This window comes from Gracilinanus agilis, chromosome 2 (assembly GCF_016433145.1).
Source record: "Gracilinanus agilis isolate LMUSP501 chromosome 2, AgileGrace, whole genome shotgun sequence".
NCBI classification, from domain to species: domain Eukaryota; kingdom Metazoa; phylum Chordata; class Mammalia; order Didelphimorphia; family Didelphidae; genus Gracilinanus; species Gracilinanus agilis.
In genome coordinates this window covers 645,963,584-646,035,672 of record NC_058131.1, presented here as the reverse complement: position 1 = coordinate 646,035,672, position 72,089 = coordinate 645,963,584, and the positions used below count along the sequence as shown (strand labels likewise).

General features: G+C 38.3%; 1 protein-coding gene across 3 annotated transcripts; it reads left to right on the top strand.

The window, feature by feature from the left end:
- The first annotated feature begins 16,303 nt into the window (after positions 1 to 16,303).
- On the top strand, positions 16,304 to 52,334 carry ALDH18A1 (aldehyde dehydrogenase 18 family member A1). Of its 3 annotated transcripts, none has more exons than XM_044665728.1 (16): positions 16,304 to 16,380; positions 21,496 to 21,645; positions 21,727 to 21,831; positions 24,948 to 25,100; positions 25,568 to 25,658; positions 32,766 to 32,890; positions 34,630 to 34,774; positions 35,401 to 35,474; positions 37,235 to 37,334; positions 42,499 to 42,719; positions 46,888 to 47,025; positions 49,002 to 49,197; positions 49,291 to 49,412; positions 50,577 to 50,763; positions 51,283 to 51,378; positions 51,629 to 52,334. In XM_044665728.1, the coding sequence occupies exons 2-16, from the start codon at positions 21,526 to 21,528 to the stop codon at positions 51,808 to 51,810; spliced, it is 2,055 nt and encodes a 684-aa protein (XP_044521663.1). In that variant the 5' UTR covers positions 16,304 to 16,380; positions 21,496 to 21,525; the 3' UTR covers positions 51,811 to 52,334. The 3 variants fall into 3 exon arrangements, with proteins under 3 accessions (XP_044521663.1, XP_044521661.1, XP_044521664.1); XM_044665726.1 differs by having other exon boundaries at positions 24,948 to 25,106; XM_044665729.1 differs by lacking the exon at positions 21,727 to 21,831 and having other exon boundaries at positions 16,305 to 16,380; positions 24,948 to 25,106.
- The last annotated feature ends 19,755 nt before the right edge of the window (positions 52,335 to 72,089 follow it).

The following is a 72,089-nucleotide window of genomic DNA, read 5'->3' as shown; positions in this document are numbered from 1 at the left end:
AATCCTGGATTGTATAAAAAACCTCTGGAAGTACAGAGTAGAGACTAGGAGGACTGTGGTGCCTTGGACAGTAGTCATAAAGGTGGTTGGAAGAGGGAAGGATTTGGGGAGAAAAAACTGAGATGAACATGCAGTCAAACTAGTTTTTAGCTGTAAACTTAAAGCTTTGTCACTCTTCCAGACTGATGATTTTCCACTAAATTTTGACAGCCTTCATTATTTCATTTAATGTACGTTTGTTGAGCACCCATTATGTATGAGATATTGTGTTAGGTGTCAATGAAGTGTAAAAAATCCCTGATAAAACACTTGAGAACCACCTTCCTTGGCTTACAAATTAGTCAGGAGGAGCTATCCAATTGCTACAAATGACTGGCAGTGAGTATTCTTGAAAGATCTTGTTTGCCACATAAGCAAAGTCTGAGTCAAAGAAGTAAGAAATGACATGGGGGAAAATACTGAGATAGAGGGTTGTCACCTCCATGACAGAGCCCTTATTTGGTAAATTTTTAACTATTTTCAGAGTACCTCACACTTTATGAATTTGTTCCTATAGCGGATCCGTGCCCTTTGGGAGGAACATGGCAAAAGGGAAAAGAAATAACTCGACCCGATGTGATAGGATTAGAATCATCGAGAAATACAGCATGTTGATCCGAAAATAGTGCCACTGTCTATTATCTTTTCTAAGCCGTATAGTAGAAATAGGGAAATAGTGTTTCCCTAGGAACTTGTTTGTAGAGATGTTGCCACCCAGGGGGAAAGTAATTTTCTCTGTTCCAGAATTTTCTCACCTGTGAACTGAAAGTAATATTAAGTGTCTAATACAGATTCATGTCCTGTTTGCCTCCGGAAGTCCATAGAATCTTTGTAGTCCGAAAGTTTTTTATACACATGCCCAGAATTGTTGATGAAAAAAGAATGAAGAAGTCCATTTACTCCAGGAGACGGGGGACCTGGCTATCCCTCCCTAGACGCGCTTAAGCAGAGGAGCCCACAGACTTTTTATTGGCTTGTCTGGACCCAGAAAAAGAAAGTGCCTTTAGTCCAGGCGGGACTCTCGGGCTCTGCCCTGGTTAATTTCAGTCAGAGAAAAGGCGGGGGCGGGAAGGGGAGGAGAGAAGGGGCGGAGCCCGCCACGTGGAGGGCCGGGGATTCTCGGAAGCCGCTTACGCTGGAATCGCGGCCACTTACGCTACGTCCCCAGTTCATCTGCGCCGCTGGCGTAAACTTCCCCACCGGCGAAACGTCTGTGGCCGGGGGAGGGGCAGGCCGGCGCGAGCTAAGAATCGCTCTTCTACGTGGCCTCGGGCAGACATCGCGGGCCCCTGGAGGGAACCTCCAACCCTCCCAGGGGAGACGGCTTCCGAGCGGAGGAGGCTGGTGAGGAGGCCACGGAGGGGTACGAGGAACCAGGCATGGGAGGGGGTCCGAGCGGTGGGTTGACTGGGAGGGCGCTTCCCGTGAAGCTTGGAGTGGCATCTGGCTTGGGGCGCACGACTTGGGGGTGGGAGTGAGAAAGGTTTGAAGGGATCCTGGGGCAAGGGTGGGGGGCACCGACGGGTCCAGCCCGGGATTGGGATGGGCATATGCCCGCGCTGGGATCCGGGTGCCCACGTATGCCGCCGGAGCAGGAGGATGGGGATGGGGTCGTGGTACCCAAGAAGCGCTGGCTCTGCAGCCTCTGCCTCGTCCATCCCTCTGCGGCGCTCCAGATGCCCCTTGCCTCGACCGACTGGTGGAGAGGCCCGGCAAAGTTCGAGGAGTCGGCTCCTCTCTGAGGGACCTCTGGCCCATCCCCATCGTCGCCCTGCGGGCCGACTAGGGCACCTGTTTATTTACCTTCGTTCAGGTGTCTACTCACCTGGGACACCCCCTCCCCCCATTCCCATCTTCGGAGCACAGATGTGTGCCAAAGCGCTGGGTATACCAAGAGAAGTTAGAAACAGCCCCTGACCTCGGGGAAGGAGCCCACTTCTGATGGGTTAGGCAACATGGAAATAGCTAGGGAGGAGGAAGATGTACAGAGTAGTAGAGCAGTGGATGCCTTTTGGGTGTTCTGGACCCAATGTATATAGGTGTACATTTCTATACCATATATACATATGCACATACACATATACACATACACACCTACACCCACATAAAGAGCACAGATGTCAGGAAAAATGGAAGGGATTCTGGAAAAGGAAGGCAGTAAGGGGAATGGAAGGGAAGCAGGGAATGGCCTCCTGGAGTTGGTTGGGTTTAAATTGGGTCTTGGAGGAAGTCAGGGAAACTAAGGTGGAGGTGAGGGGACCAAGTATTTTTCCAGGCATAGAGCAAGTACAGAGCCTGGAAATGGGAGTTGGTATATTCCAGAAATTGCAAGTAGGACATGGAAAATAATTTGTGGCAGGTAGGAATAGACAGGCTCTTGACTAAGTTCTATTGTTGATTTAAAAAAAAAAATCTCTTCTAGTGGTTACATTTATCATCAGAGGTCTTTTTATAATGTGTAGCCTATAGTGAGTATTTTTATGAAAAGGTTGGAAGTGAAGTTCAGTGTTCTATTTAAATTTAGATAGGAACTTTCTGTTTTGAACTCCTAAAAAGCAGAATTGAGAAATTAGTTAACTTGGTCAAAAAATAAAAAACTATTTGATAGAAGTAAACTGAGTGCAAATACCTTTTGTTCCAAGTACCTGGTCATCTCCTTTAAATAGACTTGAGACTTTGTCTTCCTTTATAGATCTAGAACCAAAAGGTCATCTTGAACAATGCCCTTATTTTACTCTTGAGGGAACTGAGGCCCCCAAATGGAATGAGATGCTCAGATTCCAGACAGGATAATATCCATGCCTTATGCTGGATTAATTTAAGAATTTCAGTATGTCTGAGCAAAGGTATTGGAAAGAACACTGGCTGGCAAACCAATGGCTTCTGATTGAACCTTCATTTCTTTCTAGTTTTGTAGCTTTGGGTAGTGAACCCCGCCTAGGCTCATATTTTTTTTTTTTCTTACAGCCCTTACTTTCTGTCTTAAGAACAACTTTAAAATAGGACAAGGACTAGGCAAATGGGGTTAAATGACTTACCCAGCCAGAGTCACAAAGCTAGGAAGTGTCTGGGGTCAAATTTGAACCTACATCCTCCTAACTCTTGACCTCATGTTCTATCTATCCACTGACCTACCTATCTGCCCCTCCAAGGCTCATTTTTTAATGTAATTTTTTTCCTCAAATAATGAAAATATACATTTTCCCTTTCAATTTCTCCTTCAAAACCTTTGTAACATCTATAATCACATAAAACAAAATTTGGCTTTGGCTAAGACTAATTTTCTTTACCTGAAAAATAGGAATGAGAAACATTGTTGTCCAAGGAAGGTGGGTTGAGGGGTCAGTCTTGGAGCCAGGGTGATCTGGGTGACTGGCTTCTGATAAATCTGGGCAAGTCCACAGATCACCAGGATGGCAAATTCCAGAACTGTTGCAACTCTGAATTGGTAGAGGTTACCAGGAGCTCCCTGCCCTGAAGAAATCACAAATCTTCACACACACACACACACACACACACACACGCACGCACGCACACACACACACACACACACACACACAGCCATTGGAGTGCCTGTCTTGCCTATCAGGGTTATTTCTCTGTCTGACATGTACAGTGCACTGAGTAATTTGTGGGGGGATACAGCTACAAAGTGTTTTTCCTGCTCTCAGTGAGACTTATGCTTAGGATAGATTTGGGAGAATCAGATGTATTCTCAGAAGATACTTTCAGTTGCGATAGTGAAGGATAAAAGGTGGTCTGAAGATCTTGCACCTAGCACAGTACTTTTTTTTTTTTAAATCACAGAATCTTTGTGTTGGAAAGGACTTTTCAGGACATAGACCAACCATACCTGAACAAGGAACTCCACTATGTTTCCAACAAATGGTCCCTCAGCCTTTTCTTGGTTACTCCAAGCCTGGAGAAATTCGGTGCCATTCCATTTCTAGAGCAAAGAAAGAATTTCTATTTTTAGGGTAGGACATCAGGGATCATTTTGTGGAGAATCGATATTAGAGCTGGAACTTGAAAAGTGGTTAGGATTCCAAGAGAAAGAATCTGGGGGAAAGGACAGTTTAGGCCTAAGGAGTGGTGGAGGAGAAGTATACAGGGTATGGGTAGAACTGTTTGGCCAGAGCATAGTACTTGTAAAGGGGATCAATCTGAGATTAGTAAAGAAAGATAAAGTGGTGTCAGCCTTGAATGGATTTGAGCTGGGCCTTGGAGGAAGAGAATTTAAAGAGGAAGAGAGGATGTTTTAGTAGAGAATATGCCAAGGACAGTAAAGGAATTGAGTTGATGGGTGTCTTTCTGTTGAGAAGTAAATTGGGTATTTACAGTGAGGCTAGATTATAGATTATAGCTTTGAAAGTTAGTCTCAGAGTTTACACTTGATTCAGTATGTAGCAATTTTAAGTTCTTGAGTAAGTGAATGACATGAAGAAAATACTGATTTAGAAAAATTAGTCTGGCAGTATATGGAAGTGAATGACCCTTATACTATTGTGGTTATCTGGTAATAAATTATAGTTATCTGATGTGAGGTAATAAGGACTTAAATTAGTTAAGGATAAGTCCCAACTAAAATCCCATCTTTTATGGAAAGCCTTTCCCAACTCTTCTTTATTCTAATGTCTTCCCTCTTAGTTATTTCTTATTTTATCTTGTAAATAGTTTCCTTTGTATATATTTGTTTATGTGCTATCTCCTTCATTGAATTGTAAGCTTCTTGAGTACAGGAATTGTCCTTTGCCCTTTTTTGTATTCTAGCACTTAGTACAGTACCTGGCATTGTGTTTAATGTTTTATTGATTGATTTAGAATGAGGAGTTGTAGAGATAACTCAGGCCTGGGGAGGCTAAATGTTTTGCCAAATGTGAAAATAGTAATAAAGTAGCAGAGAATTTTGCTACTATATAAAGAATAATTAATATGAAAATTCAGAGAAATATGAGATTTGTTTGAGGATGAAGAGCAAAGAAAAAAGAAACAAAATAAATAATACAAAGTTGGTATGGAAAAACAACAAAATTCAAGTTGAATAGTCATCAGTGGTCATACCACACCGTCAAAGTATACCTTCCTTTTTAGTCTGTAAAATAACTCTTCGAGGGCTGGGGAAAAGAGTATGAATACAATATGATTCCCTACCCTCATATCTGATAACCTAGTGGAGAAAATAAGATGTAAACAAATATATTGCAGAGTAGAATATTGGTATCATAAAAAGTTCAGAGGATGTGCCTAGAAGGAGAAATGGGAGATGGGAAGGTATTGTGGAAATGGGCCAGGTGACTCTGGGAAGGCTTTTTTAAAAATTTGTTTTTATTTTACTGATTAATTATGAAATTTTTTCCATGGATACATGATTCATATTCTTTCCCTCCCCTCCTCCCACTACCTCCCATAGCCAACACATAATTCCACTGGGTTTTACATGTGTCATTGATCAAGACCTATTTCCATATTATTGATATTTGCACTACGGTGATCATTTAGAGTCTACATCCCCAATCATATCCCATCTACCCATGTGGGCAAGCAGTTGTTTTTCTTTTGTGTTTCTGCTCCCACAGTTCTTTCTCTGGATGTGGATAGTGTTCTTTCTCATAAGTCCTTCAGGATTGTCCTGGATCATTGCATTGCTGCTAGAGGAGAAGTCCATTACAATCAATTGTGCCACAGGGTATCAGTCTCTGTATATTAGGTTCTTCTAGTTCTGCTCCTTTCATTCTGCATCAATTCCTGGAGGTCATTCCAGTTCACATGGAATTTGTCCAGTTCATTATTCCTTTTAGCACAATAGTATTTCATCACCAGCAGATACCACAATTTGTTTAACCATTCCTCAATTGAAGGGCATCCCTTTGTTTTCCATTTTTGCCACCACAAAGAGTGAGGCTACAAATGTTTTTGTACAGATCTTTTTCCTTGTTATCTCTTTGGGGTACAAACCCAGCAGTGATATGGTTGGATCAAAGGGTAGGCAGTCTTTTAAAGCCCTTTGGGCATAGTTCCAAATTGCCCTCCGGAATGGTTGGATCAATTCACAACTCCACCAACAATGTATTAATGTCCTTATTTTGCCACATCCTCTCCAACATTCATTAGTTTCCATTGCTGTCAAGGTAGCCAATCTGCTAGGTGTGAGTTGGTATCTCAGAGTTGTTTTGATTTGCATTTCTCTAATTGTAAGAGATTTAAAACACTTTTTCATGTGCTTATTAATAGTTTTTATTTCTTATCTGAGAATTGCCTTCATGTCCCTTGCCAATTTATCAATTGGGGAATGGTTTGATTTTTTTTGTACAATTGATTTAGCTCCTTATATATTTGAGTAATTAGACCTTTGTCAGAGGTTTTTGTTATAAAGATTTTTTCCCAATTTGTTGCTTCCCTTTTAATTTTCATTGCATTGGTTTTGTTTGTACAAAACTTTTTAATTTAACATAATCAAAATTATTTATTTTACATTTTGTACTTTTTTCTAACTCTTGTTTGGTCTTGAAATCTTTCATTTTAGAAGGCTTCTTAAAGGAAGGTGGTATTTGATCTGGTAGGGTTTCAGTTGGTAGAACAGTGGGGGCATGTTCCAGATTGGGGAACCAACATGAGTCAAAAACAGAGCCAAGAAAGGGTAAATTGACTTAGAAATTAAATTTTCTTTCTTGTGGAAAGTTATCTGTATTCACACCAGGTAGATTTGGAGCTAGCAAAACCAGTTAGAAGTTGGAAAAAGCTCCAGAGTTTCATGGTTAGAGGTGCCAAATAAACTTGTTTTCCATTCAACTGGAGATTTGAATTGTCTTTGTTCATCTCTTTCTTGTCAGCCTTGAAACATCATTCCGCCCTCTTGTCCCTGCCCTGAGAGTATTGTTTGGGAAGTAATAAAGCCACCAAATCATGTAGTCTAGAGAGAAGATGATTAAAGTGCTTAGGCAGTAGTTTGTCTAGTTATGATTGTGTAAAGCACTTTGATCTGGGGGAAAAAGGACTTACTTAGAGAATTTTTTCAGTACACTAATCTGAGCTTTTACTTGTCCATTATATTCTTTTCTCCTGTGCTTAGGTCATTTAGCTCAATTGTTAGTGTGATATTAATTGGAGAATCTTACATTTTGGAGCTAAAAACAGTTTGCAATCATCTGGTCCAAGGCTTGACAATATGCTTGTTTTACTTTCAATAACTAACTCCCTCCCCCCAAACAATAACAACAATAAAAACTCTTTACAGCTGGACATATTTTGACTTTTGAGGAAAGACAAACAAAAGAAAGAAAAAAGATTATTTTTTAATAGGGTGTTTCTATCTAATCTCGTATTGAAATCCCAGTCATCAAAGGTCTGTACAAGAATCCAAAAGGTACTTGGGAAAAGTGAAAATGAGGGAGTTGAATACATCTTGCCAGGGTAATGGGGTTCCTATGTGGGGAAAATAGAAGTTTCAAAAGAGACTTGGTGAGAATCTAAGCCCCTTAGTTCCAGTGAAATATCTTATAACATAAGCCATTGGTTCCCAAAAGAACAAGGTGGAAAATTATTCAGAGAAATATCAGAAAAATATAAAAAGAACAGAAAAATTATCAGTGAAAACCTTCTCCCATGGAAAAAACTCCCAAATTCATATACTACCAACAAGAAGAGAGTATTTTATATACAGTGAAATAGAGATTCAAAATTTCTGGACATTTTAAAGCCATGGAAAAGTATTTTTAAAAACATCTATACTTATGACAAATTTTGGATAAAAATAAATCTAAGCTAAAAATCCTTTTAAAGATACATTTTTGCTTCTAAAATTATTTTCTGAATTATATTGTTAAGATCCTCACTTGAATGTACAGTATTTATTGTGAACTTTATAGAAAATAAAAACAAATATATAAAACTTAGTTTTCATCACTAATAATTCTTTAACTATTAATATATGTAAATAAGTTTACATAGTTGTTCCAAGCATGTACATACTTTTTTGGGCGTGCTACTTGTTTGTGATTTCATGTATGGGCAGTCACATACTTAATAGCTGTATAGTATTCTTTGCTGTCAGTACACTCTAGTTTGCTTAGGATTCATCTATTAGGCATTTATGTTATTTTCAGAGTATAGTTTATTTGGAAAAGAATAATGCACTTATTAATTGTATCTACTAAAAATGTTTGACTAATGACGTTACAAAGAATCAAATTTAAAGGAATAATAACACCTTTTGGTGTTACTTTGTCTATCCTAAGTGGCTGTTCCATCTCCATGGGGAGCTATGAAGTAATCCCTTCCTTTCTCAAGATCTTAGCACATTTTTGCTAGCCCTTATCTCTTCATACTTATTAAGACGTGTAAGAACAGAGCAGAGGACAGCTAACTTCTTTCCTTAGGAGTTATAACCCATGTTGGTATCAGCATGTACGTGTTCCTTATATAGAAGAACCTTATGTACTGTAGGAATACTCTTCCTCTTCTGAACATTTGACTTCTCGTTGCTTCTCTGGCCTTTAGTTTCTGTTTGTTTCTCTACTCTTCCTTCCTTTCCTTGCAGTTCTCCCCCAATATTTTCTCTCTCTCTCTCTCTCTCTCTCTCTCTCTCTCTCTCTCTCTCTCTCTCTCTCTCTCTCTCTCTCTCTCTCTCTCTCTCTCTCTCTACTTCCCATCCCCAGGCTTCTGAGCCTCACCTGGCCCTCTGTACTTAGACTTGACTTCTTCATTGGCCTTCTGCTCCAGACTCAGAGCATCCATACCTGTGGCTCTAGGCTTACACACTTAATGGATTTGAACTCATACTTACTAGGAATATTCTACCTGATGCCTAGTTTTTATGTCTTTACAAGAAGCAGGAACAATTTGTCAGAGGAAGAAACCCTCAACATTATGGCAAAAATATGGAAAATAGTGTACTTTTTGGACTCAGTGCCTTAGTAACAGGAAGCTACAGAAAGTAATAACCATTTTGGGGGCAGCTGATGGCTCAATGGAGAGCCAGGCCTAGAGACAGGAAGTCCTGAATTCAAATTTAGCCCCAGATATTTCTTAGCTATATGACTCTGGAAAAATCACTTATCGGCACCCCCTCTCCCCCCCTGCCTATTCCTTACCTCTCTTTGGTTATAGAACCAATATACAGTGTTGATTCTAAGATCGAAGGTAAGGGTTTAAAAAGAAAGTAATCACTTTCAGAAAAGGAGCTGAAGTTTTAAAAATAAGAATAAAATATACAAGACTCACAGTCTCTAATATGTCACATGGAAAGGTCTCAGACTTATTTTTTTTTTCAGACTTATTTTCTAAGTTTTAACTATTAGTTTCTGCTACTTTTGATGTTTGATGTTTTAGTTTTTTCTATCTTAACTTTTTGAAAACTGAAGTTTTACTCTGTTTGAGACAAACTTCTCTTTTATATTATTATTATATTATTTCTTCCTAGGAACATTTTTCCTGTTAGGCTCTTCTGACTAATTGGACCCTAGATCCTGGGCACTTTTTTGGCTGCCTTACTCAGTAGTCACCTAACCCCACTGATGGCTGGTTTTTGTCTCGTTAGCACTTTAATGTTCACATAAAGTTTCATAAATATATCATTAAATTCCCATAGCGACTCTAAAGAGGTAAGTGCAATTATTACTCCTATTTTATAGTTAAGGAAATTGAGGAAAAGAGAAGTTAAGTAACTTGCCAGACAGGAAGTGTCTGAGGCTGAATTTGAACCTTGGTCTTTCTGCTTTCAGGTCTAGCACTCTATCTACTGCACTCCCTCAGAAGATTGAAGATTTGATAAAGTTGAGAGGAAGAAAGGAGCTACAGGTGATCTGCAAATGCTACCATAGTGTAGACCATATATATCTAGCCAAATTCTAGAGAGCAGTCCTTGGTGAAATCTGAAAATGTTCCGCATTTGCAGTATATGAAAGTAGCTCTCCAATATAGAGTCCTAAACTGTTGCTGCTTTTGCAGTTTGCTACATGAAAACATCATTGTTAGTGTGTTTGTTTACAGTCAAAATTCTTTGTATTTTAGTCTTTACCTTTTCCTATAAATGTGAAGAATATACATGTGGAAAGCATAGGTACCCCTGTATTCTCAAAAACAATAGAAGTCACCTGTGCTGTTTGGCACCGACTAGAACATATTATCTAAATTAACAATCATTGAAGAAATTGCTTTTAGAGTCTTCATGGAGCTCAATAAACAATTTCCAGAAGATTTTGTTGTCTAGTATCCTGTTTCTTCTACATAATTTTTTTTTAAAAACCCTTACCTTCCGTCTTAGAATCAATACTAGGAATTGTTTCCAAAGCAGAAGAGTAGTAAGGGCTAGCCAGTGGGGGTTAAGTGACTTGCCCAGGGTCACCCAGCTAGGAAGTGTCTGAGGTGAGATTTGATCCTAAGACCTTCCATCTCTAGGCCTGGCTCTCAATCCACTGAGCCACCCAGCTGCTCCCCTACATATAGATTTTTAAAAGATATTTGTGTGTGTGTGTGTGTTTAAGTACTTATGTAGCTAGGCACTATGCAGGGCTGAGAAGACAAAAATGAACATAACTTGTTTTCAAAGAACTTAGAGTATTCTATGACATCACTGTTTCATACATACAGAAATATAAATGGGAGTAGAAGGGAACCAATAAAGTGACCTGCGAAAGTTTGGGGGATTGGGAGGTGTCATTTAGTGGAACCAGAACCAGAATCAGTGGGGAGAGGAGGGTAGGGAGGTACAATGCATAGGTGGAAATCTAGCCCTATCCAGAACACCTGAGTGATAGCCCGGCCTCTTGACTTTGTGGTCCTAGGCAAGCCACTTAACCCTTTCAGTGATTCAGGCAACTTCCTTCAGATTGGCTCTTGCAGACCAGGTATCTGCATTGGAGGAAGGAATTTATTCATTTAGAGTACCCTACTTCAAAGTGAAGTCACAGATCTGATTCCCCAAAACCCTAACAAAAGGAGCAGCTTGGTGGCTGAGTGGATAAAGAGTCAGGCCTGGAGAGAGGAGGGTCTGGGTCCAAATCTGGCCTCAGACATGTCTTAGCTGTGTGACCCTGGGCAAGTCACTTAATCCCCATTGCCTAGCCCTTACCACTCTTCTGCCTTAGAACCCGATACTTAGAATTGATTCCAAGACAGAAGGTAAGGGTTTAAAAAAAAAAAAAAAAAGTCCTGTTTTCTGAGGACCAACTTAAGTTGACTGCTTAAGTACTGATTGTTTTGACCGCAGAGCACATGGCTCTCAGTCTTGCCTGTCCCCTTTTTATTTATGCAGTAAGAGGAGTGGAGTGTTAGATAAGAAGGGCAGAGCATGCCAAAAATCAGTTTGTAGTATACTACGAGAGTTTTATCTAGTGAATGACTGCTCTTGGAGAAACTCAACCCTATGGATATTGACACTCTCTTTATTTAAAAAACCCAGATAACCAAGAAGTTGCAGAAGACAACTTAAATAAGGACAGTTCACAGTCTTTGACAGGTAAATGGAGGAACGGGTTTTGTCATCTTTCCAAAGCCAGTAAGAAATAGATTTTCAGTATACTTGCTCTTCTTATTTTGCCTGGTTTATAGTCACAAAAAAATAGATTTTTTTAAAAGGGCTTTTGGAGTACATGCCCGAGGATCTGTGGCAGTGCATGAATTAGTAGAGAAGGAGTCCTTAGACCCAGTCAACAATGTGCCTTCCTGTGCTTGGAGACTTCAACACAAAGGTGGGCAAAATGTCAAAAAGCGAAGTTCAGGATCAAGACATGAAAGGCTACTCAAAAGCCTAGAACTTAGATATTACAGATATATTCTTGACAGTTGGAAAGCTTTATCATGGCAAGAACAAGCATCCCCAAAAGTGAAATTGTGTCTTCCTATATATAAGGTGTTAATATTGCAGTGCACCATCTCTGTCAGTCCAAAGAAGGCACAACCAATACTAGATTAGAAATAAGACTAAAAGTGAGAAGAGACTAATTATGGCACCTCCACCTCAATCTGTTTCATGAACTGGTGGCTCAAAAACAAAAATACTGTCTAAGGAAGTTTAACAGATAAAAGAACAGTCATCATAATAAAGAGATTGATAGAGCCAAAGAACTACTTGAACTATTCCAAGAGGAACAACTTGACATCCAAGGGCAACATAGATCTAGAGTACAAGGTCATTTGTAAGACTTTGTGGAACAGCAAGAGCTTAGAAAATTAGAATGCTATTATGCTCTTAAAGGGCAAAGAAAATAGAAAGTTTGGTGTGAGATTTAATCAAATTAGGACAACCACAAAGCATCTAAAAGTACAAATAGACAACAGTCATGTGAAAGAGTAGGGATCTTTGAGTATTTAATGATTATCTATATTCCTTTCATTGACAATAGTGGAATCATTGCAAATGTCATCTCAGTATCCAGTATTCTATGTAAGGAAGTGACAGTGACAATGAGGCTCCTTCCTGTCTCTTTCTTCTTTCCCGTCTGTCCACCTTTCATGCTGTTGCCATGCCTTTCTTGAGTATCAACTAATGGTTGTTACTCCTCTAATAGAAAATCTTCAGTGATTCCCTATCACCAACAGTAAAATTAAAATTCCATTGTTTAGAATTTAGAAAGCCCATTTCAATTTGGTGCCATTAAAAGTCCTCCTCATCTTTTCTCCTTTCTTTCCTTGGAATACTTTATGCTCTAGCCACACTGACTGCTTGCAATCTTTCCCCTTTCCTGGCCATTACCATAGTGTTCCTTTCTTCCTGTGTATTGAATTACTGCCCAGCCTTGATTTCTTTTTTTAATAATTGCTTACAGTTTCTTTTTGATCTTATTTTTATTGGTACATTTTATCATGATATAACCTTCATTCCTCAGATTTGGGCTGACCTGGATAATGTCTCAGGTCGGCTTTAACTCTTGATTTGATCATTCATTAACCTGAATTAGCCTGTGGGGGAATGCATCCAGAAGTAGGGTAAAGGGGTATGAATTATCTCATTCATTCTTGTTCATCTCTAAGACCTTGAGGGCCAGTTTCTGATATGGCAGGGAGTCTAGCAGCAGTATCAGATGCTCTTATTTCATGAAGATGCATAGGAGGAGACAACAACCTATATAACAAACTTCTGATTTTTGTTTTTCTTTGTCTTCAAAGAAAATAGAACCTGCAGTTTGATCAGTCCAAGCCCTTCAGAATGTTGAGTAACGTTGTTAACAACTCTGGCTTTCGGCCCTTCAGCCATTGCCTTCTCTCCTGGATTCGAACCACAGCTGCCTCCAGAGCGCGTATGTATCTTAAACTCAGAGTCAATGAGGGTTTCAGGGAAGGAGGGAGAAAAAAATGGGGCTAGAAAGGGAATGAAAAGCAAAGGAGAATTTCCATCACCTTTGGATATGATGTCTAAGGGCCTTCTCCCTTCTTTTCTTCTGTTCCTTCATTTCTGATGAACTTCTTGTCAGATTGCCCATAACAGCTGCTCCAAACTCCTTCTTCTAAATGCATCTCCCATCCCAAGGCTCTGTTTTGGGTCCTCTCTACTAGTAAATGACCTTGCCTTCTACTTCACTGAGAAGATTGAAGACACCCACAGAACCATAGAATTTTATCAGAATTAGATGGGACTCCATCAATCATTTGGTTCAGACTTTATCTCCAAAAAGATCTGTCACTACAAACCTTATAAGTCATCTAGTAGTCTTTGCACAAATACTTTACACTGGCTCCTGAGTCATCCTATTCTATCTTTGGACAGTGCTAATTGTTAGGAAATTTTCCTTTATGTAAACCATAAATTTGTCTCTTTCTGACTTTCAATAATTGCTCCTGGTTCTTCCCTCTGTGGCCAAACAGAGCAAGATCACTTCTTTTCCACATGACAGCCTCTAAACGTTTGATCACAGGTGTGATGTCCCTTCTAAATAGCTGTAATTTCTAATCCTTATATAGTGTAGATTTAAAGCTCTTTACTCTCCTCATTACTCTTCTTCTGAAATGCTTAGCTTATCAATGGCCTTCCTAAACTCTATATATTCTAGCTCTTCTCTAGAATTTCCATGGCAATTGCAGTGGAACTGGAAGACCTTTTTCCCTGGAAACCATCCCTGTCTTCCTGAGGCTCAGAATTTCATTCATTTCTTAGCTATCATATCTCACTTTTGATTCATTTATCACTGAACTTGAGAGTTGGAAGGCACCTCAGTGGCCATCTAGGCCAACCTATATACTAAAGGATTCCTCATAACATACTCAATAAATGGACATCTATCCAGTCTTGAAGACCTCAGAGAAGGACACCCCCTACCTTTTTTGTGAGTGATGGTAGTTTGGAATGCATGACTTATTCAGTAGTTCTTTTTGTCTGGAAGTTTTTCCCAATGTCTAACTTGAATTTGCCTCTGCAGTTCCCACTGATTGTTCTGACTTCTGTACTTTGGAATAAAGTAAAACAAGACTAATCCTTCTTCCACAGGACAGTCCTTAAATTTCTTGTACTAAGCTATCATTTTCCCCCTGAGTCTTCTCTTCAGGCTAAATATGCCTAAATCCTTCAACTAATTTTGATATGATACAGTCTCATGTTATAGAGGAAAGAACCAGGAGCAATAAGCAATATGAAGCAGTCCTTTTACTCAACATAGTATCTACTTCCTCTTTGTGTTATGTTAACTTCCCCTTATATCTGGAATGTACTACCTCCTCATATCTGTCAAAATCCTCTCCTTCATGTCTCAATTCAGGTAGCATTTCTTTTTGTGAAGAAAGCATTCCCTGATGTACCCTTCTACCCCTAGTTGACCTAGTTGAAAGAGTTCTTTTCTTTGAACGTTAGGTCTGGATCTCTCCTTTGCTCTATTATATCTGTCATATTATACTTGCCCATCTCTATGTCATTTCTTCTCTAGTAGAAGGAAACATGCTTCTTGACCATGTAATTTTTATGTACCTTGCATCGAACCGTGTCTTGTACTTAAACTTTCATAAGTATTTGTTGAGTTCAAATTTTTTTTTTGGCTAGAAAAGAATCTATGTAAGAAGATATAATTATAATCTATTAGTTTATAAAATGTTTTGAAAAGGATTTGGCTTTTGGTTAATTTTTGCTTTCTGTTTTTCATTATTTTTTGTTTAATAAATTATAAATGATCATTTTTAAAGCATCCATCTGACTTTAAATGAATGCCTCTCTAAGGTTTTATAAGCTTATTCATTGGCTTGCTGGTCAAGAGTCAAGAAAGACTTTTTAAAAAAACAGAGGCAAGTAGAAGAGATGGTGATTTCTCTAGCATTCCTTGTACCTAACAAAACTTTCGGATGTTTCAAAAAAGTGGGCAACATCTCACCCACCGTTCTTAATATTAATAGCAATGTAGATAGTCATGAAGTAATAGTAATATGATGTTTTAGATCACAATGTCCAACCTTTAGCTTTTATTATCTCTATAACATTCATCTTCCACCCAAAGACCTCACTGTCAAGAAACACATGACTCTTTGTGAAGGCCTGTTCTTTTTTTGAGTGGTTTTGATGCTTAGGAATGTTATCTTCCCAGTGATTTCTATTCCAGATCATTGGATGAAAATGTTTCTGAGGGTTAAGAATACTTCACTTTAACAATTAGGTTATACAGCAGTGTTTGATAATCAGTTGAAAAGTGAAGAAAAAGATTGGAGTCCAACAAGACCACTTTTTCTTTCAGAAGAACCCCTTATTTTCCCTGGTTTTAGCTCTGAGTTTAGTGTCCATGGGTCATTGTGACAGGGAGAAAAGTTTCAGATGGACTGACCAAGATTTTCTTAATTCAGCAAATATTTATTTGATACATATCGTGCATAAGGTGTTGTGACACGTGATGAATAAGACAAAGACCCTTTCTATGCTGTCTCTATGTAATTGTGTGATCCTTTTATGTTCTGTGTGCTGTATATTTTTATAATGTCTTGAATTTATGCTCCCATAAGCCTGAACTCATGTCCATTAATAATACGAAAAACATATTGTGGCAGTTCAGTAATGTCAACAACTATGATAACAAAGTTGTTTAAATAGTGATACTGGATTGGTGTAAGCCACCATTTTTAACAGCAAGGAGTAGTTGCTTATGGGGGACTTGTATTTTGTTGAGGGGCTCTTTGTTTGTTAAGGATATTATTTTCCCCTGATCTCCAGATTGTCTCATCCAGCAACCAGCCTTCAGATTTAAATTTTCTCGTTCTTGGAGCAACATTCCTTTCATCACAGTGCCCCTCAGTCGTACACGTGGCAAGCCCTTTGCCCACCGAAGTGAGCTAAAGCATGCCAAGAGGATTGCAGTGAAACTTGGAAGTGCTGTGGTGACACGAGGGGATGAATGTGGTCTGGCACTGGGGCGACTGGCATCTATTGTTGAGCAGGTGATTACCAACACCTCCCCACACAAAAACTTGGAAATTTTGTGTCCTCATTGACTTAAAATATTGTCCTGTAATTATAACTGTTAAGATGAAAAAGACCAACTTAACAAAAACACTTCCTAATTCACATTTGAATGATTTCAGCAAATCTAGACAGTCCCTTCATCAGTGTAGATCACAGTGACAGAATATGAAAATGGAAATTGATGTGAACAATATCTATTCCTACTGCTACCAACCTGTTGTAGGCCTTTGTTGTTGCCACATTGTATGAGCTATCTCATTAGCTTTTAAAAACTGTTTTCTTGAAACCTGTTTAAACATCAATATTATTTATTATCAATAATATCCCCCCCCTATAGAATTCTACTGTGTATCAAACAAGTGTAGTTAAGGCACATCAACATATTGTCTGTGTCTGACCTTTGTGTGGAGAGAAGGTATATTTTGCCATTGGCTTTCTTACATCAAGATTGGTTATCATATTAATAAGACTTCTGATATTTTTCATTGTTTTCCTTTATATTATTGTGGCTATTGTATAAATTGCCTTCTTGGTTCTGTGTACTTTTAAAAAATTTACTTTTTCAGTTTATAAAAGGTTTTGATTTTTATAATTTCATATAAATTGTCCAAGGTTTGTCAGAATTTTTCATATTTTTATTTTTTTGTGTGTATAATATCCCATTGTATTTACTTGTCACATTGGTTTAGTCATTACCCATTTGACGTACACCCACTTTCCTTACTTCTTTCCTTCCTCCTGCTTTCCTTTCCTTGACTTGTCCCTACATCTTCAGCTTTGGGTATATGCCCGTTAGTACTCTTACTGGAACAAAGAGTATGTGTAGTTAGTGACTTTTAGTATAATTCTAGTTCCTCCTGGAATTTTAACTCTAATGCATAGCTCTACCAACAGTGTATTAATGTACCTGTCTTCCCACAACCTCTCCAAGTATTTACTGTTTTCTTCTTTTGTCATCTTTACCACCCTTTTGTGAAGTGAAACTTGAAATTTCAAATTTGCATTTCTTTTATTAATGATTTAGAACATTCTTTCATATAGTTACTGATAGCTTCTGTTTCTTCCTTTGAAAACTGCCTCTTTATACCAATTTGCCTATTTGTTCCAATTGAGGCATGCTTTTCTTCTTATATATTTATATCAATTCTCTATATTTCTTGGATATTAGAGATATTTGATGTGAAAATTCTTTCACTTCCATTAATAGCATCTCTTATTATTCAAGCTGCATTGATTTTGTTGATACATAATCTGTTAAATTTTATGTAAAGATTTATTCTTTTTTTGCAAGTGATCATAATTTGTCACCAATTAGGTATGCCTTTAGTTATCAAGGTTTACCTCATCCCTGCAAGGGTTTACAGAGCATTTAGGGAGAGCTAGGACATCTGGTATAAAGGCTTGCTGAGCCCTTTTGAGGGCTGCTCATCCACCATTTTTGGATTTTACCTTTCACCCAACTCTCATTTGTCCTTCCAAGAAATGTTAACAATTGCCAGACACCAGTAAAATCATCTTGGCAGATGGGCCAGATCAGGTGAGGGTCAGTGACAGGCCTCAAACCCATCAACGAGTTAGGAAGGTGTCTACCTCAACCATGTGAAGACTTCCCCCAATGGAATGGATGAATTAGAGTAATTCATTCCAATGGTCATGAAGGCAGCGGAAGCATGCAGTATGGAATGCTTAGAGCTTGGTCAGGCATCAACTATGCCAGAGTCATCCATTGCATCCTGAGTCATTACCAGCATCTAGACTTTCGTCTTGTCAGTAGACTTTATTGACTATGGAGAAGGGGATGAGACTGACTTTGGGCAATTCTGCCTCCCTTATTCTCTTCATTTGCTGGTCAAGATATATCATTGGTCCTCTTCAAAAATGAAGGCCAAACTAATGACCACAGCCCTGTTCTTGACTCTGCCTAACTGCTGCATCTCTCTCTTCAGACTTGATTATTCTTTCTGATAATCTTTGTGGTTTACTGACTTCTCAGCTTATAAACTCCCGAGGTCTTTCTCCTTTTCTCTGAATAGTAAGTTGACTGAATGAACTTGATATTTGCTTGATGTATTATCCCAGTATTGTCAAATTAACTTTCTCATCTCTGCAAGCATCCTTGCTGTGACCTCAGGTTTTTCAGCTTTCAAACTGTATAGTTCCCAAAATGTTTCCTTTGTATCTTTCTCATAGTTTCATTCTTTTGTCTTCCTAGCTACCATCAGGTAAAGGGCATCCACCATGTTTCTGACCCATGCTTTTTGTTCTAGGAGGCCACATACTTTTTCTTTTCTTTTCTTTTCTTTTTTTTAAAACCCTTACCTTCAGTCTTGAAGTCAATACTGTGTATTGGCTCCAGGGCAGAAGAGTGGTAAGGGCTAGGCAATGGGGGTTAAATGACTTGCCCAGGGTCACACAGCTAAGAAGTATCTGAGGTCAGATTTGAACCCAGGACCTCCCATCTCTAGGCCTGACTCTCAATTCACTGAGCTACCCAGCTGCCCCCCACCCATGTACTTTTTCTTGAGAAAAATCTTAATCTAGGCCTTTGTTTCCAGTGAGCTGAAGATAGGGAAGGAAGCTGACATTTATGTAATTAAAATGGCCCGTTTTTTTTTTTTTTTAATGATAACCTCTGTTCCTTGTATAAAAATTGCAGTAGCTTCTACATAGGTCTTCCTACCTCCAAAGTATCTTTGTGCTACCAGACATTATCTTTATGCATTAATCTGGTCAAGTTTGCTTCTTAAAGCTGTCATGAATAAAAATTCATATTGGAGATTTTATACTAAAATTTTAAGTATTTATTAGCAAAAAGAAAGAGAAATAAGGTTTCCAGCCTATCTAACTCAAAGTCTCCAGCCAAGTTACTTCTGTTTTATCAGGTCCTAGATTCCCCATGGGCCCAGCCAAATACATGGTCAGGCCAGACAAATTAAGGCCAGCCAAGGAATGGGCTTGAGTTCAGGAAGGGACCGGAGCCCAAGAGAGCCAGTTCTCTCATTCCCAGCCAAGTGTCCTCACTTTGCTTGCAGGGATGGCTTACATAGATAAGTACCAGGACATTACAAGCCCCCAAAATGGCAGAGAGTGAGCCTGCTTCACACCTTGGCTTTTTAAGCCCAATCTTAACCCTCCCCTAGGATTTTCTAACTGGTCAGGGTTTCTCTTCAGTCCCTACATGTCATATCCCTTGACTACCACTGGTAAATCAAGACACATGGCTCTGTGGTGCCTGTTTATTATGGTGAATCTCCCCAGGATTGGAGTCTTCTAAATAGTTAATTCACACAAAGGTGTTTGATAATTTCCAGTTCACTAAAATTGTCCATTTCGAATTCCTACCCATTCTTTCAATCTCCGAAGTTGCCTCTTTTTTGAGTTTCTCTGAATTTCCTCCCCTCAGATCAGTTGGTAAAGACCTTTTCCTTCTTAGATTTAGCATGAGAATTCTTTTCTACTTCTCCTGTGCACTTTGTATCCATTTGTTTTGTCTCATAAGTACTTGTCTTTATTTTTCCTGTTCCCTGCCAGACCGCAGGCTCTGTGAGGTCAGGAACCGTATTTTCTTTAAGCTTTGTGTTTCACCCATTATCTATCTAGCCAGAGGACTGTACACTCCAGGTACATAATAAATGTTTAGCGATCAGGACCTGTGATTCACTAATTGAGGAAACTCCTACCAATGCAGGTTGTTACCTTCTCTGCAACTTAAAAGATTTAGAGACTTGCTTAGAACTCTGCAGGGTTAAGTCTTGTGCCAGTGTGTGTTCCAGGTCTTCTGGTCTTGGAAGGCAGCTCTTTGGCTACCATACCATGCTGCCTCTGTTGGATTCAGTTCTATAAGGATTGATTGAACTCCCATCATGCTGTCAGCTCTGTGCTACATTCTTTGTGTATATGAGTGGGGGCAGTAAGCAGGTAGATAAAAGAAATCTGATCCCAGCTTAGAGAGCTATTGGGAAGAGAGGACTTTAAGGTTTATGGAGTGTCTTCAGAGACATTTTGTTTCATCCTCACAGCCCCATTACTATCTCCATTTGACAGTGGGTGTCTCTAAGTTCCAAAGAATTTAAATGACTTTATGGTTACAAAACTAGTAAATGACAGAGCTGTGACTTGGACCATCCCTCTAAAACATTTAAGTATTGTAGGACAGTATATGATTAAATACAAATCAGCTGAGCCAAGCAGTAAGTGCTCTAAGAAACCCAAATCTGGGAGGTGTGGAGTAATGAACCTCTACTGGACTTGTCAGAGGTGGCCTCATGGAGAAAAGAGAGCTTGAGTCAGATCTCAAAGGACAAGGAAGACTTGGCCAGGGCAAGTGGAGGGATAGCTTTTCAGGCTGGGGGACAGAATTAGCAAGGATGCTGACTTGGGACAGAGGAGAAGTTGGCTTGGCAGAGGCAGGATGGTTTTTACTGGGGAGCAATGGGAATTAAAGTTAGACAGACTATAACAGTATCTGGTACTTTCATAGTGCTTTAAAGTTTGCAAAGTACTTTACATGCATCCTCTTTTTTCAGTCCCCCAAACAATCCTCAGAGAGAAATCCTATAGGCATTACTCCTATTTTACAGATTGAAGTTAGGTGACTTACCCACAGCTAGAAAATCTCAGAGGCAGAATTCAAACCCTTATGTCTCCTGAGGAGAGCCTGAGCAGAGGCTTCCCCATCATAGTAAATGAGTTGAGATGAGATTACAAACCAGGAATTCTTAGCTTTTCATGTCAGAAATGTCTTTTGCAGTCTGGAATGGCCTGTGGACCCTATCTCAGAATAAGTTTTCTTAAATGCATAAAACAAAATGTATAGGATTACAAAGGAAATCAATTAAATTGAAATATAATTGTCAGAATATTTTTTAAAAGTAGTGTAGACTGACAAATGCTCTCGTTCCTGAAATCAAGATTAAGTATGGGAAAAGGCTTGGGACCAGCTTTTGCAGTGTGCCTTTGGGTCCCTGTTTTAGAGCTGATGACTGAATAATTGTATCCCAGAGCTGGAAAGGGACCTTAGAGATCCCCTAGTCCAGCAACTTCATGACCATGGAGGGCACTCCGGGCCTCATTTCTCCTCTCTCTGGCAGGTGTCGGTGCTCCAGACCCAAGGCCGAGAGATGATGCTGGTCACCAGCGGGGCGGTCGCCTTCGGGAAGCAGCGGCTGCGCCAGGAAATCCTCCTGTCCCAGAGTGTGCGGCAAGCCCTCCATACAGGGCAGAACCAGCTCAAAGAGATGGTGGGTCCCTGAGCTCCCTTCAGGATGCTCACAGTCCTCCTCTTGTCCTTCCTAATGACGTGTCTTATGGATCTGCTGCAGGCGATTCCCGTCTTAGAGGCGCGGGCCTGCGCAGCGGCCGGGCAGAGCGGGCTGATGGCCCTGTACGAGGCCATGTTTTCCCAGTACAGCATCTGCGTTGCTCAGGTAAGAGCTCCTCCTAGGCAGGCCTGTCACATCCATCGAACAAGTCCAGAAGTTCATCTTCAGCAGCTCTGTGTATGCCGTAGCTCACGGTAGGAGGGACAGGCCTTTATTAAGCACCCACTGTGTGCCTGGCCCTATGCTAGTACACCCAGAAAGTCTCATCCAGTGTCCCCAGTGCAGGCAGGAGCCCAGACTGAAACCAGGTAGTTTCCCATTCATCCCACTTTTCTTGTTCCCCAACATGTCTGGTGTTATTCCTGCACGTGTGCTGGTTCATACCTTTAAGAAGATTCTGCTTTTATTTTTTATAAGTAGTCTAGAGGACTGCTGAGATCTCTTGTAGCTCAGAAACTCTTTGTTAATAAAAATAGATAAGTTGATTTTTATTGCAGAACTCACGGATTCACATAAGTATTTATTAAGTGCCTTCTATGTGCTAGGTGGTGAAAATAGGAAGATTTTAAAAGGCTATATTCCTTCTCCTTAGAAAGCTTACAGTTTAGTGAGGTCAGGATACAGAAACACAAACAAGTGTGTATAAATATATATAAATATAGATATGTCCCACCAAAGTGCCCAGGAACAGCCAGCACTGAAGGGCAGAGACAAAGGAAAGAAGGATCATGAAAGCCTTCTGGACGAGGCATCACCACCACTGGTCCTTGAAGGCAGGGAAGGGTTTCAGCACCTCAGGATGAGGACAAAGTTTGATTCTGAGTTGGGAGATGGTGCCCACAAACACAGGCATTCGAGAGAGGGCCAGAGAAGATCAGGATGTGACTAGTAGACCTGTTCAGTCAGTGTTCAGCTTGGCGTGCATGAACTAACACTAGAAAGATAGACCAGATCCAGGTGTCGGGGTCACTGGAATGGCAGGTTGAGGAGTTTCTAGTTTATCTTTTCGGCAGTGAGGAGCCACAAAAGGTATTTTAAGTTGCTGAAAAGCCCATGAGTATTTCAAAGGGCAATGACAACTTTTCTGATGCCCACAGTCTCAGTGAACATAGAGTATATTGGCCACAAAAATCTATGAAATCACCCATAATCACTGACTTTTTGTATCTGCGTCTTCTCTCCCTTTTTTTAGATCACTTTCCCTCTCTGTATTTCTGATTTTTCTGTGTCTGTCTTTTTTTTTGGCTTTGCCTTTATCTCTTTTTAAATTTGTCTCCCTTGTTCATTGAAAACTCATCAAAATATTCGATATCTTGGCACTTTAACTGAATCGTCATTATGCAGGTGTTTTATCTCATTCACTGTACACACCAGTTGCTGGGTTTCTTTCTCCTGCTACTTACTCAAGTTCTTATCTCCAAATGAACTTTAACTTTTGTCCTGTGGCCTCAGATTTTCTCTAATTGTCCTTTACAAAAGGCCTTTGTCAGTAGCTTTCAGAATCTTAAGTAAATTGTGTGACCCTGTCAAAGAACTAAATAGGCCTGATAAGTCTCATTTTTTTTTTTTTCCTTGGGGGAATCTAGGCCATCTGCTGCACTCAGATTTATTCATTTAAGCTTACCCACTTCTCTGTTGGGGCTCACTTTCCTGTCTCCACAGTCAGGGTTGTGGCTCTGTGACTTGTAGAACTTTTTACTGAGAGAACTTTTGAGGTCTTTTTTCAAACTTTTCTTCCTTCCTTCTCTTGAGAGCTTTTTTGTTACCAACTTGACTCTTTTCTATACTCTCCATTACCATCAACACATTTGTCCTTTCATTTCTCGAACTTCAGCCCCTGGATCAGTCAAGCCTCAGGGATAGCTTTGCTGCCATTTATGGGAAGATGAAATCCATGAAATGGATTGTGATAGATATTAGATCTCCCACTACCCCTCTACTCTATATGTAACATTTTCCCACTCGTCATTTTATGAAATAATGGCAAGAAGCATTTTATTTAGATAGCAGAAAAAATAAATAATAATAATAATAGCTGAGATAAATATAGTACTTGGTAAAATTTGCAAAGAAATTATATACTTATCTGCCTTCATTTTCCTAAAAACGCTGATACTTATTTTTTCACTTTTTTGGTTCACATTTTCTTCTACAAAATAGTTAATATATAAAAATGTTTAATATAATTGATGTATGAAATCTATATCAGATTGTTTATACCAACTCATGGAGGGGAAGGAGGGAGAGAATTTGGAACTCAATATTTAAAAAAAAAGCATGTTAAACATTGTTTTGATATGCAATTAGGAAAAAATATTATTAAAAAAAAGAATATAATATATGTTGCACAGATAGTTTCTCCATTTGGGAGGAAAGGAGTGGAACCAGATTTCTTATTTAGTTAGTATGGAGACTATCCATGGAAGAGGCTTCTTCTACAATAGGAATGGACATTTGCTGGCATCTTATAGTTTTAGGTGTTCTCTGAGGCCTTGCCCAGGATCATACAGCCAGTGTGTAGAAGAGGCAGGTCTTGTGACCAGATTGTCCAGGACTTCAGGGTTCTCCCAGCTCCTCACTTGTTGCACTACATCTATTTATGTGTACGGAGGATGGACTAGAGAGGGGAGACATGGGAGGGAGCTCTGGCAGCAGCACTAACGTCTAGGACAGTTTTCAGCAGAATGAGATGGTGTAAGGAGTCAGAGGGGTAAAGGGGGTGCTCAGTCAGTGTCCCCAGGGCTGCTCTTTCCCTGCTCTCCCTTATGTGTATTCTGCAAATCTCAAGGCTGGATCCAATTGTTGTTTCAGGGAGTTCCAATCCTTTGATGATTGGTCATGTGTGTTTAACTCCCCAGAGCGGCCTTGGGCTCTGCGCTCCAGCACGTTCCTCACCTCTTCTCCAGGACTCCGAGCCTGTTTTCAAAGACGTTTGGATCATTCTGTTTTAGTAAACGGGGTTTCCTTCTGATCCCGTGGATTTTATTTTTTGCATTTAATGACGTTCAGGGGAGGGGTCGCCGGACTTCGCCAGACTCTCACCGAGGTCCTTGATGCCAGAAGAGGTTAAAGCCTGTCCCTTCCCCTGGGCGGTCCCATCCCTGCCACTCGGAGGCATCCTCCCTCCCGGCCAGGGGATGGCTGTAGGCTCTTCCACGCGTCCTCGGCCGAGGGGTTCTCTGGTTCTCGCTCACTGACGTTTCTTATTTGTTTGTTCTTAGATTTTAGTGACCAACTTAGATTTTCACGATGAGCAGAAGCGCCGGAACCTCAACGAGACACTCAGTGAGCTCCTACGAATGAACATTGTTCCGATTGTCAACACAAACGATGCCGTTGTCCCCCCAGCTGAGCCCAATAGTGACTTGCAGGGGGTAAATGTGGGTAAAGTATTCCGTGGGAGGAGCCTGTTGGAGCCACTAACGCCTGCCTCTGCTGCTCTACTAATCACGCCAAGGCCAGGAAGCAGACCAGAGTGTCGGGAGGGGATGCCTCAGAGAAGTAGATCAGAGGCATTTGGGGAGCGTGGAGCGGTGCGCGCTCGGGGCGAGGGGGGGTGGGGCGCCCAGCTCCTCACCCGGGGCAGCAGAGGGGAACGCGAGGGCCCGGGTCTGGGCGTTGGGAGGAGACCTGAAGTCGCCTAGTCCAGCCCCTCGCTTTACAGAGGAGGAAACTGAGGCACAGAGCGCAAACAGGAAGAACGGGCAAAGAAAGCTGTGTCGCTTATGCTGAGAGGACTTTGGCTTTTCTTGTTTGTTTGCTATTTGGGCACAGCTTACTGCTTATCTAGCTCCCTTCTTAGACAGTGTGGTCGATTCATGACGTTTTATCTGAATTCTAGGTCATTAGTGTTAAAGATAATGACAGCTTGGCTGCCCGTCTGGCTGTGGAAATGAAAACTGATCTCTTGATTCTCCTTTCCGATGTAGAAGGTACGTGATGGTATTTTCCCTTCACTTGTGACCGCATCTAAACCCTCCGAGGACCGTCTAGATTTCCTTCCTGGTTTTGGAACCTCGTACACAGGGCTGTGCCTCTCTGCATTTTCATCGTCTTCCTAGAATTTGGTCTGCCTGCTTCTCAGATGGCTCTAGCTCTGCCCTCCCTTCTTAAAGGAAATGTCAGTTTTATTTTCAGTTCTGAATTCAGTCTGTACTCTGAGTCCATCAACTCTCTATGTAACATATTACCTCATGTGTCCTGTTGGTTAGAGTTACAAAGGCTTTGAAAAAGATTCTTTGTTATCTTTATAATATTATTATTTTTATATATAAATTTTATTTTTATATATAAGTATATAAAATATATTTATTATTATTATTATTATTTAAAAAATTTTTAAACTATTACTTCCATCTTAGAATCAATATTGAGTATGGTTTCAAGGCAGAAGAGTGGTAAGGGCTAAGCAATGGGGGTTAAGGGACTTGCTCAGGGTCATACAGCTGGGAAGTGTCTGAGACCAGATTTGAACCCAGAACCTCCCATCTCTAGGCCTGGCTCTCAATCCACTGAGCCACCCAACTGCCCTCTTCTTTATTGTATAAATTGTTCTGGTTCTGCTCACTTTATTTTGTTTTCAGTTCATACAAGGCCACCTATGTTTTTCTGAAATCATCTCCTTCATCATTTCTTAGAGCACAATAGTATTCCATCACATTATATACTGTAACTTCTTCAGTCATTACCCAATGGATAAGTACCCCTCCTTTTCCAGGCCTTTGCCACTATAAAAAGAGCTGCTATAAATAAATATTTTTGAACATATGGATCCTTTTCCTCTTTCTTGATGTCTTTGGGGTAGACACCTCATAGTGGTGTCACTGGGTCAAAGGGTATGCACAGTTAAATAGCTTTGAGGACATCATTTCCAAATTGCTCTCCACAATGATTGGACCATTTCACAGCTCCACCAACAATATATTAGTGTGCCTGTTTTCCTCCAACCCTTCTAGCATTTGTCATTTTCATTTTCTGCTATCTTAACCAATCTTATGAGTCCCTCAGGGTTGTTTTCATTTGCATTTTTAATAGTTGCATAAAATGCTTTAACAAAATATGAAACCCATTTATGTTTAAAACAGTAAAAAGCATAGAAATAAATGGAGCTTTCCTTCAAATCAGTAGTATATCTAAAACCAAGAGCAAGTATTATCTGTAATGGAATTAAACTAGAAATCTTTCCAAGAAGATCAAGGGTGAATCAAAGATGTCCATCATTGCCATTACTATTTAGTATTTGATGTTTAGTATCTTGATGGCTTGAATTTCTTCCTCTGAAAACTGTTTGTTCATATCTTTTGAACAGCTTTCATTTGAGGAATGGCTCTTTTTCTTGAATCAGAAAAATGCAACTCAATAAATCCAATTTGGTTCCCTGTAAATCTTAGAAATGAGAGCTTTATCAGAGAAATTTGCTGCAAAGATTCTTACTAGTTTCCTGCTTTTCTTCTTAACTGCATTGGTTGCGTTTATGCAAAAACTTTTTAATTTTTTATCAGAATTATCCATTTTACATCCTGTGAATCTCTTTAATCATGAACTCTACTTAGCCATGGACCTAAGAGATAATTTCTTATATTGTTCCACTCATTCACTTACGATACCACCTTTTATGTGTAACTCATGTATCCATTTTGAGGTTGTCTGAGATGTTAGTCTATACCTAGTTTCTACCAGATTATTTACCAGTTATCCCAACAGTTTTTGTTGAACAGTGAGTTTTTGCCCAATTTCTAAGATCTTTGGATTTTGTCCAATAGATTTACTGTGCTCATTGGTGTCAGATTGTCATGTTGATTATAATTTTGTAACATGGTTTGAGATCTGGTGTTGGTAGGCCCCTTCTTTTCACATTTTAAATTTTCATTGATATTCTTGACCTTTTATTCCTACAGATGAATTTTGTTATTATTTTTTATAGCCATATGAAATAATTCTTTGGTGGTTTGATTGGTACAGCACTGAATAAGTAAATGAATTTGGAATAGCATTGTCATTTTTATTACATTGGCTCAGCCTACCCATAGCAATGAACATTTTTCCAGTAATTAGATGTCTTTAGGTGAAGAGTGTTTTGTAATTGTGATCACATAATGCTTATGTGTGTCTTGGCAGCTGGACTCCCAAGTATTTTTTACTGTCTGCAGTTATTTTTAATGGAATTTCTTTTTTCTCTTCCTACTAGATTTTGTGGGTAATATGCAGAAATGCAGATGGTTTGTGTGGGTTAATTGTTTCAGTTAGTTTTTTAGTTGACTAGGGTTTTCCAAACCTAGTTTTAAATTCAAATAGAAACAGATCTCTGAGGGCTATATGTAGATTTAGGAAGCTAAAAATTAACATTATCTGTGTTGTTTTGTTAAGCATATCCAATTACTTTTTAATCTGGCTGCACTCTCTAGGGCTATGGTCTGGAAGAAGTGATAATTTTGTTTCCTCTTTGCCTATGCTTATTTCTTCAATTTCTTTTCCTTGTCATATTGCTCTAAACAGCATTTCTAGTAAACTACTTTCTAGTAATGGTGGTGATGGACATCTCTGCTTCACTCTTGATCTTGTTGGAAAGACTTTTTAGCTTAACTCTATTACAGATGATACCTGCTCTTGGTTTTAGATATACTACTTCTTTTAAGGAAAGCTCCATTTATTTCTATGCTTTCTAATGTTTTAAACATAAATGAGAATGGGGGGGGGGGCGGTGCAGCTTGGTGGCTTATTGGATAGAAAGTCAGGCCTAGAGATAGAAAGTCCTGAATTCAAATTTGGCCTTAGATACTTCTAGCTGTGTGACCCTGGGCAAGTCACTTAACCCCCATTGTGTATCCCTTACTGCTCTGCCTTAGAACCAGTAGTTCGAAGTATTGATTCAAAGACAGAAGGTAAGGGTAAAAAAAAACCCAAAACAACTAGGCAAACCATATTTTTTTTAAATCAGGTTTGTTATTATTGAACCAGCCCCACATTCCTGTTATAGATCCAGCCTGGTCATAGCATAACATATATTGCTGGAGTCACTTTGTTGATATTTCATTTAAAAATTTTGCATCAATATTCATTTTATAAATTGGCTTATAGTTTTCTTCCTCTTGTTTTTACTTTTCCTGGTTTAGGTGTCAAAATCATATTTGTGTCAGAAGGAATTTGGTAGGATCCCTTCTTTACCCATATTTTCAAACAGTTTATATGTAGAACTGGAATTATTGTTCTTTAAATGTTTGGTCCAATTCACTTGTAAATCCATCTAGTCTTGACTTTTTTTTCCTTTGGGAATACATTTATAGCTTGTTTGATTCCTTTTTCCAAAATAAGGTTACTTATTGTTTTCTTTTCTTTGATAATTTATGTTTTTGTACATGTGTTTCATTAGATTGTCAATTTCATTGGCTTATAGTTAGGTGAAATAAACTCCTAATAATTGCTTATATTTCTGCGTCACTGGCTTTGAATTTCTCTTTTCCATTTTTGATACTAGTTATTTATTTTTCTTGTTTTTAAAATCAAATTAGCTAATAGCTTATCTATTTTGTTAATTTAAAAATTTAAAAACCCAGGTCCTACTTTTATATATTAATTTAATGATATTTCACTTTCAAATGTTGTTCTTTCTGGGTTTAATTAGGAGTTTTTAATTTATTGCTTTTCTAGTTTTTTAAATTGCCCGTCCAATGTCAATTTCCTCTCTTTTGTCTTATTGATGATAATATTTAGAGAGATAAAATTTCTGCTAAATACTACTTTTGGCATCACACAAATTTTGGTATGTTTTCCTTGTCATTATCTTTAATAAAATTATTGATTGTATTTACGGCTTTTTTGTTGATGTAGCCATGTTTTTTTCAACCCTTACCTTCTGTCTTAGTAGTGGTTCTAAGATAGAGAAGTGGTAAGGGTTAGGCAGTTGGGGTTAAGTGACTTACTCAAGATCACACAGCTAGGAAGTGTCTGAGACCAGATTTGAACCTGAGTACTCCTGACTCCAGGCCTGATGCTCTATCAACTCTACTACTAGATTCCTCTAAAATTTATTTATTTTTTTTTTGCCAGGTTATGCTCAGTTTTGATGGGCAGGTGATTCTTAGTTATAGACTTGGTCTTTTGCTCTCGGAATATCCTATTTCAAGGCCTTTGTTTTTTACATTGTAGTGGTGCCTGATAAATCTTCTGTTATATTAACTGTAACCCCATGGTACTTGAATTTTTTGTTTCTGGCTATTTGCAGTATTTTTTTTCATTTACCTGGGAGTTCTAGATTTGGCCATAACATTCCTAGGAGTTTCCATTTTGGGGTTTCTTTCAGGAGGTAACTGGTGGATTCTTTTGCGTCTATTTTTTCTCTTCTAAAATATCTAGGCAGCTTTCTTATAAGATTTCTTGAAATGTTATGTCTAGGATCTTTTTGTTGTTGTTGTTCATGGCTTTCAGGTAGTCCAATGATTCTGAAACTCTCTTTCCTTCATTTATTTTGCAGTTCAGTTGCTTTTCCTATGAGATATTTCTCATCTTTGTTTTTTCAGCCTTTTGTCTTTGATTGTTTTTTGATGTCTCCTGGAGTCTCCTGGAGTCATCATCTTCCATTTGACCAATTCTAATTTTCAGTAAGTTGTTTCCTTCAATGAGTTTCTTTGCACCTCCTTTTCCAAGCTGTTAGTTCTCTTTCATTACTTTTTCCATAGCTCTCATTTGGTTTTTAAAATCTTTTTTTTTTTTTTAATCTCTTTAACTTTTCTATGAATTCTTGTGGAGCTTGTGCCCAATCTGCATTTTTAGTTGAGGTTTTGCTTTTAAATGTTTCCAAGTCATTTTTTGTCTTTTGAATTTATGTCTTGACCTTCCCTATCACTGTAATAATGCTTTATGGTTGGGTTATTTGTTATTTGTTCATTCCTCTAGCTTAACTTAACTCCTCTTGACTTTGGACTTTCTATTAGTGCCAGATTCTGTGTACTTCTGCAGGGGAAGGGTGGCTGATCTTTGGCCTATGTTTCTATACTTTTACATTCTTTTGCTGCTTTCATAGCTCAGTCTGGAGGGCCTGCAGGTCTTGGTATTAACAAGGGAGAGTTTATCCCTCACCCTTCTGGTAGAAGCCTGCAAGTTCCTTACCCAGGTTGGGGTCTGCTGGCTTATGTATGATTAAGTTTCAGTAAATTAGTACTGGACTGAGAGGTTCTCTAGGCTGAACTGCTGCCTCCTCTTCAGTCTTGGTCTCCTGCTCTGTTAATTCCACTTTAGGCTCATGTGCTGGACTGAAGCCAGACTTGAGTCTCTGCTCTCCCACTGGACTCAGAGCCACGGTCTGTGCTCAGTGGTTGGTGCCCTGAGCTCACTCCTGACCGTTCCTCTCTCCCACCCCCATGACTCAGAACTGAGTAATGTCACCCTGGAGAGGGAGAGAGCTGTCCTTGGCAAATACAGCCCATTAGAGACTTCTGAGCCCTCTCATTAGAAGAGACAGGGAAGAGCAGAATTGATTACTACCTCTCTTCCCTGGTGATGGCCAGAGATAATATCCCTTTAACCAAGATGAATTTGGAGGCCATTTTTCCTTAGAGCACATGCATTTCATGATGGTTTCTCAACTCTGGTGAGTTTGAAGTGGCACCAAAAAGAATGAATTTCAGTGAGTCAGTCAACACATATTTATTGAACACTATTATGGAAAGTATCATGTTAAGACACTGCATTTGATAAAGATTAAAGAATAAACTGAGGAGCTAGTTGATAAAATGTGTGAGGAATAGAGAATGAATGGCAAGGTGACATCTGATTCTAGGAGATAAATTTGTCCAGCCATTAATAGTCTGAATTGGTCTCTAGATTTTCAAACCAGGTTAATGTTTTCTTTAAGCTATCAAGGTCAAACCCTGAGGCATTAACACTTGTGCTGAGGTAGTTCTCTTACCTTTTTTATCATTCAAGTGTTTATTAAGTATCACCTTTGTTCATATAGTACCTGCTATGTGCCAGGCACTGTGCTAATAAGTGTTTTACACTTAATTATCTCATTTGATCCTCACAGTAAGCCTAGTAAATAGATATTATTACTATTCTCACTTTTACATATGAGGAAACTGAGGCAAACAGTGGGTAAGTGACTTGCCCAAGATCACACAACTGGTAAGTTATGAGGTCACATTTGAACCCAGGTCTCCTGACTCCAGGTCCAGTACTCTATTCACTTTGTTATATTATTGATATATATTATTATATTATATATATTATACATGTGTATTATATATTAATAATCCACTTTATTAATATATATTCACTGCTTTATAAGGTCCTTTCTATGGGACATCCTAGAGTTTCATCATATGCATTTTACTAAGGAAGCTTAGAGCAATGATTAAAGGAAAGTATGTGAGTGTAGAAAATCAGAATAATACCTAAGAAAACTTTTGATGAGAATTATCTACCCTGCAGCTTTATAAAAAGGAGTATAAATAGCATGATGATAATACCTAAACATTAAATTGTGTATCAAGAGTCTTAAATTCTGGTGTTGGCCATGAATAAGTTTTAATTAGACACACTTTTTATATAAAAGTCTTGCTTTGCTGATGAAGTTAGGGAAATTGGTCTTTTGGCTATTTTGGTGAGTAACTGTGAAGATTTTAGTGACTTAATGGTTGCATGTTACTGTTTTACCCTGCTTGGTATGATGTAATAATAATAACGTAGGACTCTTCAAGGTCCTTTACTATCATCTACCTGTTCAGGGGTAGTGACAACAGTTAGTTTGCTTTGTGATGTTGGAAAGCTGAAATGTGGGTTTTTAAAACAATCTTTGTTTATTAAACTAATCTGCTTCATAAGATTTACCCTGATGATATTCTAATGGATAAATTGATTCTGTTTTTTAAATTGGGTGGACTTCAAAGAACCAATTTTCCTGTTCTCCCACCATTGCTGGAGTTGTATGTCTTGGTTAAGAGGTCAATAGGAAAGCTTTCAATGAGATTGCATTGCTTTGTGTACTGTTTTACTATCTCTCTTGTATAAAATATAGCATTAAGAGACTTTACATTTCATTTCAGGTCTTTTTGACAGACCGCCAGGATCAGATGATTCCAAACTCATTGATATATTTTACCCTGGAGACCAGCAGTCTGTGACATTTGGAACCAAGTCTAGAGTGGGACTGGGTGGCATGGAGGCCAAGGTAGGAAGAGAATTGGCTATTGTTCAATTATAAAGCACTCAATTATTAAAGCACTTTAAAATATCTAATGTCTTAAAGTTTTCCATAGAATCCTTCAGCTCTCCTCTTAAGAATCTTAGAGACAGAGAACTCCCAGAGTTTTCATCATGTGTTATTTTTCATAGCAAGATAAGTAACTTCATTATGTTAATGAGATGATCATTACAATTAATGGTATTTTAGGATTTGCACATTTTATCCAGAAAACAGAAACTGTCTCTCTAGTCCATTTTCCATATGAGATCTAAAAATCATTGGATAATTCTATCAAGTAAATGATATATTCAAAAGTATTTTTATTAACTGCTGTAGCTTATTGCTACTTCTAAAACTTCTGCAGTATTAGTTCCAGCCTCCCTGCTTCCTCCCAAGTTGCCGAAGTTCAGCTAATTGTCAAATAGAATGGCCTTTTTTTAGTCTTCTTGACTTTCTTTGGGAAATTCTCTGCTTTCCAGGTTTTTGTGATTCTTCTTTTTTCAGGTTCCCCTCTTACCTGACAGTTCCTTCTCAGTCTCTTTTGCTAGATAATAATTCATATCACATACACTAATTTATATGAAAATTTTTAATTAAGAAAATTTTCCATAGTTACATGTATCATGTTCTTTCTCACCCCCCTCCCATAGCCAGTGAGCAATTCCACTGAGTTTTACATGTGTCATTGATCAAGACCTATTTCCATATTATTGATATTTGCATTAGGGTGATTGTTTAGAGTCTACATCTAATGGGGCATATTTTAAGGGTCTCTTCTGGGCCCTCTCTCTTGGTATACTGTCACTTGACCATATCATCTCCCTTGGATTCCTTATTTCTCTCTGTGTGCATAATTCCCAATTCTGTATATGTGGCCCTGGTTTTTCTCCCAAGTCCTACAGCACCAGCTCCCTTTTGGACATTTTTGACTCAACGTCCCATCGTAGGCTTCCCAGACTCTTGTCCATGATAAAACTTATTTTCTTTTTCCACTAATTTAATCTCTTCTGAACTTTCCTGTAACTGTTCAGGTCAGCTCACACTAATAACCTCAGTGTCAGCTTGCTATTATCTAGTCACTAGCCAGTTCTCATTATTTCTATCTCCACATCTTTCATGTCTATCCTCTTTGTCCACTTACATCACCTCATCACTTGTCACCTGGATTATCATCATAGTTGTCCACCCAAGTCTCCCACTCTCAAAACACTCTCCCTTCCAGACTGTCCTCTGTGCAGCTACCAAAATGGTTCTCTCTAAAGTGTGATGTAGCCACATCACCTCCTCCAATTCAGTAAGTTCTAGTGGCTCTTTATTACCTTTATGATCAAATATCAACCTCCCTATTTGTCATTTCAAGCTCTTCACAACAAGATCTCTTCCTGCCTTTCTGGGCAATAAAGTAACTGATTCATAAATTGAGAATCATGAACCCACCTTCATATCCTACCTGGGAAAACTTTTCCTCAGCTCAGCTTATAGTCCACCCTATGATTTGTACCACATTAATTTTTATTTGCTTACGTATTTTTTGTCATTATTGTTGTCTTTTTCACAATATTGTGCATAAATTTCCAGGAGTTTATGTCTGACTCCCAGGTGGTGAATTCTTTAAATAAGGACCCCTTCTGTATTTCCACAGCACCTAGGACAGTCAGTGCTTGGTTAGCTGGCTGAACCCTGACAAGTTCTGGGCCTGTTATCTAGATATTTTCTTTTATTAGGTGAAGGCTGCCCTTTGGGCTCTCCAGGGTGGAACGTCTGTTGTGATTGCTAATGGAAGCCATCCTAAGGTCTCAGGCCATGTCATTACAGATGTTGTAGAGGGGAAAAAAGTTGGCACTTTCTTTTCAGAAGTGAAACCTGCAGGTAAGTGGAAATTTGTGAGATCACTTAGTTTGTGAATGAATAGATGACATTCACTTGAATGGACATGAGTCCAGAAAAGAAGAATTTGAAGTCTCACATGTTCCTTGGGGAGAGTAGATGGATTTCCTTGATTTTTTAAAAAGTTAATCAGTCTATAGTCAGTTTCTAAAAACTGCTGGCAGAGTTAGATTCTGTAGTCAGTTTTTTTGTCTGCACATTTTGCTGCCAGCTCACTAAATGTCAACAGTCCTGCATAGCTCCTTCTTCTGCTCCCATTCAATAGTATTTCCTGTTCTTCCCAGGTTACTGTTAGAAGGATATAAAAATTTGTTTTCAGAAAATGATTTCCTAGGTAAATACAGATTTTTTTGGAAATTAAGTCAAAATAAAATATAAAGGAGGCACAAATTATACAAATCATGCATTTAAGTCCTGGAAGTTCATATCAGAGTTTATTTAAATCATCAAGTTCATCTGTTATTTCTTTTTCCCAAAAGGTAGATTAGATTGATCCCAGGATACCAAATGGGGAAAAAAACCCATAAGCTGTTCTTCTAACTGCATATTAAGACCGCTGGAAAGAGTGCTGGCCCAGAGATGACTATTTCTTTCAAATTTGTTTGCAGGTCCTACTGTTGAACAACAGGGAGAGATGGCTCGATCTGGAGGAAGGACTTTGGCCACTTTGGAACCAGAGAAGGTGAGTTGGTTTTTTAGCATTGCTTTTAGAGAAATATGAACTAGCCTAACCTTTCCAGTTGGCACTTACTCCACATTTATCCTTAATGCTATTTTACTGTTTCCAATTAAAACAGTTTAGATTTTGGTTTGCCTTTCCCCACTTAATGTCCCAGGAGGGCCAGCAGAGCATAGGAGATGATATTGGGCTGGCTTCAGAGCCATGAAGACCTGGGTTCAAGTCCTGCCTCTTAACACGTATGGACTGTGTGACCCTGGACAAGTCACTTAACCTCTCAATGCTACAGATAACTCATTAAAGACTGCAAGTAACAGAGGAGATGCCGTCCTGCATTGGTAGAAGGAATTTCCTTATATGGATGTTACCTCTGCCAATGAAATTACATTTCAAGGCCCTTTCCCTTTCTTGGTTTTGCCTTGAGTCCATATCTTTTTTATTTTTCCTCAGCTGTTCTTGCATTTTTTTCTTTAAAGATAGAAGCATAGCATCATTTCAATCACTGAGACATTAAGATTTTTCGGATGAACAAATATGGGGGAATTAGGAAACTAGGGTACTCTGCTTAGCTTTGATATTTACTTGTGGTGTCACTGTAGACAATGTAGAAAAGTGTTTATCTTAGCCCAACAGAAAATGTATCGGGCTTCCACCAAGATCAGTCAGCCAAGCAGGGGATGTTTTTTAATGGCCTACTAAGTGCCAGGGAAGATGGTGCCCAGAGACTGCCCCATCACAGTACAGTCTGCCTGAAGCTGGCACAGTGTGACAGGATGGGATTAGGGCCAGTGAGGAGGTCAAATGGGAAAGACTTGGTTGCCTTCTGGGAGACTGTCAGATAAAGTCTTGGGAGTTCAGTGTATTTCAGTCACTCAAGAGAAACACTGTAGTCTGGGGAAGGAAAGGAGAATTTGGAGAAGAAATGGAAGTAGGAGAAAGCAAAAGAAGATTCTGTCTTCCCTCTGCCAGATGTTTTAAAGTTCTCATTTGGACATACAAAATAGTTTCTCTGTTAACAAGGGGGAGGATTTTTATCTTTTCTCTTCTATTAAATGAGAATAGTACAAATCAAAATCTGGAAGCCAGATCTAACATTTAAAAACCAGTTTTTTGTTATTATTGATAATATGTGTGAGAGAAAAAAGGATTCTATAGCTAGCGTCTTGGCTTGAGGTCAGGAAGACCTGGGCCTGACTCACCTCAGCTCTTTACTATTAACTCTCTGAGCCTCTGTTTTCTCATGTTTAAATTGGGGCTAATGATAACCCTCACTTTACAGAGTTATTGTGAGGACAAATGAGAACTTATATAAAATACTTTACCAACTTTAAATCTTGGCATAAGCACTGGCTGTTGTTATGGAGAGGGATAGTCTAGTGGATAGAGCACCAGCTGGCCTTTTAATGAAATGTGTTTTATTATTTTTTAATTTTTATTATGCTGGTTGTGTAGGTTCCAGACTTAGGGACAGCCTGTGTGTGATTTGTGCAGCCTCCATTTTGTTGCACTTGCTCAATAAATATTGAATAAGAAAAGTAGGGGAAGAAACGAAAAGAAAGAAGGGAAGAAGAATTGAGAAGTAAGAAATGAGAAAGTGGGAAGAAAAAATAAATGACAGTAGGGGGTTGTTGCCAAAAACTGTCAGAATGTTGCGTTAGGAGTAGAGAATCTTAGATGTTGGTAATGGGAGTAGCACCTTCTTTGTTTTGCTTAAGATACTTTGCTTTTGTTTCCAACTCTTGAACTGCTGCTCTTCTCTTCAGAGAGCAGAGATTATCAACCATCTCGCTGACCTCCTGACTGACCAGCGGGAAGAGATCCTGTTGGCCAACAAAGAAGACTTGGAGGAGGCGGAGGAGCAAGGTAACCCCATGCCCTGAAAATCTGCTGCTTAGGAGCTGGGATGCTTTTTACTCCCTTATTCCGGTTCTTTCCAAGAAGGGCAAGTCTGTCATGACAGAAATCATGTTCTAAAATACCCTTTTTAAAAAAAAAAACTTTTTTGAGAAACACTGTTTGGATGAAGACATGTTTTGAAAGCTTCATAGAATTGGTGAATACAGACATAGAATACCATAACCTGTCCCTTAGTCAGCTGGTAAATACTGAATACCTGTTGGGTTTGCAGTTCCATACAAAGTCATATATGGTCAGTGACAGTATTGTCTAACTCAAATAGAAGTGGGCAGCTAAGCCAGATATAAGGAACCCTACAGGGTTTGTATTGCCTTGGAAAACTACATATTGACATTGTCTATGTGGTATTGCATTTTTAAAAATTTTGTTAACTGTTTCCCAATTAAATTTTAATTTGGTTTCATCCACGCTTGGGAATGTTGTGTGCTGCATGTTTGACACCTCCGTCTGTGAAATAATGGAGGTTTTTATGGTCTAGGTTGCACTTGATAGGTGGCTACACATTCCAGACACCAAATGTGTCCAGAGCCACTTAGACATCTCTCTAGCACTCTCTCTCTGTGGGTCTTTTTTCATGAAATATGCTTATATGAATATAAAGTAATGACTGCTTTTGTTTAAAAACAAGCACAATGAGACTTACATAGCCAGTTGAGTAGTGTGCACCCCTTCAAGAAGTTAGCTTGCTATTCTGGGAAGTCTGCCAGGACTCAGAATGTCTTTGGGATTCCTCTTTTATTTAAATTTGTAGCGTATCCTTTTGAGTCTACTTAGGAGATTTTGGAGTTCCTTAGCCATCAGTTAGCCTGAACCCTGCAATTGCAGAGAGACTCACCTATGGTCTGAGGTTAGTCGTGAATTAATAGTTAAGTGGTGGAACTGAAATTTGGGAGACTTGTGGATACATCCGTTGAGATGAGAGCCTTAAGAGAGCCGACTAGGGCACAGTGGACACAGAAGGAAGGGAAAGGTGTTGGGGCAGAGGAGCTTGATAAATGGGAGTTAATAACATGGCTGTGAAAAGAGCACTAAAGCTTCTAAAATGCCTTCATATTTGTGAAGGCTAATGAAAATGACCTGATTTGATTCTCACAATAGTCCTGAACTATAGATATTCTAGTTATTTTTCTCCTTGTTTTGTGGGTCCAGAAGCCAGGCTCAGACAGTTTAAACAACTTGACCTTCTTGATCTCTCTGCAGCATTTGACCCTTGCCTGCCTTCTCCTGCATACTGTGTCTCCTCTTTGGGTTTTCATGACTGTTCTCCCTTGGTTCTCCTTCCACCTGTCTGACTACTGCTCAGTCTTGTTTGCTAGATCATCTTTCATATCACACTCTCCACTGTGGGTGTCCCCCAAAGCTCTATCCGAGGCCTTTCTCACTTCTCTTCTACTATTTTGCATTCTATGCGGATGTTTCCTACATCTGTCTGTCTAACCCATGTCTCCCTCTTGAGCTCCATTACCACATCACCAACTGCCTTGAGCTAGTTGTCCCATTGGCATTTCAAATTAGGCATATTAAAAACAGAAATTATTATTTTCCCCCAAAACTCATTCCTTTCCCAAATTCCCCCTTGGTATTGAGAGCACCGCTGTCTTTTGGGTCACACAGCTTCTCAGCTTCATCTCCTTTTTGTTTCCTCTCTCAGGCTCACCCCAAATTTCTAATCCATTGCCAAATCTTGTCTTTTCTTCTTCTACATCTTTCACAACTTCCCTCTGCTTCCACAGCCACTACTTGGGGTCAGGCCCTCCTCATCTCTCCTTTGAACATTAGCCTTTTATTGGTCTTTGCCTCAAGTCTCTCCCTATGCAGCTTCTGAGATGATTTTTCTAAGGTGTTGGTTTGATTTCATCATGCCCTAGCCCAGTAAACACCAGTGGCTCCCCATTACCCCTAAATCAAATACCAACACCTTTGATGGACATTTAGAACTCTTCCCAGGGTGGTCTTTCCTGTCTTTCCTATATTTTCCTTGTAGTCTACACTCCGGCTGTGCTGTACCCTTGTCACTCACAGAGAGAACTCCAGCTCCCATCTGCGATGGCTGCCTTTCATTCCTGGAATGCTCTCCCTCCTAACTCCTGCCTCCAGGAATCCCTGGCTTCTTCTTCTGGGGGCCCTTTCCTGTTCTCAGATGCTGGTGCCTTCTCCTCTAAGGTTATCCTCCATATAGCTGTGTGTCTCCTTTATGTCCCTTCTAATGTTCTTGTTTTTTCTCCCATTAGAATGGAGGTTCCATGAGGACAGAGACTGGTTTGGCTTTTCCTTTGTATCTCCAGTGATTAGCATAGTGTCTGGACCATAGCAAGCAGTACTGGTGAATTGACTGACCAAGAGATAGACCTTTGGCTGGAGGGGGTGATAGTAAGAAAGGATGGGAACCGAGAGGACCAGGACTAGACCAGGACCAGAGAGGGAGCCAGCCAAATTCTAAGACAAGTGGAACAGAGCCAACTTGAAAGAAACTCTTTAATTCTGAAGAAAATTCCTAATAATGCAGTGAAGTGGTTCGGCATGGAATCCTACTGTATTTTTCTGCAATGGATGGGAAAGGGGAAAAGTTACAAATCCGGGAAGCAGAGAATTTGAAAAGAGATGTGCCCTCTACCTCCTAGGGGTGCTCAGAAGGCTTCCCGAGAAAAGTGTCCTACAGGGGCCAGACCTGGGAGCTGGACCACATTACAATTGAGTCAGCTTTGGATTTTCTAATACTTCATGGCAATTAAGAATAATCAAACTGGGGCAGGTGGGTAGCTCAGTAGATTGAGAGTCAGGCCTAGAGACGGGAGGTCCTAGGTTCAAATCCGGCCTCAGACTCTTCCCAGTTGTGTGACCCTGGGCAGGTCACTTGGCCCCCATTGCCCACCCTTAACACTCTTCTGCCTTGGAGCCAATACACAGAAGTTAAGGGTTTAAAAAAAAAAAGAATAATCAAACTGTCCCTGTTCAAGCAGGAAATGTAAAGAAAGTTTTTCATGGCTATTTAAATGAAGTATAGTCATTGCTTTGTTAGTATTTTTAGATTTGAAAATACTATTGAGATACCAGCTACTGCTTTTATTCTTCACTTTTCCTGTCTTTAATTTTCTTAGATTTTAATCAGAATTTGTCTTGTGAAATGTTTGGAAAGCACATCAAAAATTAAGCTTTTAAAATAACCTCTAAGAAAAAGTAAGCCATAGAACCGAGTAGACGAGATGATCCTAAACTTACTACGTTTGTGAATTTTTTCTACAGAGCAGAGACTGGGCAGTGGCTTTTTCTACACAGTGTTGGAGAGCACAGTGCTCTGTAGTACCCAGTAGGTGTCACTGCAACATAACGGACACCCATGAGCTCTCAAAGCTGGCCCATCAAGCTGCAAATCCAGTGGAACTTTAAAGTATGGTGATTCTTAAGCCATGTGTATGTGCAGGGTGTTTTATTCAAGTTAAAACAACCTTGGCTGTGAAATAACCAGAAGACCTGGATTTTTGCTCTATATCTATATTTGCTAATATTATTTTTTCTAATAAACATATTTCCTTAAGGCTGTACTGATCTAGAAAAAGTTCAATAAAAATAACAGGATTTAAATAGAGAACAAAGTTTTCAGTACAGCCCACTCATTCCTTAACCTCCATTACTATGAAAATATTTTTATTTAGAATTTTTTTGAAATATGCCCTCTTTTTCATTGAATATTGTTTCCCAAAGAAGAATTGGTAAATTGTTTATATTTTTTATGTACTTGGACAGATGTCGTGTTTTCATGGAATCATAGATTTATGGCTGGCAAGAATCTTAGGCTATCTAATCCAAACCCCAGGGGCCCTCATTTTACAGATGAGGGGCCTGAGATGCTAAGCATTAAGTGATATGATCATTGTAGTAGTAAAAATGGCAAAGCCTGGAGCCTTACTGTGCAACCCTTCCTGACTCTTCAACTTACATTTTTTCGGAACTGTGCTGGGTGGCTTTTACCCTGATCATCAGGTTCTGTTTGCACCTAAATCTGCAATGTCTTATATAGATTTTCTTTTGGCACTGAACCAGGATTCTGAGGAAAAGTTTCCTTTTTAATGAGGTTTCCTATTCTTTTCTAGCTTTGCCTTATTTTTACAATTCCTCCTTCCTCACCGTCTCCCTGCCCTTTATTCTGTGCTCTAGCCGGACCAGTCTCTGGAGGTCAGAACTAAGAGCAGTGGACAGATCTTGGGTACAAGCACAAATTCCTGAAAGTGGGCCCTCCCTCACCTCTGCTATTTGGTGTCTTGTCCAAGGGAATCTTGTTATTGCATAGCTATGGCCTCTGTTGTTCCTTCTGATGCTGAGTTGCTGAGTTTTTTTTTGTGATCCTATTAATATGCCATATTCTTTCCATGTTCTTCCCAATGTCTGGGATATTGTTCTCTCCCTTCCTTTCCCTGTAAATGAGTGATGAGGTCAAGCCACCTCCTCCAGGAAAGTTTCTTTGTTGTTCAAGATGTGTCCCACAATCTCCTGCAATTTTTTCATTTTACCCTCTCTAACATACTTTGTTAGAAGTATTTTAGAAGCAATGTTAGAAGCATTTTGTGGTATCTGTTTGTGAATCTTATTGTCCTCTGAGGTGAGAATTGAATCTTGGTTAAATTTTATAACACTTGGAAGGAAGAATTGAGTAGGTGTGAATTTAAGGTTGTATAACTGCATCACTGACTTAACTCATAAAAAACTGCCAAAGAGGTCATAGAATGGCCAGGATTTTGATGTTTTGTTTGTTTTTGTCTAATAGCAGTTAAGAAGCAAGGAAAAATGGGGTCCTGACATGTCCTAAGATAGAATGGAATATTGAGTGAAGCTGATAAATATCTTGGGTACTTCAGTGTATCTGCCTGTGAATAGCAAAAATGCAAAAGCAAAAAGGGTTGAAATGTGGATTTTGTGGATGAACATCTCCCACCCACTCGCACAGGGAGACCAAATTGACTTATGTGCCAAACTTTACATTGTAGAGCTGTACATTTTCATATTCCTTAATAAAATGTTAATACATTTTACTTTGTGGTTGGAAATACTCTACCCAGAAGTTTGCCAATTTATTATTATTCACCCTTCCTACTTAACTCTCCTCTTATACCAGGTCGTCTAGCAGCCCCTCTGCTAAAACGATTGAGCTTGTCTACATCTAAATTGAATAGTTTGGCCATTGGATTACGTCAGATTGCTGCTTCCTCAAAGGACAGTGTTGGGCAAGTGTTGCGCCGGATAAGACTTGCAAAAGATTTGGAACTGGAGCAAGTTACGGTCCCCATTGGAGTCCTTTTGGTGATTTTTGAGTCCCGCCCTGATTGTCTGCCCCAGGTATGTGGCAGTGACCCCCTCTGCCCTCTGGGTTTGGGGATTCTCATGATTTGGCCTTGATTTCCTCAGAAGATGTTCAAGATTATGTGCTCAGATCTTCCTTAGTCACTTCTAGCAGTATTTCTATCATGTTTCTTTAGTTTTGACTTGGTACCTATGGGCTGGGAAAGGCCCTATTAATCTGTAGAGGTAGAATGGGGAGGTGGTTGCCTGAAGTCACACAGTAAAATACCATACATTGTATGCAGCGTAGTATTTTACTTTCCTGACTCATTTAATCTCTGGTATTTCAGTGCTGCTGAGTTTTTAGACCTGATGTTGCCTATTCTCACAGAAGGGACCTTTTTAAGTAGCACAAAATGTCTAATGAGGGTATCAATTGAAATTCTTGAGAGGTACTATTCTCATTTTAAGTAACCTTAATTTTAGATATTAATAGATCATTCAAGACAAACTAAACTGGCCAGTCTACAATCTGAATGGTGCCAAAGAGAGTGAGTTTAGCAAAGGAATTTAGCAAAAGAGCCCTCATGGCCAGAAGAGGGAGAGAGCCTAGGAAACTTCTAGGCAGGTTAATGTTGCCCCTTGTGACTTCATCACTCAGACCGTCCCCTGGACAGCCCAAGATGTCTCTGACTGGTAAATAGCCACCAAGAACGTGGACTTAGAGATCCCCAATCCTCCTTCATTACTTCATCACAGGACATGGCAGGTCTTAATGTCACCCACAGACGTTTTTCCTCCCCGCCGTGTGACTTGGGGGGGTCACCGTAGTCCAAAATGGCAGTTAGGGCTTGCTGATTTCATTACCTAATTTCTCAAGTGGGACAAGTGGCTGCTCAGCCCTAAACTAAATCCTGTTATCCTTTCAAGATCTAGGCCAGTGGTTCCCAAACTTTTTTGACCTATCGCCACCTTTCCAGAAAAAATATTACTTAGCCCCCTGGAAATTAAATTTTTTTTTTAAATTTTAATAGCAATTAATAGGAAAGATAAATGTACCTGTGGCCATCACTGCTGTCCTGGATTGCTGTAGCACCCACCAGGGGGCGATAGCACCCACTTTGGGAATCACTCATCTAAACAGAAGAAGGGAGGACTCAACCCAGTTTCCTAGCCTAGAGCAGAGACTGTTTCAGCTTTTAGAAGCAAACTGTTTTGGGGGGCTAAAAGGGAAATTATTTCACAGAAGAGAGGACAATTCAATATCAACTTTCCAATTAAACATGGAGTTTATGTTTAAAGGAGCTTCATTAAGTGAATGAAAAATGGGCTTAACGAGTAAATTTCATGTAATCTTACGATGGAGACATTGATTCCACAAAGGACTAACTAATCTTAAAGGCATGCTCTGCTTCTCTTAGCTCAAACCCTCCAGGGAAAATCTCTCTACTGCTTAGCCCCTCTGACTGATATCAGCTCCTTCTGTGTAAGTATTCTGGCCACAAGAGCCAAAGAAAGTTTTATCACTGTGAGATAAAGGGGACAACCACAGTACTCCAGTGTCCCAGAGAGGCCCATAATTGACACTGTAAAAGTTATTTCTTAGAATTTCCAAGATGGAAGGGACACCCGAGACCATCCAATCCAGGTAGCATCTTACTAAAACCCTCTTTAAAGTGTTCCGATATGTGGTCATCCAGCTTCTGCTGATGGATTTCCATTGAGGAAGAACTCATTCCCTTCCTGGAACACCCACTTAACTTTAAGATAATTTGAATGTTTACAAAGTTTGCTCAAGATCATACCTAAGTCTTCCCCTGCAACTTGCACCCATTGTCTGAGTAGAATAAATCTAATTCCTTCTCTACATGACAGCCTTTCAGATAGTTAAGATTTATATCATGTCTCTTTCATTTTCTTCTCCCATTCCCTTCCCTCAAACATTTCTTGTCTCAATTCCATTTCCAATTCCTTTAATCAACTAAGACTTCCTGCAGCTGCCTCTGTCCTCCTTTAAATGTGCCCGAAACTGAACCTAGTTCTCTAGATGTGGTCTGATGAAAGTAGAATCCTGGGGGACTGCCATTTCCTTTGTTCTGGTCACTCTTCCTCAATGTGGTCTAGGAGAGCATTAGCTTTTTTGCCATTTCTCATTAAAATTCTTAGATCTCCACTGTTTTTGTTTGTGTCGCCACACCTTCCCGTCCTGTCCTTGTTTGTAAAGTCTAATTTTTTCATCTAAGTATATGATTTTATCTTTGATTTTATTAGATGTGGTCCATTTTTCTAGCTTGCCAAGTTAGTTTTGGATATTCAACTGTTGTCCAGAACATTTAGCTGACCCTCCCAGTATTATATAATGTGCTAATTTGGCAATCAAGACTTAAATGGCTTTACCCCAACTAACTGATAAAAATGTCAGTGGCACAGGGCCAAGCACAAATCCCTCGTGCTAAAGACCAGCCATCCAAATTGACATTGACTCATTAATAACTATTCTTTAGAGATAATAATTTAGTTAGTTCTAAATCCATTTAATTTTATTATCATGTAGCCCAAGCCTCTCCATGGTACAGAGATAGCATGAGAATCTTCATCAAATGCTTTCATAAATGCTAACTATCCTACTTTTGTGGCATTCCTTGATATACCAGACTGGTTATTGTCAAAACAGGAAATGAAGTTAATAATGTGCCTTAATCAGTTTTGATGAAGCCATGTTCTCTTTTAGTAATTGTTTCCCTTTTTGTGTGCTTACCAATCATTCTTTTAGTATTCCTTTAATATTTTAATATGCTAAAATGTTGCCAGGAATAGAAGTCAGATTCACCTCTACAGATTTCACTCTTTTCCCTTAAGATTAGGTCTTTTCCCCTTCTGGTATTTTCGGCAGCCCTTTTGTTCCTCAAGATCTTTAAAAAGTCACCAATAATGACTTAGCAGTGATACTTATTATTCCTTTTAGGGCCCTATGATCAAGGAGGGCTATATTCTTTTTCACCATTTCCTCAAGTATTTTAAGTTTTCACTCCTGGCTTTTTTTTTGTTTTTTTAATAAATTTTTATTGACATCACAAAAATTTCCCTCAAAATCCCTCCTCTTGACCCTTCTCAGAGAGCCATGCCATATAACAAAAATATTTGCTTTAGAAAAAGGGAACAGGAAAAAAATCACCAAAAACCTATCTGTATGTTGAGAAATTCTAAAAATATGAGCTGTGTACCACTCTTATGGTTCTCCCACAAGTGCAAAGCGGTAGAATGAGAGGGTCTTCTCACATCTCTTCTTTGGAACCATGCTTGTTCTATGTAATTTTGCATAGAATGTTTGCATGTGATTCTTTCTGTTTACATTAAAATCATTATGTATATTGTTTTCTTATCCTTCACATTCTTTGCACAAGGAGAAGGCTAAGTTCATGGATCTATCGTATACTCCTTAGACTCTTAAATTGTTGCAGTGAAGTCTACTCCTGTGCTGGCAAAGATCATCTCTCCCCTCTGCTAAGTTGAGTCCTGTCTTATAAGTCAAAAGTTTCTGGTCCCAAGTCTCTCTTTGGATCACTTATAGGGTCCTTTAAGTATCCTGGCTCTTTTCTACTTAGATAAGCTGATGTTTCATAGAAGCTCTTAGCTGAGCCATCTGGAGGGTTTTGTTTTGTTTTTTGTTTGTTTTGGAAATATCCTTTCCTTACACTGATTTACTAAAACAATTGACTTTTCATCTTGAGGTGTTCTAAAGCTATCGGCTCAAGTTGTGTTGAACACCTTTAGATTATGATATTTCTTCTTGATCATGATAGTGACCCATGTCATCAAAACACTGACCAGAATGGCTAAGCCTTAAGCCTAGCCTGGGGAATAGTTGTGTTTCCACAAGTGCGGGCTGGAATGTCCCTCCCCCAATAACTGATACTCTAGCTATCCAGGGGCTGATAGGTTCCTTCCTCTTCTCCACTTACTCATATTAAACTTTGGCAAATTATCTAAGATTCATGAAAATGTGTGCAGGTGGTTCTACAGCATTTACTCTGGTAAAGCTGCAGTTCAATCATTGATCTTGGGTTATAACCTCTGCCTGTTGACTTTTCAGCCCTCATTGATGCAGTGCTAGGAAGTTTACTATTGACACAAAGGGAGATCTTCAGGAATTCCTGTTTTAACTTAACCTGACTAATATTGGGCTACTACTTTTGTCTGATCTTTCTCACCTTTGATCTTTTAGGTAGCTGCTTTGGCTATTGCAAGTGGCAATGGCTTGCTTCTGAAAGGAGGAAAAGAGGCAACCAACAGCAACCGATTACTGCATCAGCTAACACAGGAGGCGCTCTCCCTCTACGGTGTTAAAGATGCAGTGCAGCTGGTAAGTTTGTAGACGTGAATTAAGGAACATCCAAAAATGAATGGATAGGGAGGGACAGAAGGGATAGTCAGACATACATGGAGCCAGACTTTATTTCTATTTTATTTATTTTTTTATCTTAATTTTTATTATTTAATTTTTAATTTTATTAATTTATTAATTTAATTTTAATATTTTCTTATCTTTATTCTTATCTTTATTTCTATTACGATATTCCATTGTAAACCAAATTTAACTGGACGATTCATGCGAGTAGGGATTTTGCTCAACTCTAAAGATGCAGGGGGTTTAGACATCATCCTTTCTAGGGGTTAATAGTCTAAGTAGATGGAATTCATATATAAAAGGATAAAATGACCTTAAAAGTAATACTTGCTATGCTAAAAAAATTTTTTTAAATAACTAGCTTTTAACAGAACTATAAAGTTTTGCAAAGCTTAGCATAAACTTTATCTGATTTGATACAGTAAACCTGCAGAAAAGGTGCTATTATTATCCCCATTTTAAAGTTGAGAAAACTCGGGCCAAATTAGAGGGTGACTAGCCCAGAGTCATACAGCAAGTAAGTAAAGTGTTTGAATGCATGTTTATACCAAGCCACTGCTAAGTGAGTGCTAGAGAGAGTAAATGCCACAATACATAAGTGAAGGAAATGATTGTGGAGAACTGGGGTGATCAGGGAAGCTTTATAGAAGAGGATGTGGGGCTTGTTTGCCCCTGATGAAGAGGGGAACTTTATTCATATAGCAATTAGAAGGGATAGCAGTGAGAGGAGGTGATAGAGAATGATCTCTTCTCAGAATAATGCTTTTAAATACCATTTTTCAAAAATACAAAGGAAATCAATTGTACTGAACTACAGTTATCAAAATGTTCAAAAAAACAAGTTCCTGGGCTCTAGGTAAGGACTTCTGCTTTATGCTCTATATCTTAGTATCCCCTGACCTATTACTAACTGTGTGATCATGGCATTGAAAGCCCTGCACAATCGGGCTCCTTCCCACCTCTCCAGTATTCTTTCATAGCATTCCTCTCTTCCCAGCATTCTTCTTTCTACTCACCTTCTCCTTCTTCCCTGTATGTGACACTCCATCCCTCACTTAGGTGCATTTGCCCCAGTGACCCCCATGTCTGACATATACTCTCTCCCCTCCTTTTAGAATCTCGAGCTTCCTTGAGAGCCCAGCTGAGGTGTACTGCTGACAAGAGGCCTTTCTCAAGTTCCTAGCAATTTTTAACACCTTCTCTTTCTTGAAACTGCTTTGTATTTTAAGTATTGGCATATCCTTTATCACCACCACCACTACTCCAGTAAATTGGAAGCTCCTTGAGGGCAGGGGCTATTCTGTCTTTCGTGCTTGCATTCCCAGTTCTACCAGTGCCTTGTACACAGTAATGCCCAAAATAGGAAAATTTGGAGGAGCAATAGTTTTGTGGTTACGGAGAGAGAGGCACAGAGAGAGACAGAGAGACGCTAAGAAGTTTGCTTTACCTATGAGTGATAATGTGGGAATGGAGTTTAGGAGAGTACTCTGGGGGTCACTTGCATAAAGATGATGAGGGAGTTGGAGTGCTAATGAGATCACTGAGGATAGTGTAGGAAGAGGAGACAAGAAGGGCCAGATAGAGTTCTAGGAGGAGGAGAAGGATCCAGAAAAATTGAACTGAGAAGGAACAGGTAGACCAGTAGGAAGGAAACTGAAAGCACTGCCATAGTTATCATGTGGGGGGAGTTTTTGGAGACTCTCAGAAACTACAATGTGGAAATAGAATGCTGAGAGGGGAGGCAGCTGCCATCTCTGCATTTCCCCATGTACAACTGGCTATTGTTCTTTTTCTGCAAAGATTTTAGATTCCTAATGACTGAAGGCCATCATCTTTTTCCAAATGTCCTGCTCAGTAGGCATTTAAATTGCATTTGGTGAACAAGGTGTGCAGAGAGAATTGACGCAGATTTCCTTCCCTGGTCCTCACAGGTGAATACAAGAGAAGACGTTGATAACCTTTGCCGGCTAGATAAACTGATTGACCTGATCATTCCACGTGGCTCCTCTCAGCTGGTCAGACATATTCAGAAAGCTGCCAAAGGCATACCAGTGCTGGGTCACAGTGAAGGAATCTGCCACATGTATATAGATGCAGACGCTTGTCCCGATAAGGTTACCAGACTAGGTAAGATGGAGAGGTTAGACTTCATTTCACTGGGAATCCATTTCCTCTCTCAGAACTCTTCATTCCATCACCCCCCTGTTCTTTCCCTTCCAGTGAGAGACTCTAAATGTGAATATCCGGCTGCCTGCAATGCACTGGAAACTCTGTTAATCCATCGAGATCTGCTGAGAACACCATTGTTTGATATGGTCATTGACATGCTGAGAGTAGAGCAGGTGAGATCATTGGCGTGCCTTAATATTAGGAAGTCCTACTGTTAGGTTGCCACTGTTAGGTTAAAGATCAATTTTTTCTTTCTCTCAGTTTTTAACTTGCATGTTATTGGGGTTGAGAAAAGGGGTTAGCAATACTGTTGCCAATAACAAAAAAAGTGGCCTGTGGAAATATTTTTTTAAACCCTTAACTTCTGTGTATTGGCTCCTTGGTGGAAGAGTGGTAAGGGTGGGCAATGGGGGTCAAATGACTTGCCCAGGGTCACACAGCTGGGAAGTGTCTGAGGCCGGATTTGAACCTAGGACCTCCCGTCTCTAGGCCTGACTCAATCCATTGAGCTACCCAGCTGACCCCTGGAAATATTTTTTTAATAAAGAGAAAAGAACAGAAGGAAGCAGAGATGAGCAGGACAGTTTTGAAAGTACTCACACTTATGTGAGATTTCACTTTTTATGGTTATAATCATTGCAGGGGAAGCAGTCATCAGGAAAGGACTGGCCCACAGTTTACGTGCCCAAGGTCCATCCCCATGGTACCAGGCTGCTCAGTCTCTCCATGGATCCATTTTTCTACTTTCACTTAAGAGGGATTTTTTTTAGGATTTTTTTTTTTTTTGGAGTGAGGAGACTTCAGAGCATAGAGCCAAGGAGAGAGAACACAGTATTGGACAGTAAAGTTAATGTGGGTGTTTATAGTGAGAACTGTCTGTGGTTTCAGACATCCACTGAAGGTCTTGGAATGTATCATTTAGGCAAAATTCTAGTAAAAGTGAAGAATTTACACTATAATGCGGTCATATCTGATAGTAAATGCCTTGTAATAATGGACATTTATTATTTATTGAGCACCACCTGAAATCCCAAATCTTTAATTATTGCTCTTGATCCATGGCCTCTTAGAACTTTTTGCGTTAGGAGAAAAGAGTTTGATTTTTGGCCTGTCAGTACATTCTGAAGGGCTGGAAGTTAGCTCTAGTATGACGATAGAAGTGTGTTTGAATAGACTAATTATATAACTAGAAAATTTTATCCTATAATTTGGAAAGTTGTCATAAATATTAACTTAAAGGGAAAGGCCCTTGGGACATCACACATTTAGATCTTAGACAGAAAACATGGACTTTGTTCATTTTTTGTTTGCAATCCTCTGTATTTTCTTTTGTCTAGGTGAAAATTCATGCAGGTCCCAAGTTTGCCTCCTATTTGACTTTCAGCCCATGTGAAGTTAAGTCTCTTCGAATAGAGTATGGAGACCTGGAATGTTGTATTGAAGTGGTGGACAGCGTACAGGAAGCCATTGACCATATCCACAAATATGGCAGCTCCCACACAGATGCTATCGTTACAGAGAATGGTCAGTATGAAGTTGGGTTAAAGGGGAAAATGGTTAAAGGATGACTATCCACAGGCCAATGTGGTAGCTTCCAGCTGTTTGACTTGATCTCAGCTGGTCCTTTCCCCTTCGTATGCCTTCATGGCTGTCATGGAAAGTTTCTGTGGTTGTGCCACTACCTGATATAACCTTTCAATATAAAATGCTTTGAAAAAAACCGTAACTTTTTCATGCCATATACATGTTAGATAATTATAATTACTGAAAAGTCTTTAATTTCAAGGCATATGAAGTCTCAAGTCTAGTTCTCTTTCATATGCCCTTTGTTTGTTTTATCTTCTACGTATCATTTTCCTGTTTTAAAGTAATACTAGAAGGAGAATGGCATGGTGGGCAGAGAATGGATCCCTGATGAATAAAGACATGGGCTCAAGGCTGACCAGAGGACCTTGGACAGCAGACTAGCTTCTCGGTGTCCCCAGGCCACTTTCCGTCTCATGTGGACCTGATCTTGACAGACTTTTTTTCTTTCCTGGGCAGAGGAAACAGCAGAGTATTTCCTTCAGCACGTGGACAGCGCTTGTGTGTTCTGGAATGCGAGCACCCGCTTCTCAGATGGCTACCGCTTTGGCCTGGGTAGGAGAACACATTTTTAGGAAGTAGAGTGATTCTGAGTCACTGTTTGGTAGTGATGGTGGGAAGAGGCATCCTAAAAACAGAGCTCAATGACGTGCGCCTGGAAGGACAGTGAGGAGGAACCGGGTCAGTGGAGAAGGGAGGGGAACCATCTCAGCAAAAGCGTGAAGAGGCAGATCTGGTGAGAGCAGGGGGTTCATGAAGTGAAGAAGGCTCATTTACTATTTTAATTTAATTTAATTTTTTGCAGGAGCTGAAGTAGGAATCAGCACTTCTCGAATCCATGCCCGGGGACCAGTAGGAATTGAAGGATTATTAACTACTAAGTGGTTACTTAGGGGACGAGAACATGTTGTATCTGATTTCTCAGAGAATGGACCTTTAAAATATATTCATGAAAACCTTCCCATCTCTCACAGAAACAACAGCTGAGAGCACGCTGGAACGTATGGGGGGCATGTTCCAAGCTCATTTCACTATTAAAACTCCGGTGATCACACAGGACTTTGTCTCCAATTCTTGGGTGATTTTTTTGCTGTTTTGAGGTATACCTGGAAGCTTTTGGGTTGTTTTGACCTGTGCAGTAGAAGATGAGATGTGTCTGCTAATCCACACACTCCAGGTTGCCAGTTAGGAAAGCAAGTTGTCACAGATAGGACTTTCTTTTTCCCAAATTCATTTCTTTTAACATAATGCAAATCAGTACTGATTATCCTTAGAGAGAGAAGAAAATGGACGGTTGGTTTCCTCTTTTTTGCCTTTTTATCACCTCAGTGAGGTAAAGACTCCCCTTGGACATTTTTTTCAGTACTGTAGCCTGATATTCTTGACAGTCTTAATCTCATTCCCTACATTGTCATGATTTTACTAGAAAAGAGGAAATGTTTGATACTCTATAAAGACTTGTTTCTCTTCAACATTTCATTAGAAGAATCAGATAAAAATTTGAGACTGGATTGATTTTTTGTATTTATTTGTCAAATGCCTTTGACCAAGAGAATTCTGCATTATAAGTGATTTATTTTGTTAACTCTAGTAAGTAAACTACAAATTATAACACTTAGGAGTGATGTCCCATCTACAGAGGAAGGAAACAGTTTTTGTACCAGCTATGTTCAAGTATTTTATATAAACTGTTTATTATCCTTCCCATTCTCTGCTCTTCTCCCAAAGAAATAACTAAAAGAATATTTTAATACTTTACATTTTTCCCTTTTTTAAAAATAAAGCTCTTATCAAAAGATGTGTGTGTAATTAAAGTTTTCTCTTACCCTCCTTTTTACTCTCATTCACTCGATGCCTTCTTGTGCTCATCTTAAAGCAGGTCACTGCTTTATCTCTTTATTTAAGTCCTTTTTCACCCAACTTGGAAATGAATTTAACCCTTTTGTATTACTGCCACATGGGAATATTTATTCAAAAGGGCTACTACTGTAAGCGACCTTTTATATTTATCTGAAATAAACTAGCCCAACAAGAACAACCACAAGAATATTTTTAAAAGCTCATTGTACCATTATCTAAGCATATTTTCTAACCTTTTTAATGATTTTTTATTATTCTAAATGTTTACAAATCCAAATAAAACAAGTGTTTCCATATATAAAGAAAAAAAGATATTACATAAATGAAATCATAAATCTATATGTTTAACTTACTTTCCTTCTTATCTACACAATAGATCCCATCCACTAGTATCCTAATCCCTCCCTCCCCTCCTCATATCATATATGATATCATCATGGAGGCCAACATGTCCATATAAATTAAGTCTTTCATGCTTTATCTTTCTATTCACTTTCTGGAGGTAACAGTCTCGATTTATTCTTCTAGTATTAGTTCTGTGACTGTTTATAAGGTTCTTCTGATTTCACTATTGTAAAAAGTGGATTTGGGAAATGTATAAAACTACATTTCCCGTGATCCAACATGGTCCAACTGATTTCCGTTTCCGACGTCTTGACGCAGGGGAGAGCTTAAATCTCGTGGGTTAGGAGGGAGTGGTCTCTTTTGCCAGTAAGCACTCTCTTTGGCGAGTAGGCGATGGCGAGGAAACAGGAAACAAAATGGAGGTGGCGGCAGTTTTGAATGCTTACAAGCGCGTGGTCTAATGATTTTATCTATCAACATGGCTTTAATTAAAATACTAATTTATATATTTATGGCAGCCTTTATCATTTTTAATATTTACACTATTCATTATCATATAGTTTTTTCCAGACTTTAAAAAAAATCAAATTTCTTCATTTCTTATGGCACAATTAGTATTCCATCACAGTCATATCCCACAATTTGTTTGGTCATTCCCCAATTGACGGGCATCCCCTCAATTTCTCATTCTTTGCCACCACAAAGAAAGCTTCTATAAATATTTTGTAACATATGGGTTCTTTTCCTCTTTCCCCAATCTCTTTGGGAAACAGACCCAGCTGCTGGGTCTAAGTGTATACACAGTTTTTTATAACTTTCTGGGTGTTATTCCAAATTGCTCTCCAAAATGGTTGCATCAATTCATATCCCCAACAGCACATTAGTGTTCCATTTTTATACATCCTTTCAACATTTGTCACTTTGCCCTTTTGTCCTATTGGAGAGTCTGGTGGGTATGAGGTGAAGTCTCAGAGCTGTTTTGGTTTGCATTTTTTCATATACCTTTATGTGGCTTTGATTTCTTCATCTCAAAATTGTTCAAATCTTTTGTCAATTTAGCAATTCAGGGATAGCTCTCATTCTTACACATTTGACAAAGTTCACTATATATTTTAGATATGAGACCTCTATCTGAGGGGTTGTCTATAAAATACCCCCTCCATGTCCTACTTTCCTTCTGATGTTGGCAGTGTTTATTTTATTTGAACAAAACCTTTTCAATTTCATGTATTCAAAATTATCCATTTTACATTTCACAATTCTCCATCTTTTGTTGACTCACAGATTCCTCCCCTATCCATAAATCTGATTTTTATCAATTTTTTTCTTTTATCAAATACCAGGTTAATATAATCTTTTACTACTGTTTGTTGTATGTCTGCTTTGTTCATTATTTTCTAATCTTTATAGATATCACAGTACCAAGAACAGAACCTCACTAGAGTTGGTACTTGGAAATTGTTAAATGTTCAATGGATGAGATGTTTCAGAAATAATTGAATGATTCTGATCAAGATATCTTTTCATCAAAATGATTTGTTAGGTGCTAAGAAGTCAAATTCAGGTGAGCAAATAAAATAATGAACAGAGGTGGCAAATGGGCCACAAGTTTGGTTAACAAAGGGCTGCTTTAAAGAAGACAAAAGATTGTGATCTTGCAAGAATGTCTGGCAAAGATAAGTTTTAGTGACTCATAAAATGTACTGTTTGTTTTTCTGAAGGATACCAAACCAGTCATTTTGGACTAAAAGTAACAAGAGTGTAGCATAGTGGATTGAATGCTATCCTTGGAGTCAGTAAGACCTATGTTCAAGTTTTGCCTTTGACATTTTAGCTTTGTGACCATGGACATGTTGTTTAAATCATCATAGCCTCAGTTTTCAAATCTGTAAAATTGATATGATAGTTGGATGACACCACTTTTTAGGCTTGTGAAGAAAGTACTATATAAAAGTTAAGTTGGTATCATTTTTAGGATACATCTAAGATGTGAAAGAAATCTGGTGACCACTACTCACTTCTGGTGACTCAAGAGACAAGCAATACAGCCCAGAGGAAAGTTTTGCTAAGAAATACAAAATCCCAGGCAAAAAATGTAAAGATTGTAGAGACTTAAAATTTTTACCTACCACCTGTTGACAGCTGGGGGGAATGGAGAGGCATGTCAGAAAACAAAACAACAAGGGCTTGTAGGAGTGAATAATTAGCTACAATGAGAGTAAGTGAATAAGTACTAGATTCCTAGACCATGTCTTGTGTGGGACTGATGGACTTCTGGCCAGGAAGAGATGGGTAGCATGCACTTTGTAAAGACTGGCTAAAACAGGTTTAACTGGAGCCTAAGAAAATGTAATCAAGAGGGAACAAAATTGAAAAAGAGGGAAGGAGAAAATGGCCTTTGTAGTTCTATCAAGTCTGATACAATAGTGGTGTCAAATAGACCCCCAGTGCAGCCTCTACCAGATGAAAATGTAATTGGGAATTTAACAAAACAAATGAAAGTACAGTACAATATAGATAATGTTCATTTGTAGTATTCTAAGTAAACATCAGCCCAGTAGGGATCTATTTGCAGTTGACATCATGAAAGGAAGAAAACAAAGGAAGAAAAGCAGAGGAGCTCTAGTGATGGGAAAGTATCTAAAAGAACCAACAATAAACCAAGCCATGGATGTTTATGCAAATGAATAGTGGCTAATGATAAGAGTAAATAAGTTCTTAATATAAGATTGCAAACGACCTTGTAGCATGAGTCCTGGATGGAACTTAACTGGAATATGGCTGTGGAAGAAAAGGCCTTATTCAAAAGGAATTAAATAGATGAAAGGCAATGGAATGGCATAATCTATTATATTCATGAAAACTGAGAGGAAACAGTGGAGAGCATCTGGGTAAAGATCAAAGGAACAATAAACAGAAGCAATATTATTAGGGGGAATATACCACAGGAGTTTGGGAAAGAGATGACAAATTTGGCATGGAAGCATGCTTTTGTGCTGATAGGGAATTTTAATTATTCAGACATCTGCTAGAGCTCTCTTTATGCCAAAAGCAGACCAAATTGTAAATGTGTGACTTATTTTAAAGAGAATTTTACCTTATAAGAGGTGGAGAAGGCAAGAAGAATTGCTATCGTGGATCTGATTTTAATCATCTAACAAAGTTAGATGAAGTAGAATTTAGGGGAAGTTTATGGGGCAAGTTATGGGCACCTAAGTGGCACAGTGGAAAGAATGCCGGGCCTGGAATCAGACTCATCTTTTTGCATTCAAATCTGGCCTTGGATATTTATTAGCTGTATTACCCTGGGCAAGTCACTTAATCCTACTTGCCTCAGTTTCCTTGTGAGCTGGAGAAGGAAATAGCAAACCACCTCCAGTATCTTTCCCAAGAAAACCCCAAAAAGATAGTGTGTCAGCCCCAAATGAAAAATAATTCAACAAGGGGCAGGCAAGTAGTCATTCTATCAGAAATGGTGGTAGAGAATAACATTTAGAACAGGCTTTCAAATGATCCATTGGATAAAAACATATTGAAGGACAAGTAACTGGGAATGAATACAAAAATGTAACAAAGTCCCCTAAGAACATTAAAATGTTGAGGCCTAGAAGGAAGTAAGGCTAATTTCAAATGCCATAGTCACTAAAATATTTTTATTTAAAAAGACATTTTTGCAAAAATTTCAAATTAGTGATCAAAGCTAGGGGCAGATGGGATGGTGAGAATGGCCAACAGCGAGAATAAACTACAGTCTAAGAAGAATGATTTTTTGCCTGGAAGAATATAACAAAATTGGACAACAGAATGGAAATTCAAGATGAGTGAGGAGAGGGCAAGGGGGCACAGAATTGCCCTCATTGAGTTAGTTACCTATCCCAAGGGAAGTAAAAAGGATACTGAAAGAAATGTTAGATATGACTGCTGAGCCACAGTTGATCATCTCTGAAAGATATTCAAGAAAGGAGAGGTACCACAGACCCTCAAAAGAGAAAATGTCCTGATTTTCAAAAAAAGAAAGAGGGTGTAGCCTGCAAACAATGTCAGTTAAGTTGAATTCTATTCCTGGCAAAATTCTATAACATCTTGTTAAAGGAGTGGCTTGAAAGCATTTGGAGAGAGAAGCTATGGTCACTAAAGCCTATCCTACACTCATCAAGAATAGGTCATTACCCAATAATCTCATTTCCTTTTTTCAAAAACATTTTTATTTTTCATACAGGTTTTTTTTATGATTGTGAACTTGAGAAATAGCAATTAAAATGATCATTTTAAAAAACTATAAGAAATTATATGAAAATACAAATGTATTATAGCTATTTTAAAAAATGATATAACGTTTAACATGGTAATTCTAAAACTCTGGTCTGACTTCTCCTCTGGATTACTTCTGCTCTTTTCTATGTATTTTTTTAATATAATATTTTATTTTAAAAATATTTTCCATGGTTACATGATTCATGTTGCCTCCTTCTCCTCTTACCTCCCCCCTTCCAGAGCTGACAAGCAATTCCATTGGATTATACATATATTATCACTCAAAACCTATTTCCATATCATTCATTTTTCTAACAGAGTCATCTTTTAAAAACAAAACTCCAAATCATATACCCAAATAAACAAATAATAAATCATATGTTTTTCTTCCTCATTTCTACTTTCACAGTTCTTTCTCTAGATGTGGATAGCATTCTTTCTCATAAGCCCCTCAGGATTATCCTGGACCACTGTATTGCTTTTGGTAGCAAAGTTTATTACATTTGATTGTCCCACAATGTTTCATTTACTGCATATAATGTTCTCCTGGTTCTGCTCATTTCACTCTGCATCAGTTTGTGTAGGTCCTTCCAATTCTTATAGAAATCAAGCAATTCATCATTCCTTATAGCACAATAGTATTCCATCACCACCAGATACCACAACTTGTTCAGCCATTTCCCAATCTAGGGAAATTTTCATTTTCCAATTTTTTGCCACCACAAAAAGTGTAGCTATAAATATTTTTGTACAAATAGATCTTTTCCCATTTTTTATCTCTTTGGGGTACAAACCTAGTGGTGATATTGCTGGATCAAAGGGCATGCATTCTTTTAAAGCCCTTTGAGCATAGTTCCAAATTGCCTTCCAGAATGGTTGGATCACTTCACAACTCCACCTGCAATGCATTAGTGTCCCAATTTTACCAAATCCCCATTACTGTCATATTGGTCGATCTTGCTACCTCAAGAGTTGTTTTGATTTGCATTTCTCTACTCAGGAGGAATTTAGAAACTTTTTCATGTGATTATGGATAGCTTTTTCTATGTATCTTTCCCTTTTATATTCTTTTTTTGGTATCACTATAAATACATGCCTCTACATCCTTGAATTCTTGCACCTTCCCATTACCTTCCCTCCCACCACTCTAAAAAAATATAAGTGGAGAGAGCACTGGAGTAGACTTTTTCTGATCTACAAAATGTAACCTTTTCTTATCTATAAAATGAGGATAATGATAACATCTACCCTCCTGTTATGAGAATCAAATGAAATGTTTGTAAAATACTTAACTTAGTGCCTGGTACATAGTAGTTGCTTAATAAATGCTTCCCTCCTCCCTTTTCCCTTGTTCCCTCCTAGCTTTCTTGTAACAAATAAGTATAAACAAGAAAAACATACACTGATCATCTCTGAAAATACATATAAAGAAGTGAAAAGCATGATTTATTATCAGACTTTTGAGATGTGGTTGGTCATTAGGGTTCTTAATTCTTTTGAAGTCATCTTGCTTTACAATGTTGTCATCAATGTAAGAGATGTTTCTGGGCCTTCTCACTTCACTATCAGTTCATACTGATCCTTCCAGGTTTCTATGAATCCATCCCTTTTGTAATTTAATAATTACAATGATTACAAATAACAAAATTATAAATAATAGTAACAATTTAGCATTTATAAAATGGTTACTATATGCCAGGCCCTGTGTAAAAACACCTTACAAATATTATGTCATTATATCATTTGATCATAATTCCATCACATTTTAGCACATTTTATAAAATAATTTGTCCAGCCATTCTCCAATTGATGGGCACTAACTTGGTTTCTAGTTCTCTACTACAATAAAAATGCTACCTTAGTATTTTTATCAGGGTATCTGGCACATGAAGAAAGTTTATCAATTGCTTAATCTTCCTTTCCTGTTTTCTTTGATCTACTTAAGATATAAGCCTAGTAGTTGTGTCAGTGGGTCAAAAGATCATGCATGGTTTAATGACTTTTTGGGATATAGTTCCAAATTGTTTTCCAGTATAGTTGGATCTCTCCACAACTCTACTAATATTGCATTAGTATATCTGTCCTCTCACAGCCTCTTCAACAATTGTCATTTTTTTCTTTTCTTCCCCCCTCCCCCCTTGGCCAGCTTTGCCAATCTGATGGGGATGAGGTGGAACCTCTGTTGTTTTAATTTTCATTTCTCTTATTATAAGTGAATTAGGGTGTTTTTTCCCAAAATATTTGTTGATAGCTTGGGTTTCTTTCATTGAGAATGTCCTGTTCATAATCTTTGACTAATTATCTATTAGAAAATAGCCCTTGTTTTTATATATTTAAATTGGTTCCCTATATATCTTGGATATAAGACCTTTATCAGAGAAACATGCTGAAAATATTTTCCCCAGTTAACTCATATAAACTATTTTCCTTCCAATTTTAATTATTGGCTTTGTCTAGACTGAAGCTATTCCATTTTATGTATTGTAATAAAAATTGACCATTATCTCTTGTGCTCTTCTTTATTCTTTATTTGGTCAAGGATTTCCTCCCCATTTATAGCTGAAAATGGAAATCTCTTTTCTTCATCTTTTAGTTTGTTTATGCTATGCCCTTTTACATCTGACATGGCTAAGTCACCTTCATTTCCACTTTTTTCATTATTTCCTTTGAGATTCCAGATCTTTTCCTCCTCCATTTTTTATATCATTTTTTCTAGTTCTATTAAGTAACTCTTTGGTTGGTTGATTAGTATACTACTGTAGCATGTTGTAAATTAGTTTTAATAGTGTTATCATTTAATTATATTGGCTCAACCAAGAACAATTCATATTTTTCCATTGAGTCAAGGTTCTGACATTGAAAGAAAAATTGGAGAGAAAAAGAGAGGAAGGAAGGAAGGAGGGAGGGAGAGATATACAAAGCAAGGCCAGATGGGGTGATGCATTATCTCCATTTCTTATGACAAAGAGAAAGATTTTTATAGAAAGTAGAATACTAAGCAATACAACATTTTTAGGAGGCATTACTTCCCCACAGAATATTCTTTATGAAATAACTCTACCCAAAACATTTCCAGGGCTCCTCCACAAAAGCAAGCAAATTGAGAAAGAGTGACAGCTAATTTATTCTGCATAACTTGGAGAAAGGAAGGTCTTGGTCATTTGGCCATGATTACAAAGGTTTGTTTGCTCTTCAAAATAAGGAAAGACTCAAGGTTTTATGATGACCATTTTGGGGAGGAATCCTTCAAGGGTTCTCCTTGTCTGAGTTTCAGCCTAGACTAGCCTTGTCAAGGGTCTCAGGCAAACTCATAAGCATGTATTTGTGGCTGCTTTTCCTCAGTGGACCTAATTTGTCCTAGATTCCTCTGTATTTTTCCAAATCCATTTTTGTAAAAAAAGAATTTCACGTTTGATTCCATATAATTTCTCTTTGTTTTTTAGTAAATAGACTCTTAAATATTTTACACATTCTTTATAAGAACTTCTATTTCTATTTATTGTTTCATTTAATTTTAGTTTTATCTCTAGGATTCTCTAAGTAAATCATTGTGTCATCTGCAAAAATTATAATTTCTTTCCTCTTTGTCTATGCTGATCTCAATTTCTTATTTTATTGCTATTAATAGTATTTCTAGGATTATAGCAAATAATAACGGTGATAGTATGCTTATTTTATTTTTACTCTGATTTGAAAGATCTCTAGCATTTCTAAGAGATAATATTAATTATTTGCATAGATACTATTTATGATATTAAGTAATGGTCTATTTTTATATGCTTTTAATGTTTTCAGCCTAAAAGAGTTTTTTATTTTGTCAATAGCCTTTTCTTTATTTGTTGATGTAATGGTATGATTTTATTATTTTGTTATTAAGATGGTTTATTATGTTTATAATTATCCTGATATCGAGGGCAACTGGGTAGCTCAGTGGATTGAGAGTCAGGCCTAGAGATGGGAGGTCCTAGGTTCCAATCCAACCTCAGACACTTCCCAGCTGTGTGACCCTGGGCAAGTCACTTGATCCCCATTGCCCATCCTTACCACTCTTCCACCTAGGAGCCAATACACAGAAGTTAAGGGTTTTAAAAAAATAAATATATAAAATAAAAATAAAATAAAATAAACATAATTATCCTAATATTTATTCAACCTTGCATCCTTGGCATAAATCTGACCCATTCATTGTGTATGATCTTTTAAATATGTTGTAGCCTCTTCACTAATATTTTACCTAATATTTTGTGTTGATATTCATTAGTTATTAACCTATAGATTTCTTTTTCTGCCTTAGTTCTCCTTGATTTAAATATCAGTACTATATTTGTGTCTCAGAAGGAGTTTTGTAGTATCTTTTCCTTCCCTGTTTTTGCAAACAATTTGTATAACATTTGAATGAATTTTCCTTTATCTATTTGATAGAATTCACTTATAAATCCATTTAGCCCTGTGGTTGTTTTTTGTTTTTTTGTTTTTTTGTTTTGTTTTGTTTTGTTTTTAAGGAGGGAGGGAGTTTCTTTATAGCTTGTTCATTGTGATTGGTTTATTTAAATTCTCTATTTCTTCTGTTTTTTTTTTTTTTCTTTTTTAAACCCTTAACTTCTGTGCATTGGCTCCTTGGTGGAAGAGTGGTAAGGGTGGGCAATGGGGGTCAAGTGACTTGCTCAGGGTCACACAGCTGGGAAGTGTCTGAGGCAGGATTTGAACCCAGGACCTCCCGTCTCTAGGCCTGGCTCTCAATCCACTGAGCTACCCACCTGCCCCCTATTTCTTCTGTTTCATATATTTCATTGAACTGTCAGTTTGTTGGAATATAATTAGATGAAACAATTTCTAATCACTTCCTTTATTTTTTTGTGACTACTGCTTTTTCACTTTTGATACTGCACAATTTGGTTTTCCTCTCTCTTTTAAAAAAATCATGATTATATTCAATTTTGCAGGTTGAGTTTTGTTTGGTTAAAAGTCTTTTTTATCTTTTGCCTTTTGCATATCTTATTAGAAGATTTTTCTTTTCTTTAACTGGTTGTAGAGTAGTCTTTTGTGATCCTGACTGGTTCCTTGGCATTTGAATTTTTTTTATTCTGTCTGCTTGTCCTATTTTTGTTCTGACTCATAAACTCTGGATTTTGCTTTGATATTACTGTATTTTTTCAGTTTTGAGTTTCAGGAGGTGTTCAGGGGATTCTATTTTAATTTAGCCCTTTGGTTTTAATAAATATGGGCAATTTTTTATGATTTCCTGAAATACTGTCAAGTTTTTATTCATTGTTGGTTTTTAGACAGTCTAATGATTCTCAAATTGTTTCCCCTTCATTTGCGTTTCAGATCAGTTAGTAAAGGTAGATAATTTTCATTTTCTTTGATTTAAAAAAAGTCATTTAATTTGGTTCTAATATTCCTTGTCTTATGAAGTTCATGGAGTTCTTTCTGCCTCTATCCTATTTTCAGAGAATCTATTATTTGAGTTCATTTCTTTTTTTACCTTCTGTTATAAGCTATTTATTCTCCTTACAATTTTCCCACCCAAATTCTGATTTCATTTGTAATTTTTTTTATCTCTTGCTTGATTTCTTCCACCCATTCTTGTATTTCTTGGAAGAAAGTAATTTCTTCCTCTGAGATTTTGCTTATAGTTGTTGCAGAGTACCTTTCCTCCTCTCAGTTTATCTCTTCACCTTCACTGCTATAGTATTCCTTCACTGTTTGGTGTGTTCCTCTGTTTACCCATATTTCTAGCCCTATTTCTTTACTTGGAACTTTGAACTTGGGCCAGCCCGCTCCAATACTCACAGATGATTTGGGAAGGCCTTGTTTAGACCTGTGTCCTTTGCAATCTATGTATTGTAGCCATCATTGATCTGTAATAGGCAGCTGATAATAGAGCCTACCCTTTGCCTTTAACCATGGCTTTGTCTCTGTCTTTTTAGTGGTCCACTGCAGATTTTAGTCTCAGCAAGTCTCTGAATCCTTCTCCTTTTAAAATCTCCAATCAGGAATTGGTTGGTCCTGATAGACCTCACTTAGAAACTGGAGATCATGTTGGTTTCAGTTCTCCATAGTTTGACTGGCATCATCACCCATCTTAGCTCCCAATACTCTAAAAAATATACAACCAGGATCTATCTTTATACACAAAGATCCATGGGGCAGATCTATACCCTGATTTTATTTTACTTTTTATTTTATTTTATTTTTATTTTACTAGGGCTAAGATCAAGCTTCAAAGGCCCCCAAATATTAGAGTTCAAAATGACTTGTAACTCTCCTTGTTCCAGGGATTGGAACAAAACTTTTAAGGGAGTTTTGCTGAATACCGCCTTTAACTAAATAGAATAAAGCTGAACTGATCCCCTGCAAAGTTATTTGTAGTAGGAAGTATGAGGCTTTAGAAGTCCAAGAAAAATAGAAGGTAAATTTTTTTAAGTTTAAAATTTTTTAAATTAGTTTGACTTAACATTTAATTTTTAAAAATGGTTCCAGAAAACAACCATGAAGATTAGGAAGATAATCTATTCAGGGTACAGCAGATAGATTGACTTCTATAATTCCCTCTACATCTGGTGAATGGATTTATTCAACTGTAGAATGTGTTCAGTTATTAAGACAAGGGAGTTAAAGGTTGGATTAATTTTTCTTCTGTGTCTTTTTAGATCTGTATTAAGGTACTTTACTTAGAAGTAACTTCTAGAGTCTCTCTTGCATACTGGCTCTCTCTCGTGTGCCTCCTGGCCATCACTGACCTTCTTGAGAGTGCCTGAAGTTGAGGCATTGCATGTGAGAGGGACAGCAAGAAGGATAGCTTAGCCAAACTGTTTCTTACACATCAGCACCCTCCACCTCACATCTCTGGACATTTGTACTAGCCATTCTTCATGCTTGGAATATACTTTCTCCCTTATTTCCTTTAAAACTGACTTCAAGCATCATTTTCTACGTGAAGCCTTTCCTGACTCTCCCAGCTCCTACTACTCCTCTTCCCAAGATATCTCGTATTTATTTTTAATTTATCCTATTTATATTTTTACATAGATGTGCTTTCTCCTCCATTAGAATGTAAGCTCCTTGAGGGTAGCAACTGTTTTATTTTTGTCTTTGTACCCCAGGGCCTAGCACTCAGTCTGGCACATAGTAGACACTTAATCAATGCTTCTGGATCAATAAAATCAGGATTTAGTGACAGAACAAGTTTTCTATGGTACTAACTAGATAATGCCCATTCCTGACAAGTTTGCTAATACTTTAGATCCCAGATATAGTGAGGAATCATGGGTGGCTTATTCTTTTTTTTTTGTTTTTTGTTTATTTTTCTTTGCAGAAACCCCAAAGTCTTTATTGAGCACTGTGCGCCCAGAAAACTACCAGTTGCTATGGGGCATATAAACATTGCCTTTGCCTCTGGAAGTATACAATGAATTTGAAAAAACTAAACACCCACATCTGAAAAGGTAAACAATTCAAGACTTGAAATGCTTCCTCCTTATCACCACTGCTTAGAATCCTAGCTTCCTTCCAAGGTAAGCTCAAGTTTGGATGGCTTATTCTAAAACAGGGTTCTTAACCTGGTGTCTATGGAAAGATTTCAAGGGATCTGTGAACTTGGATGGTGAAAGAATCCCACATCTTTATTCTCACCTAAGTTTGATTTCCTTTGTAATTAATATGTCTTTTATTTTATGCATTAAAACATTTTGAGAAAGAATCCATAAACTTTAACTACGCTGCCAAAGGGGTTCATGACATACAAAAAAAGTTAAGACGCCTTGCTTTTAAAAATGTTTTCTCTTTCTATTTCCATTATGAGAGACAATGTGGCCAAAGTTGATAGAGGGTTAGCTTTAGAGTCAGGAAAGACCAAATTCAGGTTCTGCCTATGACCAAGCTAATAATGTATTAACCTTTTAGTTGCTTTAAGACTAGAAAATTATAGCTGTTAGTTGTCCATCTGCAAAGGTGGAGGGAGTTTCCATAGCTGGAATTCACTACATAATGAAATCATGGATCTTAATAAAAAACAATTCCTAAACCAGTCACAGGGGATATAACTGACCTTTCTATTCATTTGTCAGGGAACAAAGAGGTTCCCCCACCCTCTTAAATATAACTTTTCTTTCAACCAGTGTTTGTATGCTATTTTGGAGTCTGTGATTGAGTCACACTGACAGAGACATGAAAAAGATCAGAAAGATCTTACAGCCTAGTACAAAGCAAAGAACACAACTAGAATCAGAGCATTTGGAATGTGGTTCCAGCTCATCCACTGAGTGACTCCGTAACTTTTGGAAGATCACTGAGAGCTCTGGGTTTCAGTTTCCTTATATGTTGAATGAGAAAGTTGGTTCAGATTATTTCTAGAATTCTTTCCAATTTTGAAATTCTTTGGTTTAGTATCCTAGGCACAAGGGACCAGATCCATTGAAAAGTAAACAGTGGGGACTCAAATTTGAAAACATTTGGGTCAGGGGAAAATTGGCTTTCTGTTAATTGGAAAAGGTCCAGTGGGGTTGGGTTTTTATTGGGACATAGTGTATTGAATGTGGAGCCAAAGTTCAAAAAAGAAAGATTGGCAAATTCTTAAATTTGTTCATTTATAGCAATAAAAGCCCATTGGGACTCAACAAAAAGAAAGGAAAAGAGGAAGAAAGAAAATAAGGAAGGAATAAAGAAAAAGGAAAGGAAGGGAGAGAGAAAGGAAAGAAGAGGGGAAAGAAAGAAGGATGGAAAGAAGGAAGGATGGAAAGAAGGAAGGAAGGAAAGAAGGAAGGAAGGAAGGAAGGAAGGAAGGAAGAAAGAAAGGAAGGAAAGGAGGGAGGGAGGGAGGGAGGGAGGAAGGGAATGAAATATCCCAGCTCTCCAGCCTGGCCTTACAAACTCATATCTTCTGATGGTAAACCTCATTCTCCACCATGTCTTCTCTTTCAGTGTTAATAGCTTCAAACAATGTGCCATCTCCCTGGAAGGGTGACTCAACCCCAAGGAGTGTTGCTTTCAGTCTCAACACTGAATACTCTTCCTCTAAGCATACTGTCAGAGAGGCTGTACTGCTTGAAATGATTAATTATAATTGCAGAAAGCAGTTAGTTTCTGGAGAAGCAATTGGTTATCCTTTAAATGTTCAGATGATTATGTATTTAATAACAGAAACCCCCTGGGTCTCTAGTTTTGGTTTTACTGTACTACTGAAATAGTCAGGAACAGTATGCCAGGAATGCCATTTCTTTGATTGCACCTGGACATGCCATAGGAAGAAGGTTCTTTTAGAGATCCTGCTCTATAACCAGAGACTAATCTGAGTGGCCTAGGGTGGTTGTCGGACACAAAGAATGAAACAGATTGGAAGCACGGCTTGTTAGCTCATAGTACTTCAAGAAATACTGAAGTAGCCACTTTATTATAAAGGAAATTAAAGATCCCCTTCCCCCAAAAGCCCAAGAAAGTTTCCCACAGTTACAGAGATCAGGATTTTTATTATAATCAAAACAAAAGCCTTAGAAGCCTCCAGGTGTAGATAAAAAACCTATGCTAAACTATCAACTATATGTTATCTTTAAGTGAAGCCTGGGACATCTCTTTAGGCCCGAAAGCCTCTGCAGTTCTCAGCCTTGATGGTATTAAACAATTTTTTGAGCCTCATTATTTTACTTTAATTCTGGGCAAAATGCCCTGCCAAGGGTTTGACCTTGGCCATACCAGCCATCTGTGTTCTCGGTCAAAGGGCAACAGAGTTAGCCCCACTCCTGCTGGAGTGCTGAGAGCCCAAAGCTTTTTCAATAAGACTATAATGCATTTTGAAGGAAGATGAGAATTATGAAAGGAATCAAAAGAGGAATCTCAGATTTTTATCTTAGATATCCCACTCCATCTCCACCCTGATAGGGAGAAAAACCACCAATACATGGCTCTGCTGGTCTGTATTGATCTTTTGAGGGGGTCCAGATAAAAATATCTACTTGAGATTGTAATTTCTCTTAATAGCTCCAGACAGGTTCTCTGGAACATGGTTCAAAAAACTGGCTCCTTCCAGAGAGGCCTAGATTGCAACAGAATTCCTAACAATATTGGACTTTATATCAAAACTAAGGGTAAGAAGACACCATTCCCAGACTGTGAAGTATATCACTTATGTAATTTTCATTATGACTTTCCAAAACATGTTCCCTTTCATCCCACCCACAGCTCCAACAAAATCATCATCTTCCCTAAGAAGTGGGTGAATCCATTCCTAATGCTGCTTCTTTCTGAGGATTGCTTAAATTTTTTTCAAAAATTCTATGGGTTTGGGGACTTTTTTGTGTGTGGATGCCTTCCCTCATTCAGCATCTTAGCTTCCCAGTTATTATTATAGGAATTAGGTAGCCATCCTTATCTGTATATTCTTCCTCAATCTTCTGGTCATGCACTTTGTAAATCTCAGTTCATTAAAGTAAAAACTATAACCATGTTGATTTTAAATGTAAAGTTTTAAAATTGGGTTCAAAAAATCAATTTAAAAGGCAGATGTAAGGGAGAGTGTGATTTGAAAGCAATTCACCTGAAAAATGATTAGTAGAGAGGAGTGGTGATAAGACTTCAAATTCACTATGAGTAGGGGGGACAAATAAGTAGCTCAGTGGATAAAAAGTCAGGCCAGGAGTCCTGGGTTGAAATCTGGCCTCAGGCCCTTCCTGGCTGTGTAGCTCTGGGCAAATCACTTAATCCTAACTGACTAGCCCTTATTGCTCTTTTGCCTCAGAACTAATAGCTTATTGATTCTAAGACAGAAGGTAAGAGTTTTTAAAAAATTCAGTATGAAGAAATTTATATGGTAGCAAAGAATGTTGATATTATCTTACAATGCTTTCAGAAAGGAAAGCCCCATTGTATTCTGTCTCTACGATACCATACCTGCTAAAGTATTTGTTTGGTTTTAAGTGCTACTTTTAGGACAGTGATATATTAAAGATAAATCAAACAATTGATAAACATTAATTAAGTATCTACTATGAGCAGCTAGGTGGCACAATATATAGGGTATTGGGCCTGAAGTCATCTTCCTGATGATGCTGAGATCTGATGATGGGCATTGGTATAGCTCTGGGAGATTTCATCATTCATGTTGATGTCTAGGTTGACATTTGATGTGAGTCACACACAGTTCCTGCAGATTTGTCAAAGTGGGAGCAGCAGTGGAAGATTCCTGATCTCATTCAGTCAGAGAATGAACAGATAGGGGACAAAAACATCGAAATGACTTCCTGTGGTCATCCATGGAGCAATATAGTAATCTATCAGTTTCCTGTAACAAGGTCTGAGGGGATAAGACAGAGCTAGACTTCTAATTTTCCATATGTAGAATTTTTCTGGGGAGTGGTTTGGTGGTTTAGTTTGGGCCATAGATATTGAGAGTTTTGAATAACAGTGTCTTTTCCTAATTTCTCCCTGGTTTTCTGTTTTAAGTTCCCTATTTTCATTACTTCATCACTTCTACCATTTCATGATGTTAACACATTGATAGTAATTAATTTGGTTTTTTGAGATATACAGGACTTAGGATCTTCAATATGAGTAGTCTGATCCCTAGTTAGTCGTTTAGAATTTAGAATCAGCAAGGGGGTGCTATAGATACATCTTTAATCTCTCCTGAATGTATTCCATCAGTCATTCCACTATGAATCAGCAAGAATGGGTGGGTAGCGATTTGAGGAGGCTAGGGAGATTTTGTCACCTTATATTTATCAAGGGCCTACAATGTGTCATACACTGTTCTAGGGGCTGGTGATATGAATAAAATCAATGAAAAGGTATTTATTATAATAAAGTGTCTGCAATGATCCAGACCCTGTCCTAGGTGCTAGGGATAAAGCAATAATGGTGACAGTCTCTAATGCCCAAGAGCTTACATTCTGATGAAGGTGACGGATATGACATTTGACTCTTCCTTTATTATTCTTTTGCTATTTAAGATGTTGCATAGCCCCAGGGTTTTTACATGAGTCCTTGGGGACATATATAGAACATCAGATCTTTCTTGTCATTCAATTCAGTGCCTACCAATGGCTAGATATTGTGCTAGGTGGGAGGAATACGGTTTCAATACTTTGAGGATCTATCATTCCAAAAGGTTTTGGTACTTCCTTCCTGGGGACACACAGAACACAACCTTTGTATGACAGTGGTCTTTGAGGGTTATCGGAGCTGGACAATTCATCATCTTGTAACCAATTCAGCATAATAAGGTTCCTCTGAACTTGAGACCATATCTCCTGCCTTTTAGCATTAACAAGGGCTCGTTCCTATGTAAAGAATGCTTCCCTTCCTCATATCATGACTTCTTTCAAGGTTTAGCCTACAGGCCACTTCTTCTGAAGCTTTCTCTGATTCTTCTAGTTTCTGGTGCTACCTATATATACTGAAATTATCTTGTCTTGATTGACTTTTATTCATATTTTATCACTCTAGTAGATTATAAGCTCTTTAAGAATTAAATCTTTATTATCTTTATTATCCCCAGCACCTAGCCTAGTATATAATAAACATTTAGTTTATTGAATTGTTATTGAATTGAATTGAATCTGGTGATAAGGCTCTCCACCTCTGGGCCTATTATCAGACCTAAGAAGGGCCTGCCAGAGCTTATGGTTCATTGCTATAGCATTTAAGAACCTAGGATCATCTCTGTGATATGGTGAGGCTCTCCATCACTGTGCCCAGACCCAAAGACATCAGCAAGATAGGGTCTGCTAGAAGCTATAGTCCACTATCATTACCTCAGTTTTCTCACTTCCCAGGGATGTTGTGAGGATCGGATGAGATAATATATGTAAAGTGCTTTGCAAACATTAAAGAACTATATAATGTTAGCTATTATTATAACTTAACCTTTCTAGTCTTCAGTTTCCTCATCTATAAAATGATCCCTTGTAGGTTTAAACATATTATCTTATGATCTATGAGAGATGTAGAGAGGAAAGAACTTTGTTTATTTATGGGTTATTGGGGAAGTATCATAGAGAATGATGTGACACCTGAGTGAGACTTGAAGGATTTCTTGAAAGGATTTTAATGGGTGAAGATATAGTCAGGCCTCTTTCAGAGATGGACAATACCCTATGTTTATAAACAGAGGGAGAAATAGGCAAAAAAGATGGTGGAACAGCTAGCTGGCTTTTTATAGGAATTCTCAAAATACTTTTTTGGATAATAAGAAAATTTCAGCTCTTGAGCTTTGTCAGAAATTCTCTGAAAAGGCTTCTTTGATAAGCTTGTGGGAAGGGGGTGGGGTAGAGCCAAGATGGCAGATGAGTGGCAGCAACAACTCTTTGAAAAGTAGAATTGGCCAAATGGGAAAGGAGATACATGAGCTCACTGAAGATAATTCCTTAAAAATTATAATTACACATATGGAAAATAATGAGACTTCAAGAAATAAACAAAAGCAAAAGAATGGAAAAAATAGAAGAAAATATGAATTTTCTCATTGGAAAATCAACAGACCAGGAAAATAAAAAACAGAGAAATAATTTAAGAGTTATTGGACTGCCTGAAAACCAAGAGCAAAAAAAAAAAGAGCTTAGACACAATACTGAGAAATTATAAAGGAACACTGCCCTAACATCCTAAAATCAAAAGATGAAATAGAAATTAAAAGAATCCACTGATCACCTCCTGAAAGAGATCCCCCCAAAGAAATTAGAATTGAGCAAGTGGAAGATAATGACACCATAAGATAGCAAGAAATAAAACAGAATCAAAAGAATGGAAAAAATGTAGATTATCCCATTGGAAAAACAACTGACATAGAAAATAGATCAAAGAGAGAGATAACTTAAGAAGTATTGGACTACCCAGAATCCGTGATCAAAAAAAGAACCAATATATCATGTTTCAGGAAATTACAAAGGAAAACTGCCTTGTTTTCTTACATCCAGAAAGAAAATAAAAATTGAAAGATTCACTGATTACCTCCTAAAAGATATCCTGAAATGAAACTCACTGGAATATTATAGCCAAATTCCAGAGCCCCCATATCAAAGAGAAAATACTGTGAGCAGCCAGAAAGAAATCATTCAGATATGAAACATCATGGAACCCTAGTCAGGATCACAAATATAATGGAACCACAGATTTAGCAGTTTCCATATTAAAGAAACAGAGGGTTTGGAATATAACATTTTAAAGGCAAAGGAACTAAGATTACAAGCAAGAATAACCTACCCAAGAAAACTGAATGCAATCCTTCAGGGGAAAATAGATATTTAATGAAATAGAGGATTTTCAATCATTCCTGATGGAAAGACAAGGGCTGAATAGAAAATTTGACATTGAGATCCTAGAGAAGCATAAAAAGAGAAACATGAAAAAGAAAACATAATAGGTTCAACAGGACTAAACTATTTACATTCCTATATGAGAAGATGATCCATGTAAGAATTTTATCATCATTAGGACAGTTAGAAGCAGTCTACATAGATCAACAGATAACTGTCCTTAGTACATCAACAGAGGGCACAGGCCTGAGTTAATTATGTTGGGATGATCTCAGAAAATAAACTGAAAAGGTAAGAAAGAGGGATATGTGCTGGGAGAAGGGGAAAAAGGAGAAGAGAGAGTTAATATGGGGGAAATTACCTCACATAAAGAAGCGTTCAGGAAGAACTTTTACAGTGGTTAGGAAAATAGGGGATGGGCAAAGCTTGAATTTTACTTCCATCAGAACTAGTTTAAAGAGGAAAGAATACACACACACACACACACACACACAAATACACACATGCAAATATATACACACAAACATATATACACACACACACACACACACACACACACAC

What these genes read in the sequence shown, in the direction of transcription:
- ALDH18A1 (XM_044665726.1), top strand. Translation starts at nt 21,526, where the DNA reads ATGATGCTGGTCACCAGCGGGGCGGTCGCCTTCGGGAAGCAGCGGCTG. An exon ending in TGGGTGGCATGGAGGCCAAG is followed by an intron (nt 32,891 to 34,629) that starts GTAGGAAGAGAA and finishes TTCTTTTATTAG; the next exon opens with GTGAAGGCTGCCCTTTGGGC. An exon ending in GGAGGAGGCGGAGGAGCAAG is followed by an intron (nt 37,335 to 42,498) that starts GTAACCCCATGC and finishes CTCTTATACCAG; the next exon opens with GTCGTCTAGCAGCCCCTCTG.